Genomic DNA, 72,089 nt, shown 5'->3' with positions numbered 1-72,089 from the left:
CACAGACTGTAAAATAAATAATCAAGACTGCCATGGCAAGCTTTATTTATGTGCAAAATACAGCTCAAACTGAAAAAAGTGGCAAAACTTTTTAGGACTATTGGTAATAAGAGAGATGAAGTAATAAAAGAATTTATGTGTAAGATAGCCATATTCAGCTTGATCTAATTGTGATTATTATTGCTCCACTCCAAAGCATCTCTCTGCAGATTTCAGTGCAAACCTCAGCATTTTCCTAAATCAAGTCCAGTCTATGTTTTAACAAAAGAAAAGTTTTCATGATTGTGAATAAGATTTGTAGGAAGAAATAATATTATTAGATTGTTTGGGCTTCTTTGCCCAAAAACCAAACTGCTCTTTAATTAATAGTAAACAAACTATTGCTGCAGGAATAAAAAAGGTAAAGGGGACCTAATGCTGTTTTTCTTATACAGCAGTCTTACTTTGTACTGTGCTTTCTGTTGGGACAGCAACCCACAGAGGTAAGCCTGTTATTTTTCTGCACATATTCCCAATTGATTGCTGTCCAAGTGTTTCTCAGATGACCCAGAAAGCAAGCTTAATATTATTATTATTATGTTATACTCCATTAAACTTGATTTCTGAGACAGAGGTAGTGTGTGTGGGCTTCATATCTGGAGCTTCTAAATCTCATCACTTAATATGCACACTGAACCTTTCTATTGGAATATTTTACACAATGAACAAAAGAATGCCATTTGCAAAAAGCATAAGAACCTATTTCTACTGTATGCTATTCCATCTTCTCTTATCTAGCCACTTTATCCACATGGATTTCTTCCAGAAGATAAATCTTTCAATCAGGATTTCTTTATGAACTGCAGCCCTTGTATTGTGAGGTGTATATCAAAATTTCAAGACAAATTCTGTTCTCTTGATTTTGGTAAACAGTACAAAAGCTTAAAAACAAGAAACCTTAGATGTCTATTCATTCGAGTTAGAAAAACCTTTTGTAATTGTTTTTCTGCTCAAGACAAGTGAACAAGGCTACCCTGTGTATTTTCCTAAATATATAGAAAGTCTGATACATTAGATCAAATTACAGCACTAAAAACAGTTTAGACTGGCCATAAAGGTTGTTTTAAATCAATTTCTGATGTATCTTGTTAATTTATTTATTCATTACACTGTTATGTGATGGTGCACAAAGGATGTACTCTTAAAAGCTTAATGAAAAATAGTTGTAATGATTCTTAAATCTCCCTTAATGAAGCTTAAATATAAGGGCCATTACTGTTCACATTCCGGTACACATACCTCCTTCATCTTTCTTCTCTGAAATTTTCTCTCTCCTCTCTCCCAACCAGATTTGTTCTACCATTTCCAGAGTTCTGTTTCATTGTTGCCAATGAAGACTAGTACTACAGCTAGCTAAAAGTAATAATTTTCATTTCATTAGAAATTCACATAATTTCATCTTGTAAACTCTTCATTTTCATGCATTTAAAATAAACCAGAAAACTCTACAAAATCCAAACTACCAACCTTATCTGGAAATACTTGTACATACCTTATATTTGCATTACATATCCAAACTTAAATATTTAATTTTAACAAAGTCTGATATAAAATACACACCTCTGCATTTCTACAGCCTTGCATATAAACTGATATTATTTCCAGTTGTGTCAGATGGGCTGTGCTTGTTGTCCAGGCAGTGGCTACATTCAACAAGCCCACACCTTATCATACCTACTTCTGTGCAGGATCTCTGACCAAATGTCACGGGGCAACAAGGTCTTCAAGGATCTGTGTCTCCCTTTGTGTGCTTCATGAAGGTTTGAGTTATTTCCACTCTAATCTCAAATTTAACTTGAAAGATGCACCTGAGAGCCAAACCCTCTGAAATGATGGGCTCAGAACAAAACCAAGGTGGGCACTGAAGTCTGTGTGTCTCACCTGCTGTCCTAGCCATGGAACAATGGTAGTCAATTCAGCAGTGTTCATGCAAAGAAAACAACAACCAATCAGACAATGGAGGAAATGGCAAGGAAATCTATTTGACCTATTCTTGAATGGGTTGTGACAAAGGTAAATATAATTATTTTTAATTTTTTTCTTTTAACAACTGAACCTTGAAAAGGAGTATTCATATTGTGTCCTATATGAAATTAGTCAGGCTTAAATGAACATGAGGAGTACTTTTGTAATTAAACAAATTCTTTAGTTAGCCTAAAATTTTAGGTTTTATAAACCTCACAGAACTTGGTCTCAGACTAAATTTGACACAGGCTGACAAATACCTCTTGGAGCTGTCTTTAAGTGTGAAAGCTTTTGTTTAAAACAAAAAAAACCTCAGGAATTACTAAAAATCTAATTGTATATCTGTCCAAAGTGCAAGCATTTTCCCCACAATGAAATTACTTAATTATGGCATTTAAATTTTATTAAAAATGGCAAGTTTATTATGGTGCTTACAGTAAGCCACAGCAGAAGGATATTGTCTCTTTGAAAGATCTCTCAAAATTATGTAAACATCTCTTTATTTGCAGTGCACAGGCCAATCTTTCCTATTAATGAAAGATTCCTTTACCAATTTCCCATAGTAAAGTAGTTTATAGTATTTTCTAAATGAACTGAGCAACATCAGCTTTCAATGCAACAGTGTTATTTTGAAACCTTAGGAACTTTTTTTTTTCATATTCCACCTGGGAGCTGATTTAAGAACTGCTCTTTTAAGAGCTATGTATTTTTTAATATTTTAGCAGGTTTACAGACCTCCTGGGGTGTTCTGTAATATTGAAGTCGCTTCAAGAAAATGTTCTTGTTTCAGTTTTAGAGTTATTCAGGCAGCTTTGTGAAATCATACTGAACTGAAACAACGTGACTTGGATGACACCATGCATTTTCTGTTTCATTCCTTTACACACTTATCTCTGCTAACTAATTCTTTTCTTTCCAACTTCTTTCCCAAAGTTGTACATTTTAGTACCCACCCTAGTTTTAACAGTTAATTCCTGAGCCTAATATTTTCTTTCCAAATCAGGTCCTGTTGAAGTTCTCATTCATGTCAGTGGACCTAGACAAGTACTTCTGCTTGTGCTCTGAGTTTAGATGTCAAATATCCAACCTCAACTTGTAAACAAGTGGTTATTGTCGTTCTTTTATCCCTTTTCATGTCCAGATTGTGTAGAAAATTGCTGTATAGGTAGGAAATTTCAAAATGAGTGATGTACAATGGAATTTACATGATGATGAAGAGAAAAAAAAAGAAAAATCTCTCACTGATGGTCCTTGATGCAAAATATTTTAATATCAGGGGCTCAGATTAGTAGAGAAGATATGTTAATTATTGGTTTTCACACCATAGTCATTTATCTTTACACAAAATTCAGTGGAAAATTATTATAAAGGCTTTTTTACAAATATATTGATCAGAGGTACCTGACTGTTTGAAAAACAGGGTGTGCAGTGTGATCTCAGACTTGAAATCATATAGAAAAAGTGCTAAAATACATACAGAGCACAATAATTCATTTCTTACGTGAACTTTCTAAATTTGATCCATTTATATGTCTAAAATAAAATTATTTCAGGGCATATCCATCAGGTTTTCTAATCAGAAAATACATATGAAATGAAAAAGAAAATTTTAATTTACCTCCTAAAAAATAAAAGGACCAATGTTGTTAAGAAGCATTATTCTCTCTATTATGAGAAGAAACATAGAAAAATAAGAATTACCCAACTGTTATATGGAAAGTAGTGAGTGAACTATTCTGGCAAATATCTGTTTTCTTCTTCCTAAATATAAATTGGAAGAAATTCTGGAAGCATAGATCCAAGAGAGGCAGGAAATTACTCTGATATTTAGATGAACTGGATGGAAGTGAATTTCTTCGTTTAAGAACAAAACTTTTCTTGCTGAAAGAACACACCTGGCAGCCCACTCTTATTCAGGTGAATGCCTGCACTCAGAGAGAAGATCTGATCCACTGTTAGAGTGTGTCAACAGTGTTTGAGCCAAGTGAGTGTCACAAAGGGCTTTAACTCTCAGAAACAATTTCTTAGGCATTACTCATAATTCAATAACCAGACAGTGTGCATCAGATTATTGGAGTCATACATACAGTAAGAATTGCATCCTAGTCCTTCACAAATGCATTCATATATTGGTCTGCAATCAGTTTTTCTAGCTATATGTAAACCTTATCTTTTGATACTTATCACAGCATATTTTTCGTCTTTTCCCTCAGTCCATCTTTATTGCCAGCCTTCATGGAGTGTGTCTTTGTTCCCACTGGAGGCACGTGCTTGAATTTGCTCTGTACAGGACCTCACACACACATGTAAGAGTGGTGGGGTATTTATTTGGTGTATATATAGTTTATGTATATCTGTCTGTGCATGTGCATGAAGATGTGCGTATTGTGTATATGTATTTATATTGTGCTGGTGCACACCTGGAACTCAGTGCTGAATGTAGCTTGGGCTAGTGAGGGCACATACTCAGCCCGGAAGAGACATAACCTGAGGTGGTATAACATGTAATTCTATGTAAACCAATTAGTAATCAAATATAGAGGGAAATGACATCAGCTTTTTCTTTTCTTTTTTTTTTTCTTTTTTTTTTTTCTTTTTTTTTTTTTTTCTTCACAATGATTTCCCACCCATTCCTCTATTTTAGCAGAGCTGAACCAGGATATTCCTTGGGCTCCAAACTCCTGAAACAAATAGATCTTACAACATTTCAGTTACTGACAAATTCATTGCTTTTCTCTTCAGCTCAGCCCTCCCAATCAACAATCAGCCCTTCCTTGTGCAAGTCCAAAGCTCTTGCAAGGAACAGTCAACCATGTGTCCAGCACACTAGCTGAATTCTCCATACTACATAGAAACTACTTTCAACAGCTCACTGAAAATATTTACACAGAATGATGCAGGACCATAAGTACTGATCTATCCAATGATATTTCTATGTAGAATTTAATATAATGATTGATGCTGTTTGCCATTGCAGACTGAGTAATAACTTGTCTTTACCATCTGGGTTATAATGATACCAGTTTATTGCCTGACAGAGGCTAAACCAATCCATGCTAGCCACCAAAAAGCATTTAAGTGAATCCCAAAAAAGTCTGGAATATCCAATTCTAGATAAAGATTAAGTAATTTTTAGACATATGTGGCTATGCAGTTTTTCCTTCCCGGAGATAAAAATGTCTCACACTGGACAAGCAGACAGGTATACAAGCTCTCCATCATCAACATTTGGTACCAGTTGTTTCAGTGGTAGAGGCAAAAAGCCTCTCAATGCCCTGTTACAAGTTATTCTTTGTTCTGGGAAAGTTTTATTTTAACATCCCATAGTTACAGGTTGACTATTGTCCTTAAGTATGAGGCCATACCTGCCCTCCAAAATGTCTTTAATAGATTTTAATTTTGGATGCCTACTCTTGGAAAGTAATAACTGGTAGTCTGATCATATTGACAGAACCATTGACGTGGCTTCAAATAATAGAACTTGTTCTTCCCCACCGGTCATTAGACGCCAGGAATATGTGAAAGAGGGATTTATTTTAAGAAAACTCATAACTAAGTTCCAGCACTCACAACTCGGCCAATGAAACCAGGAAATTAGGGCTAGGCCCTGGCCTGCAAAGTGCAGGATTTTTCACTCTGCCCCTATCCTCCACCCACATGGTACAGATCTAGTTTGAAAAAATGTCACCTTGACAGGATGTCTGCTGTGATAGTTGAAAAAAAATCCAGAGCAATTGCAAAACAATCCAGAGCAATTGACAAAAAAAAATCCAGAACAACTGCAAAAAAAAAAAAAAAAAAAAAAAAAAAAAATCCAGAACATCTGCAAAAAAAAAAACCCCAACCCAGAGCAATTGCATTCAAGATCCAAGTCAGGTTCAATTCTCATTTGGTTGTGTTTAGCGCTTATGAACAGGAATTTCCAAGTTCCACTTAAGTCAGTAGAGAGGCCAGACCCTTCACACAGTACTCTCCATGAGTCAAGTGTGGACAGAGCCTTAAAGGATTATGCAGCAAAAAGTCTCTTCTGTCTTTTTACAACATATAGAAAGATGAGCCATAATTACAAGAAGTTTGCAGAAAGGAACCCACTTCAAGGGGAGACTTAAAAGTCTAAGGAGAAAAAATGTCTAGAAAAAGAAGAGAGACTGGGACACATGTGGATGCAAATGTGCAGCAAATCCACCATTTTGATGTTATTCTTGTTGGCTAACAACTACAGATGCAAGTTCCCATTATTATGATCAGCATGAGAGAAATAATTTATGGGAGCTTCTGGAGGTTGGATGAGGCCTCAGGTTAATCAAGTGAATGCCCAGTGACTGAAGGGGGAGCTGGCTTCAAGAACACTGTAATTTCTTAGAAGACTCTTGAGGAAGAAAAATCTTCTGGCTTCTGGTGGAGAACAATGGAGAACATTAATGCCTTAGAAACACTGTAGATGCAGCATAAATAGATGAGGACAAAATATGCAAAGAATAAGTTCACCCACTCTTCCCTTTTTCACCTGTCTCACACAGATGTCTGTCCATCTGCGTGATTTTCTCTTTCTTTTCCCTGGTCATCTTCACACCCTGATCCTTGCTATCAATATTTCTAAGGTCAATCTGCATGATTGATATCTACCATTGGTCCTCTTTCTTTGTGTCTTGAAAAGTCTTAAGAATCAGGAATCATCCCAACTAAGGTGCAAAATAGCCATTTTGAAAGGCCCTTTAATAACATTAATCACAAAAAGCCAAAGCAAATGTTCCAGGAGAAACTCGAGTCAGAGTTTCCTGGCTATGCCAAAAATCTCCAAACTGCTGCCACAGTAAATATAGCATTTTACCTCTAATGTATTATTTTGTGTGCAGGGAACAAAAAAATGACAGTTTTTCTTAACACTATTTTTATCGAATTCACAGAGTAAATTCATCTATTTCAAAAAAGAAAAAAAGAAAGAAAGGAAATCAGTAAGTACAGGAAGTAATATACCTTCCTTCTTGATTGCCTATCTTCTATTAAAAGGGAAAGATAGAACTACAAGTTGACCTAAGTTAAGTACGTCTGTTATTTTCTTGCCATGTACTATTGCTCTGGTTTATGTCCAGTTTGGTATAACTCCAAAGATCAATCCAGGGAAAATTTTAGAGAAAAATGTATTTATAACCTGTGTATATTAATTGTAGGGAGATGGGAAAAAGGCACATTTTGTTTTGAGAAACTATAAGCTTGCATTTATTCCTGATGCATGTTTGATGTAATGAGGACTTACTTTCTATGTTAGCATTTTCCCATTCTTAATTTGCTGTGTGAATAGTTGATTATTTGTGCTACTTTTATCACCAATTTGCATTAATAAAACTCAGCATATGTTCCATCATATTCCCTGGGGAAGGTGCTTGGAATTACACCATTGTCTAGTAAACATGACTATAACAAAGAAGAATAGGAGATAACCTATTATTTTTGGAGGTTTTCTCTTTTTTTTTTTTTCTTAAATTCATCAGTAAAAAGAGGAAAACAAGAAATTTGGCATTGAAAATTGAGACTTCAAATTTCCTATTTGTTAGAAGGAACAAAAGCTGTCATCAAAAGATTAGATGAAGGAGTCAGCTTTCTCAGCTGACAACTATAAAATTTCAACTAGCTTAACCCATCATCTCTCTACTTTTCAGAAAGAAATTATGTAAGTTGTTAGTTTGTATGTAATACAAACAAAACATAAGCTTCCATTTATGATAAGTAAAAGATTAATTTTTCTCTTCTGCTTTTAATTCTTCTGTAATTCTTTGCCTCTTGAGCCTGTCCAAGGCCAATTGTCCACATTCTTCAGAATATAATTTTATATTTCATAAATACAAGGACTTTTTTTTTCCAGGACAAAAAGCAAAGGACACGAAGGAAAACTCTGATGTTATATTTGTCAATCTCAAAAATATTTTTTTCTTAATTATGTATTTCTTTCTTTTTGCCTTCCCTTCCCTCCTAAGAAAAGGAGACTAGAAGAAGCCTTGTCTGGAATGTGTGTTCCTCAAATCTCATGTATATTTTAGTAGTCAAAGATTGACAATGTGCTTTGTCAAATGAATCTGAGGCATATCCCAATTTCTGCCATAACTCTCCTAAGGGAAAAAAAAAAAAAAAAAAAAAAAAAAAAAAAAAAAAAAGAAAAAAAAAGCAGAATCCTTCAAAAGTCAGTCATAGTATTTGCTATGTTGGAAAATGCATTTTTCCCTCTCTGTATCAGCAGATCCAAGATTATTTTCCCCACGGTTACAAAAAATGCAAGTCAGAGCTCAAACTGGCATCTCTGCTATAAAAAAGTAATACAATTCTGTCAGTATAATACTGCGCCACTATGCAGTGATTAACCAGGGTATTTTCTTCAGTTATTCTAGATATTCTAGATATTCTAGATATTTCTGAACAGATAATGTGTTAATATCCTCCAGCATTTTAATGTCTTTTTATCAAAGAAAGTTATGACAGGTTGATATATCCATGTGCCTTTTACTTATCTCTGCTCCTTTCGTTAGTGAAATGTCATTCTCAATTCATAGTTTGAAGCTTCTGGGCAGAAAAAAATGAGCTCAAATATAATGGAGTAATCAGAAAGAAAAAGCTAATGGTTATATCCAAAGCCATTTATTTTGTTCCCCTAAGCAATACTGCAGGCTCAGATGCATTAAGCAAAGTTAAATCAAATAGTCATGATGTCTGTATGTTCAATTATGCATAGCCCAAGCCAGAGTCTCCTTCTGAGCCAATCTTCCACAAAGCTATGCCAGTGTACACCTGTCAGAATCTGGAATCATTTCTCAACTTAAATTTATCCAGATCTCTTTTTTTTCTTTATATTGTTTTGCACAGCTGCAGTCCATGCTATAAAAATAATACTTGAATAATATGATGCTACAAAGATAATATTTTTTTCTTAAAATAGCTCGAGTGGAATTTTTATAGTATCTTATATCACAGTTTAAACCATTCTTTTGCAAGCCTTGTGCAAGCCTCTCATACTCTCATGTACATGGAGAATGAGTTATTTTACATGTTACATCCCTGGGCATTGTTCTGGCCAACGTCTTTGGGTGTTTGACAAAGAGTCCAACTGCCACAACTCCTGGAGCAAAAAGGCTCAGCTATGGAAATATTTTTAGGACAGGTATTTTTAAAGAAATAATTGTAGGTGATTGTTAACATGGGAAGTGAAAATATGTCAACAAATTTATTGAAACTGTTTTATAGGTCTCAAATTTATTAAACTTGCAGACACAAGCTGATAAAATGCATTTTATCAGCTGAAGAATTAATAAAAATTGCTATATTAAAGACATTAGAAATGTCAAACACCTAATAACAACTACATCACAGTAGCATTTATCTTAAAACCAAATAGATAAACAGGAGTAAGAGGAGAAGCTTTTTATATTCTTAAAATTTGAAGGGAGCAAATTGTGGAAAGATGTCTCAATTACCACCTCTCAGTCTGATGTTCAGATCTCAGCTTTAATCTATCAGTGATAGTGAAATAGCTTGAATTGTAATTTAATTGCTTGTATAATAAATATTTTACAATCATCACATATTTCAACATAAAATAATCTTCTAGTTACACTTCTTAAAAAGCATTTGTTCAAAATAGAAAATTGAAAATTTATGTGTTTATTTTTTCTGCTTTTTACTTGTTTCAAAATTCCTAATTTCATAAAAGTTGCTTTGTTAAAAATTTTTAAAGGTCTCATCAAAATAAACTGAATTCTTTTTAATTTCTTGAGATACCTGATTACAAAGCTGAAGCAGAAAACATTTTATTTCAAATTTCTATTTATATATCCACATATAACATTTATCTGTTCATTCATTTAACTTAAACTATGCATTCGTATAAAACCATCCACGGGCTATGCTATGTATACAAAGCATACAAAGATCACTTGGACAGTTACTTTAGCAAGGATATGCCCTCACTTTGTCTCAAGAGTTAATATATAACATTATATTTTCTTTTTTCTGGTTGTTTCCTCTAAGGAAGATTTGACTATTAATTTCTTCATACATTTCATATACATACCCAGGTGAAAAGAATAGTTGGGGGTTTTTGATTCTACTTCAATAAGCTAACTACAATTCCAAATGCATATTGTGTATTAACTCAGGAATGGGATGCCTTTTGCTGCTAAAGAAATGAGATCTGACCCCAAGAAAGTTTAGGCTTTCCATTGGAACTGCTTTTGTATGGCAAAGGTATTTTATTGCCTTGGTAAAATACAGTTATTAAACTCATAATAAGGATTAAAAGTTCAAAAACACCTATCTTTTTTACATTTTGCAATGTCCATTTTGATGGGTACTTTTAAGATAAAGCTTCAACAGAATTCATCACTTGCAGTTATGAAACTTATAATTTGTGGCCCTCAATTACTAATGCTACTTAATTTCATTAATATTACTATTCAATTCTCCTCCCCAAAATAAATAATGCATAAGCTTATTGATGAATCTTACTTTATGTTTGCCCTCTAGTAGTTTATTTTTAGAAGTTACACTTTACAACTGTCAAAATGAATGATTAGTCTGAGTCATGCTCTGTTTTTACTACACTAATATGACTAAACTTCAAGGCATTAGTTGTATATATCTATAGGCTGTTCTGAGGGGTTTTTTCCCTCAAATTATTGTAAATTTCAGTATCCAGAACTGGAAGAGATTGCAAGTGTCATTCCTGATAAATGTTTTCCAACCTGTCCTCATGGATCCTAAAGAGAAAATTCCTTAGCAGTCACCCCCTTCTTTGCCCATCACTGCTGATGAGGAGTACACAGTAGTGCATGGAAAAGGATTACTGAAAGATTACTGATATATTCTACCTTTCCTTAGTGTGATGACCCTTGTTAGTTTTCTGGAGTCCATAATATCATGCATCTGGAAACAAGCTGTTGCCAAAAGCACTCAGTTTCCAAATCCTGCCAATGTGCAGTTTATATCTCTGTTCTGTCCCGGATACCACAATGGCTGAAAACCTTGCTCGCATGAGCATGTGGAAAAACAAAAAGAAGTCTAAGTATTTTGAAACCTATTTTCCTGATAATTTCAAGTTTCTTTTCCTTTTTAATAATGATACAGTCTTCTAAGTACTTCTACAGTTATGATTAAAAAAAAAATTAAAATCTTCACAGCTGCCAACTGCATATGGCTTCTCACCTGCAAATTCTCTCGACTAGTAGTTTTGTCACTCTGCAGGTTATAAGTAGACACCTGAGAAAGGAAAACAGAGAACAAGAAAGAATATTCTTTACTGTTTCAGGAATATTTTTCCAAGACCATAATTATTAATAAAACTCTGGGACCTGTAGACCAGGGGAATAACTTAAATTTTGGGTTAATAATGTTGCTTCTATTCTAGGACCAATATAATGACATTTAATTTTTAAGAAAATGCAGTTAAAAATAAAAATCAAGTTTACATAATCTTTGATAATTCCTCTTGGCTTTGCATTATGATATCTTGTGGCATGTCACCAACATCATTCAGTTTCCCTAAACTCTGCAAAATCTTCAGCAATCAAGAGGACTTGGAGCACAGTCAAGCTACAGAAGATAGTATTTCCTGTTGGAGTCACACCCAATCAGTCTGCAACACTCAATATTTTAACAGGCCTATTAGTGCTACCAATTCAAAGGCAGTTATGACTACAGCACAACTTAAAGACAACAGCAAAAAAAAATATTTTGGTAACAGAAAATGAGACATTTATTCAGGATAATTTCATATACTACCATTTTAATGGTCTAATTTTAGATCTAAGCCAATAAATCATCCACTACTATTATTAAAATAATTACATATACACACTTAGATAAAATAACTGGCACTCTTCTTTTTCTAGAAGGTTGACTGCTCTGATGAATTGAGTAACAGAAGAGCTGGTATCATAAAAGAGAGCGCAGGGATGGAAAGTTTAACATCAAAATAAAAAAGCATGTTCCATGCTTGCTTCCTTCAAAAATGGTAAAGGGAACTTAATTTTTAATCATCAGAACGTTTCTCCTTCTGCTAATTCTTTTCAAAATGCAATAGAGTCAGCACATGGCAGAGGATTGGTAGAAGTACTGAGGTGTAGAACCACAATGAGTGGCACCCCATGTATTGTGCCTGCATCTAGAAGTCTTCAAATGGAGAAACTGTGGGATTTTGAGAACAAATAGCATGGCTGTTCTCGATCTTTCCCAGGAGACAGTAGCCTTTGTTCTGCCCCACTGTCCTCCAGTTGGGACTGACAGGAGGAGGCCTGGTCCCTGATGTGTATCCTGTCCCCCTTTCTGAGAACATATGTGGAAAAGGTGTCCATGTGCCAAAATATCCCTGTTCAGCCTTGCTTATGCGTCCACCATGATACATACCAGTTATTTTACAGAAACATAAGCCCAGGCCATATTTATAATCAGATTATGCACTGTTACACACTGCCTAGCAATCTGAACATCTTCAATGCTGTGCTGGTTTTGTCTGGGATAGAGTGGCCGTATTTTGGATTTGTGCCGAACACAGGGTTGATAATGCAGAACTGGTTTTGTTATTGCTGAGCAGGGATTACACAGAGCCAAGGCCACTGCAGATTTTCCTACTGCCACACTGATGAGGAAATTGGGGTTGCATGGGAGATTGGGAGGAAACACAGCCAGGATAGGTGACCTCAACTGACCAAAGGGATATTCCAGACAGTACGGCATCACGCCCAGTAAATCAAGTGAGGGGAAGAAGGAGGAGAAGAAGAGGGGGTTTTTGGAGTGACAGTGCTTGTCTTTCCAAACACCCAGCTCTCCTGGAGATGGCTGAACACCTGCCTGCCCATGGGAAGCAGTAAATTAATTCCTTCTTTTGCTTTGCTTTTGTGCACAGCTTTCGCTTTCCTGACTGTCTTTATCCCAACCCATGGGTTCTCTAGCTTTTATCCTCTGATTTTCCCCTCAGTCCTGCTAGTGGACGAATAAGCAAGAGGTAATTGATTGTTGGCTGGGGTTAAACCACAACAAATGTAAAAATTAAGCAATAGAAATAGTGATCTTTAGTACCCCAGAACCCCCAGAGAAAGGGCAGTGTATAGATGTGCCAGTTAATTTCTCTCAGTATGTTATTCAGAAGGATATCTAGATGCTGAGAAAGAAAGCTGAAAGACTGTGTTAATGCTGCTACAGGGGAAGTAACAAACGATAACAAAGAATAAAATTCATGTCCCATGCCTTGATAGTGGCTTCCTTCATAGCACAGGTTACCTTACTTTCCTACATCTCCACTTGTTCAGGATTTCCAAACTGCTGTGTTTGACCAGACAAACTTTTGTTCCACTTCATACTCAAGCTTTGTCTCATATCCAGAGTCCTGACCCACTTTTAACAGGTGTATGAAAGTTAAATAAAAGAAGGGGAGTAGAAAGTTTTGGTAAGCATGCAAATCTTGAAAAATCAGTCATAGATACCAAATAATTTGTACCAAATCACAAACAACCTGAAGCTATTATGTAGACAGATGCTTCCACAGACCCAGTTTTGGTCAGATTTCTCTCAATTTGGCATGGTTTTCAGGGCAGGCAGTAAATATCTGTAGCTGCACTCAAGCCATTTTGCTCTGTGCCCCATGCACTGTTACCAACAGAGACACATTTTTTCACATAAACACCATCAGGCTGCAACTAGGCCAATTGCTTGTAGTCAGTCCCCACTTACTTTGGAAAAGCTGTCTTCCTGTTGGGAACACAGTACGCAGTAACATTTTCAAAGTCAGTGAAATTCAAGTGATTTGGTTTGTCTTGGTTTTCCAGCAGACACATTCTGATTGGTAAAGGTTAAAACAGTTTCTTGCCTGTTCCACTGAAACAAGTACTCAAGGGAGTTAAAAGTATTCTAATAAACAATAATAATAATAATAAATATTTAATAATAATTATAAAGGAAAAGGAATTGCCTTTGTGTAATCACTTTGGATGTTCGAGTCATGTCTTATATACAGAGTCTGAAAAAAAGTGTCATTGCAGAAGATCACAGAAGGACCTCTTGCTGTGAACATCTTGTAGGTTTCCTGGAGCCAGGCTGTTGTCAGAAAAGTGATAATACTAAGAGAGAACAAAGAAACTCTGAGGAGAACCTGAAGAGGAAGCTATAATGAATCAGAAGTAATTGAAAAAGAAAAATGGGGGATAAGTCAGAATAGTACTAACATCCAAAATAAAAGTTTTCTTCCTTGGTTTCCAGTGTAATTAGGCTGATCATTTTCAGAAGTTTTTAATTTAGAAGTTGCACAGAGATATTTTTATATACAAAGCTCATAATTAGAAAAGTATTATAAATCCTCTAAATATTACAATGAAAATAAAAGTGAATTTACTTGTAAATAATAATACAATATGATTTATGTACACAAGTAACCTATGGTAAGAGAACCTGGCAATCCATCTCAAAGAACTGCAACTTTGTACCAAGAAAAAACTGCCTTTTAAGTAATGACAAAACATGGTGGGAATGATTTTACAGTAAGAATAATTTTCTTAGTAAGGGAAAGAATGACATGTATTCACTGTCACTCACGCTTCCTCCAAAACACTTTGTCATAACATACATATTCCATGATTTAGGAGTCTGCCAGTTCATAAGTTGCCACGATGTTAAGTTTTTGTGGTTTTGCACTGCTGTTTTTTAAACAAGTAGCTGTGTCATAAGTGATAATCCAGGAAACTCAGACTGTTTCTGTTTGCTTGTTTATTTTTTATGTTATAAGTTAGATTCAATATAATCCTGTCTTTGTGTCATCAACTCTGCATCAGACAATCATAGATCATAATGCAGTATTCAGTGCCACAGTTTGCACCGAGGATTAATGCTTTCAGTATCCTGGGACAAAACAATGGTTGAATGGGACTTCTCTTTACATTTTACTTTTTGTCTGAGAGAGGGTGACTGCAGTCACTTCTGTTTAAAACTCTAAACCAGGCCTTTAAAGTCAAGATAGAAGGGGAAATGTGTTTCGTCAGTTAACGAAATACCATATATTTTCCCCCCCTAAAAAAGTGTTTGGCTTTATCTATTAAATTCTTACCTCTGATAGCAGCTGTTGTCTTGGCATTGTGCCTGTAATAGGGAAAAAGAGAGGGAAAAAAGAATAGAAAGTAAAAAAGTGGGGAAAGTAAATGGGAGGGGGAGGGGGGAAGAAAAGAAAAAAGGGAAAAAGAAAGAGGGAAAAAAAGAAAATTAAAAAGAAAAATAAAATTATGAAAAAGAATAAATATTTGTAAATGTTTTAGACATGTAGTTTATGCATTGGTGAATGGCTCTTTATATGTTATATTTATGGGATATTTGGTTTGTTTTGTGATTTTGTTTCAACTTTTAAGGAGTGCCGTTAATGTGATTAATTAACAAGAATTTATTGGCTAAAAAATCTGCACAGCCAAACATATGTGATTTTTAAAATGTATTTTTTCAGGTGAAACTATAAAATAGGGTCCTAATTAAGCCCTGCTGTTTCCTGAGATTTTGTGTGCACTGCACTGGGAAGGAAAGTTACATGGAACTTTACTTGATCATGGAAGAAAAATCTGGAGAGTAAATTCAAGCATTCTATTCAGTTTTTAAATATAGTCTTCACTTGAGGGCTACAGTGAATTTATGCCCATGTTAAACATTAAAGCTCTGTTATGGGGCCAAATAAGGGGAAAGCTCAAATCAACTCAAACATCATGAGGGCAGAACTTCAGCACCACTGCAGCAGACACCACTAGCACTTCTGCATTTGCTCTAAAACGCTGTGATTGATCACAGAGTTTGTTATTATGACATTCTATTACATGCGTTCTCTTGCCATTACTTTGCTAAATTGGGAAACTTATTTTCTATAATGTAGAACAATTTGTAATAAACATAGTGTATTATAAAAAGGATTTGAAGCTTCGGAATTTGCTTTGCTGGGAACTGAAACTATACTTTACTCCACTGAGACCTTAACCCACTTTGAAGGGAAGTTTTTTATAAAAACTGGGGGCGATGTTTAGCATAATCAATGATTTGCCCAAATTTCTGACAGAATCTGGGTTTGTATCTCCTGTGAGGTGTCTGTATAGTTAAGACTCAGATGTGCAAGTACAAACATAAGTACTTGAACCCTATCAAAAAGCACTGCCACTTTAACAAAGTGCCATAAATTACCATGGACTCCACAGAACATGATAAGCAGAGATTTTAGCATTGCACAGAATGTTTTTTTTTCAGTGATTCGGGAAGAAGCTATTATTTTCCCTGTTAGTAAGTGCACAACTTCAATTCACATGTGGGTACTTGTAACAAAAATAAGCTCACCAATAAAAATTTTAAATAGATTTTTAGTGCAAATAGTAAAACATTCCTGTTGACATCTTCAGCTGTAAATCCTGTCTCAGTTATTTTTCACTGAAATGCAGAAAAGGAGTCTGGATGCAAATAAATTGTGTACATGCAAATGTCCTTTTATATAAGCTCTTCTACAGCTGAATCCCTGACTCTTAAATGGTTCGGGTTAGAAAAAGTGGCCATGGTATGCGTTATTTGCACATCATTGCCTTTCTCATTCCTCTTGCTCTATACATATCATATTTGGGAAAATGTAAACTATTTCAATTTTCTTTCATGTATTCATTTCCATTTTATCTCTTCTACATAGAACCTCTAGATGCAGATTATGCCCAGGATGCATCTTTTGGCTTAGAAATGAAAAGTCATAGAACTTCATATAGACATTCATCCCCTTCATTTAATTTTTTTATTTTTTAATACCTTTATACCTGGCATGACCTGATTCAATCTAGGAAAGTGTTGTTCCTTTAAAATGGGCCTTGAAACAAGGCTTCCTTAAGGTACCTCCCATTGTTGATAGTCTTCTTTAGGCACCAAGGTAAGCTCCAAAAATCCCACCCCTTGACTTTTCAAGTGTGTTATGTAAAATGCTGCCATCTTTTCTTAGCTTGAAGAATGGGACTCGTACAAGGGCACATATCTGAACAATAGTGCTATGACAGCCAGACACCCTCGTCCACAATGGCATGCCTTGACAAAAATCTCTGCTGACCCCCTTCAGCACAGTCAAAGTTGCCTTGTCATGGTAGGCATGTCAATGAAAGGCATATTCCAATGAATAAAACATTAGGACGTACCTAGTCCATCCAGCTGCACTGGAGAAGCACACATAAACTGCTTTTGCTGGAAGTGATATTTGTAGCCCATGAAGAAACATTGAAGAAATTATTTTTCAGTGGATTTCTGAAATCTCTTCAGCTATTTACATCACTTAGCCTTTTAATAGCAAGCTTTTACAGAGATCTAAAGTAATTTTGAACACCAAATGTCCTATAGAAACAAAATCCAACTTTTCAAATATTTTTCCAGTTATCTTGTCTACAAAAAGCCTTCAACGACTGTGAAGGATGGCTTTTGCTTAGGTTTCCCCCCCTTTTCAGCAGGTTTCAGGCCTTGGGGTATTGGTATCCAAGTAGTTAAAACTACATCAGCACTAATAGCTATGAGCTCATCTTATATAAGCACATTTTTAGTTAAACACCGCAATCTTGGAAAAAAATGTTAGTGTGCTTAAACAGCCTGGCTCAGAATAGCTCACAATATGACGCATACCACAGGAAATAAAGTGGTATGAGGCACCTACAAAATATTTTTCAAACAAGTCATTGAAGCTGTAAGCCTCATGCCTCAGCTTTAGGAAGTCACTTATTAAGAATCAACACCAGCCGTGCCAAGCTAAGCTCTTGCTCTTGGTGATTTTCCAATTGAATATTCAGGGCCCTGTCTCGGTCTTGTTTTCAGGGAAGTACATGCCTGGAATGTTAGCGAGCTATTTGCTGGAAAAAATGCCCACAACAGGCCCAATGTTGATCACATTAATGCATTTGAGTGGGTATAGAGTGCAAATGATTGAAAGTGCTTCCAGATCTTGGTTGCCGGGGACAAAGCAGGCTCTGTTCTCTGATCTGATGGTCATTTTTTTCAGCGGAGGATGTGGTGCAGGAAGAGGGAGCAGTGCCAATCTCTGTCTAATGGCTCCAAACAGGGCCTGGGCCTGGCTCTTTGGATGCTGATGAGTGGGAAATGAAACACAGATGGGTCAGATGGGTAAGGAGAGGGGGGATTACAGGTCAAGCCAAAGAGTTGGAATAAATTAAGTGCTTATGAGGTACAGAATGGCACATTGTTGAAGCAAACGGACAGGGAAAAAACATTTTGGCATTGTTAGGCACAGTGTGCAGAAAAAAAATCCCGTCTTCCCAGAGACCTTTTGCATATCACATCCTCTTTGGGTTTACTGCCTGCTTGATATATGAATTGCTTTCTTTAACATGGATACTGCAAGGCTGTGGTGCTCTGCAGTACCTAAGAGGAGGTAATTTTCCAGTAAACACTTCAGATGTCATTTACTGGGAGGAATACTTTGGCTCATGCTCCTGATCATAAGATAGCCAGCTTCCTAACTCTCTAGAGATTTCCAACAAAAGGGTAGGTAACCACATACATTTACTCTGGGGAAATAAGGTGACAAGGAGTATTTCATGCACTCACAAAATGCTGAGTCCATGTTTGTGTTTGTTGCTTTTGAATCTTTGCATCTGTATGAAAGAAAATTATTTGGGTTAGAAGAACATTTTTAAAGTATTCTGGTTAAGACATAAAACTGAGGGAGTTTCCTGGAAACATGCAACAACAATTTTACCTCTTATACAGAAGAAACTCCTTCACCACACCAATATAAAAATGTTTTTACTAAATAATACAGACAGAGGTTCACTGCACTTATTTTTGGCATCTCTGTTCCATACGTAGTGACCAAAAATGCATTGCCAAACTCGCACACTCTCCATTGACTTGCCCAGATGTAGGGTTACAGATCTGAAAACCATCACATTAATAAAACTTGAAAGAGAAAACCATGTCCATGACTTTAAACTAAGTTTTCACCAGCTATTTTTCTTCAGTCCTCAAGTCCAGGTTCTTTTGTGACCAATGAGTATTTACCCCTCCTGCAAAGATGATTAAGTAGGACATGTATAATAAATTGTAGTCCTTCCACACAGCACGGCTAGAAATCAGGTAAGAGCCATCACAACATGTCACAACATGTTACACATGTGTAGCAAAATTGAGATCAAAGCCATAAAAAGTCTGTGCTAGTAACAGAATGGCTAAAAGAAGCCCTGAACAACATGCAAGGAACCTTTTAAGTCCTTTTAAGCACAGAAAACCAGTTATCTCTTGAGCAGCATGAACAGCTGGATTATGCATCTTTTCCTCTTCCATCAGTTTTCACACCATGATCCACCTGAGGTATTGTTGCATGTCAGGAACATCTCAGAATTTCCCAGTATCTCTTTTCTTTTCCTTCCTTCCTCCTCCCCAGATGATAGCACAAACCTCTGTTCTCTGTTTATGTGCTAATGAGCGAGACAAAAGAAACCTATGGAGAGGCCAGCTGACATGCCAGAGCAGATACTGTGGACTTCACAGCTTTTTCATGGGTGGAAGCACTGAGGGGAGGAAAAGATATTAGACCATCTGGAGTGTTTGACCCTTAATCATCCATTGGTCACTAGAAAACCTGAGTAAACTTTGTATTTTCAAGGCAATGCTTTATTGAATTTTGTTGAGGCTGATTGCTAGAGATATTGAGAGTGGAGCATCAGGAGATCTAAAGAAACAGATATACTGATGGTTCAGGACTTTGCAGGAAATAATGCCCAAAAGAATTAGGGCAATAGAAATAGAAATATTGGAGGAAGAAAAAGAAGAAATATCACAAGTTCATAATAGTAAAAACAGAAACACAATTATTAGAAATGGTCATCGTATAGCAAAAAAAAAGCAACAGTCTTCTGGGGGAAGAGAAAGAGAAGGCAGGGTATGGCACTATTCAGATGAGAAGCTTTCCTGAAAGGTAGCCTGCTAGAGAAACAAGGTAGATAATTTTTAAAAATTGCTTTCTGAATTTCCCTGCTCCTTCCTGATCAAGAGAGGGGGCTTAGATTAGGTAGGAAGAACAGAGTAGGCACCAGACTCGTCTGAAAGACTGGTATTTACACAGTCAGAAGGGAATCAGGAGAGCTTAGGCTGGAATGCAGCATGCCTTGTGCTCCTATACAGTACCACACTGTCTGAGCTCTGCAGTGTTTCTCACAGCCAATGGGAATGATTTCTTTTCCTTTTAGTTACTGTTCTGAGCAAGTGGCAAGACATATAGCAAGATAATATGCGACCCATGGATGTCTCTGTCTTTCAAATTTCTGTTCAATCTAGATAGCTATTTTGTAAATAACTGTTATTGGCCTTTTCTTCACCCAAACTCTTCAATTTAAAGCAGCATTTCCAGTGGTTTCAGTCTTAGTTCAGACTGAAAGGAGATTCAATTTTAGAAAAAAATTGTAGGATGAAGGGACTACATCATATTTGCAAAGAATAAAAGTGTAAATGAGAGTTAATTCGAAGCATGAGCCATTGCAATTGCACTTTGCCATATCCTATCACTTCTTGAAATATTTAATATAAGCCCCTACAAGTGAGACACTTCTACATCTTGCCTGACCCTGACCATCTGACATCCCCATAAGTCATCACCTAGTACAGGATGAATGGCTTTGATGAGCAACCCTGGTTGTGGTTATGCCCTGTCTATCTATGCAGGACACATCCTTGGGCTTGGGTCATCTTTCAAGGCAGAACAGGCAGAAGTGTCCATCTAGGTTGACTTGCAGAAAGCACACACAGAAATGCAAGCATGGACTGTAAGAAATTAAAAATTAGAGAAGTTAAATTATAATCAGAAGAGCCCTAAGGCAGTGTACACACAGGTACTGTAGTCTCAGAAAAGGTAAAATGTGCCCTTGTGATGCTACAAAAGAAATTTTGGCGACAAGAGCACCCTCATCGTAGCATAGCATTAGGTGGTAGCCATCAGCATTACGAGTGGAAAATGACACCATTTTGTATGGCTGAAAAAACAGTCTGGGCATTGAAAAATAAACACATTTAACCTTGCTTTGATATCTCCAACCTGCTTGTTCTTCTGGCACATAATGACCTTTCTAGGATGAAACATGACTGAATTCTTCCTCACCTTTGAGGACAAAGTTTTCCTTACTGAGCTGGAAAGTTCAGTGTAGGAGGAAACCCACTTAGGAGCTAAATTTGTCTGCTGCCCAGAAACACCTCTTGTTTTGACAATAAATGATACTGTTTACTATTAGGCAAAATATTTTATCTCATTGGGAAGCTGCTGTTAATGTCACTCTCAGGGCTCTTTATAAAACCTTTCCAGTGGTTTCAAATGCTATTAAGTAACCTAGACCTCAGAAATTAAAAAGCTCTCCATCTTCCAGAGCAAATGTAGATTTAGCTCTAATATTTATTCATGATGAATTCATGATATTAAATAGCCAACCCCTAAATGACTCACTAAGATAATGAGAGGTATTAGGTACTTAGGGTGATGGAGCCACTTAGGTAATGAAGTGGAAGAACCTAGTTGGAAAAATAGAACAGATTCTCAAAATCAGCGGTTTGTGAGGAGTGTTTTTCTAAATAAGAAGGGTAACTCAGTATGTAAAAACAGCACTGGACAGGGAATCTGGTCCAACTTATGCAAAAAGCCTCACTCTTCAGTATTTGCTAATTCTCAACCCTACCTCTCTGGCCTTTACTTTTAGAACAAGGCTTCTTTAAATCCTGCTGATGCAATAACTAAAAGCAGGGCTCAGCCTTCAATGTCCCATGTTAAACTGATGCTGTGCTGTTAATGTGCTCCATTGTATGGCACTGCAAAGAGTAAAGCCCTCATGCAGTAAACATCCTTATGGGAAATTATTCCATTATATGATACAGTCACAGAGGATTTCCTCCTATGTAAAACATTGACACAAATTGCTGAGCTACAAGATTTATCCATTTACTGTGACACATTTTTCACAGGATTTTACCTTCTTGCATGCAAACATTACTGTACAAACCTATTTCTGTACAAAGAAAATTCATTTTAAAATATAAAAAAAATCAGTATAGCACTTATTCTGTCAAGAAGTGTTTTTCCTATAGTAAGGGTTTCTGGAAGCAGATTTGGTTGAATACAGTACATTATGACCTTTGGAATAAAATGAAAAGCCTGTGGGACAATACCAGATTTTGGCAGGATACAGTTGTCACTTTTCCATTTTCACTTCAGCCACTGGCCAAATGCCACACCACAACCTTGTTCTAACAGTGAAACTCACACCGCAGCCATCACCATCCCATGTCCTGAATGCCCTCTACCAACCACCACCTACTCTGAAATAAAACATTACCTGTCATCTCTTGCTGCATATTCCTCACAGAATAGTAGTGGAGGTATTCTGAATGTACAAGTTGTAGATGCCTCTGAAATATTCATGTAGTTCCACTTTTACATCCTGTGTCCAGGATTTCCACTCCCAGTTTGCCTTTAAATTTTTCAATATTGTTTTGCTGGATAGATTGTCTGTTGCAGAAAACTATGAATAAAGGAAAAAAAAATTCATACTTTTAAGGATTAATTTGACTTCTTTTACATGTTCATCTGGGTAACCAGCAATTTATGAAAATATCACCCCAAAGTTCTGAATCTAGCATTCACTACAGAAGCACAGAAAACCTATATTTAGAAATTCCTAATAATCTTTGATCTCAAAATTATACAATTATTCCACAGAATAATTGTATATAATTGTAATACTCTGTCTCTGCCTGCTATTGTTCCCAAAAACATTTGGCTCATAACTTTTAGGGAATTCTAGTTACTGAGGACCAAGTTCTGAGGATCTTACTCAGATTTTACTCAGATACAACTAAGATTCCCTTGGAATGACAAGAGCTAGCCATCTTATGTTAAACCAGAATTAAAATAATGGAATTTTCCCAGATGTATTAACTTATTTTCCCTTCCTCACTGTGGTACTTTTTTCTAGGTACATAGAAGAGATTAGCAGTTTTCAGATATATGCAGTTTTGATGAAAAACACCCAGTAAGAATGTTCAAAAAATTGTTTTTAGAATCTCAGTCCTTCTGGAAGTGGAGTTTTCTTCACCTTCTGGTAGATGCGTGGATACCAGGAACCCAGAGGGCTGCAGGCAGCTCTTCAAGACCTGCAGCTTGAGAAAAGAGCAGCTGCCAGTTACTTACTTCAGGATTTGCTAAACATACTAGAAGATCCATTGTTTTCCTCACCAGACAAAATCAATCATCCAACCTGAGAAATGGTGGGAAAAAGGGATCAGGTAGAGGTTCATTCTTCCAGTGCCACATTCAGTATATTTGGTCTTTTCCCATACTTTGCTGAAGAGGATATATGTAATTGTTGGCTTGTTGACATTTTCTAACTTAAATTCATTCCAGAAAATTAATCAGTTGATGAATAAAGGAAGTAATGGATAGGACTCCAGCATCTGGCTGGTGTACAGGTGTCACATGTGGAAGATGTGCAAACAGATGAGGATTAAGATGATTAAGACAAAAAAAACAAAACAAAAAAAAAAAAAAAAAAACAAAAAAAAAAAAAAACACCCAAAAAAACCCAAGGTTTTTGTCTTCATATTCCAGAATAAAATTTTGAACTCAAAACCTTTACATCTGGCAGAAGGGATTGGTGGAAATCATTGGACAGATATCAACAGGGAGGAAGGTTGAAGCCCAAGGTACAAAATAAATACAAATCAAAGATATGATATGACAACAAGGGATTTTCTCCCTGTGATACATTTTCAGAAAGGTTAATTATTAATATTGGAGAATAATAATGGGTTGTTACACCCTGTGTCTTTGAGGTTGCAGTACCAGAGGGATCAGGAGTCATGAACAATTCTGTCATGATTGATCATATTCTAAAATGATGCAAATTTAATCGTTATTTCTCATATGGCCAAAAAAGGGGTAGCAGCAGCAGTGAGACACATTGTTAGTTGTGTAGCACCAGTTTCATGCCAGCAAAGTTTCAGTAAAGTTCAGTTGCACTGGTATAAAACTTGTGCAAAGTGTTGAAAGCCATGCCTAATATATCTACCTCTCTTGCTTGAAAATCAATATTAGCAAGGTTTTCCAGATGTTGTAGTGCCTGTACAAGCTGCTTTTCTTGGACCAGTCTTGGGTTGCACAGGATCACTGCAGAGGAGGAGGGGAGTGACTGTTCAGATCCGCCCCAAGGCCTGAGCTCTGTTCCCCAGTCAGCGCCATGCTCTGATTTATAACCTGATCCAAGAATCTTACCTACAATGCAGCTATATCAACACCTGCATCCTGGGAAAACAAATGCTTTTTAAGCTGAGATTGTTGGGTACAAATAAGCTGCAAAGCATAAAGCTGGCTCAGAGCCAGGCCCAGCAAAGGGCATCGAGTACTGCAATGCTCAGTGTTGCTGGTTTCAGAATTAACTATTAAAGGGATCATTAAAATGACACGTAAAATTGGCCTGTTACTGTGAGGTACAAAGTGCTTCCATTGAAATGCTTTAAGAGAGCTGAGCCTTCTCTGCATCTTATAAGACTGGACCCATATTTTCTAAAAATGCGATGAAATGATGCATTTTTTTTTTGCGTCTTGACAAATCAATTTCCTGAATGAGTGTTGAGTTCACAGAAGGGGCAGCACATGTTGCATTCCATTAAAAAAATTTACTAACCATTTTTCTTTTTCAGCTGATGTGTATGGTGTGCTGTGAACACCAAAAATCATTGTTAATTTATTTATCATTAAAAATAAGGAAATGAGGGTAAGCAGCAAGAAGCAGAATCTGGAAAGTGTGAAAGTATGTTCTGTATTCATTACTTACTAAAGAAAGAAAGATCTAGAAAAGTACTATTTTTGTTTCACTCAATAATCTCAAAGGGATACCAAATAAATTGAGGGTGACTGAACTATTAGAATTGCTTATTTAATGTCTTCTCTCTTACTAGGGGAAAAACTTTTCAGTCTGTTTAGACTGAAACAATCTAGGTGGAAAAAATCTGGTCCCAGATATGCTTTGGCGGCAGTTATAAACCTCTCTGCCTCAGCTGCTTCATACTGATCTTATTTAGTTACATTTGCATCAAGATGAACATGAAAACTTCAGTGGAGAATATCTCTAGATATAGCGGAGATTAAAAGGCAATTGTCCTCATATGTAAAATTATTTCAGGCTCAATCATTGTCTATCAGAGAGGTATCTAACTATGTTTGGTTTCTACCATAATCCAAGTAATGATCATACCCCTAAAGTAGACATTCACATAAATATTTCTCCCCTTAGGGAATCACTTTGGTCTCTTTGTACAAACAAAATGCCTACACTGGCTTGGAAAAAGGATCTGGAGAAGTCCTTTACAGAGATGCTAATACAGGGTGGAAGGAAGATTGCTGTGGAGTGAGGAAAGACAAGGAGGAGACAAGCCGGATTTTTAGAACAGGGGAAGGCAATGAAAGGGACCCTAGGAAACAAGGGGCTGCTTTTCCAGTAACAAAAGTGGGGTTTTTCTTCTGGCTAAATCGGTGCACAATTTTTCTCTGTATTTGGGGAATAGATGGCTCCTAGCTCAGTTTTCATTTTATAAACGTACTGTAATCTCAGCAGTTATTATATCTTGTACTTATGCTTAGATCAGTTGTTTCAGAGAATCCCAAATATGACTGCTAGACTTTCATTAGCCAAATAACATGGATTTTACTAGGTGCTTACTAATAAAATGACTGAGTAGTTCCACGAAAAGATCAAACAAGACCAAATATTTAATATGCTTCTATTCATAGGCTGGTTTTCCCAATCTGCAAGAACAGAAAGTGAAAAAGTTTTTCATATTGCTGCAATTACTATAATCACTGTTAGAGTTTATATTTTCAAGTACAGCCAGATTATCTCTTCAATTATAACCATTAATTTTCATACAATACATAGTGTCAGCTTTCCAAACTACAGTGAATGGAATTGTAAACTTCAGGAATTTTCCCAACCAGAAAGACAGGATAGAAATACAACATCAAAATCTGAGAAAGTTAATAAGGTTTAGCTTAGTAGGAAATATCTTTTTACCAGAAGGAGGTTTAAAATCACTTCAGAAAAATAGAACTGCAGAAGCCACGTCTCTTTTAAAAAATATGTCACAGTCAGTAGTCATGAAAATGATTTATTGCAGGATTCTATACTTAACTTTAAGGTGTTTAATTGCAAGTGTGTGCTTACGTGCTTTTCCAAATAAAAGTGTATTTAAGCAAGTGCTTAAATTCAAAATTGAACTAGTGCCTTGAAGGTCTAAGAGCATACCCCTCAAGCCTGGATTTATCTACCTACTTTCAACCACTTAGTAGAGACATACCTAAAATAGAAGCCTTGTCATCCTACTCTCTGCTGGGAGATTTATTGAATATAGATGGAGTTTAGAGCAAAGTAGTTTTCACAGTTAAATTTTTAGGTTCAGTGGGATGAATCCAGCTCAATCCTGAACTGAATCTAATCTAAATAAATGGTCGTTTTGCTTTCAAGCTGCCTCATTAGGAAATGTGGGAGAAGACCGAGTTTGCGGTACAACACGAAATCACCTAAAAAATATGAAAACAGCAGAGAGATGATGCAGTCACTAACAGTTAAATATTTACCTGGAAAATGAGAAATCAGGAATAAAAAATTCTACCTGTGGGGACTCAAAACTTCCTGCCTTTTGTTTCTCAGATTATGGTCTCAGCCACTGCAGTAAGGGCCATGGCAAGCAGGATAAGACCTGTTCTTCCTCATGAAGTTATGTAATTGTTCAAAGAAGAATTCAATGTTTCTAAATCAAAGAGAAAATAAGGAGATATCTTGTTATTGTGTTGCACCGTGATTACAACGGTCATCTATAAAGGAAGTTGTAAGTTCTTGTCCTTGCTGCCATGCTCATTATGCTTTTTCAAACTTAGTGAGACTTTAATGGAATATTAGTCTGTCTCAGTAGAAAAGGAAGTGCTGATGTTCTGACTTGTGCATTCATTGCAATTGTTGCTCACATGTTGTACATTTTTTTTAATAGCAACATGTAACAAAAGGGTTCATACCTAACATAACTGACTACAGTTGTACCTGACTTAACTACCTACATATAAAACTATGAAACTAAAATTCCTGTAAGCTGTAAATGGAAATTTCATGTTTGACTTGGTCTAGAATTGTAACTTAAACATCCTTGCAACTTAACATCCCTTGTAAATCTGCTCACTGATTATCATATGTGTATCACATGTTAAAGAAATAACTTATCAGAATGCACCCTGTGAATGTTGGCATAGTGCAGCAGTCAGAACCTGTGTCAAACCTGTAGCTCTCTGGAAAATTGGGATGTAGCTGGATCAAGTTGAACCATACCACTCATTCTGAGAGTGTCTCTGAGATACGAGTGACAGTCAGACACTGAAAGACAATAAAATCCAGAAAACAATATTTTTTTTACAACAGATGGTTCTGAATGGCTTTCAGTCAACTAAGGTAATTAGAAACCTAAGATTCACAGAAACATGTATTTCATCTAAGAGATGATGCAGGAGGAGGGAAAACCCAACAGAGCAATCTGTGACTGATCTGAGACTAAAAAGCTTATAATATTAGATGGCAACTTCCTGATAGAAAACAGGTCTCAGGAACATGGAGGAAAGTGGGGGAGAATAAAAAAAGCATGATCCATATTATGAACCTAGAAATCATTATTAGCAAAATACCTGGCATTCAACAGGCAACAAAAGCTTTAACTTAAGAATGAAATTTCCCAAAGACATTGTCTGACTCTTTAGAGAGAGGTTTCAACCCATTGTAAGACAAGAAAGTAAGAATAGGAAAATTGCTGAATGAGCCAAAAAATCAACAGCTCATATACAAATGAAAGATCTTCTTACCCTAAAACAGATGATGATGTTTATTGCTCTGGGAATAACAAAGAAGAACTACTACTATGTATTCATTTGCTCACCATTTAGATTAAAAAAGAGACAAATCTCTGCGTGTTTTAAGTTCTGAAGATTATCTATCTATCTATCTATCTATCTATAAAATGTGACACCTTTCCTCTGCCTATGAGAGGAGACATATTTGGGAACATGGATAATGCCAAATAGCTTTCAACAGAGTGCCCTAAGAAAAACAGAAGGTATTTGTTCACACTCAACAGTCCCTTGGAGAAATACTGTTTCTGCAGCCTACCATTTGGGTTCTTTCCAGCCCCTGAGGGGTTTGACTGCAAAATATAACATTTTTGTTGGTAGGGAGGATACAAAAGATTATAAACATGATGTTTAACTATGAGAAGAAAAAGCTGTATTGCATAACCAGAAGCTTTGGAAAACATGGATCAGCTGAGATAAACCTGAACAAGCAGAAATGTAGCTCATATGTGAAGACAATTATAAATGTGTGTAAGACAGTAAGTGGTAGGTCACATCAGAGTTGAGGCTTTCAACAGCAAGCATGTTTTACTATATGTGAAATTGATACAAAATTATTTGAAAATATGATTCATGTATACACTCTTAGTCTAACAGTCTTAACTGACTACCTGGGCCTGTTACAGTGTAACATGCAGACACGAGAAACTGAAGCAAAGGAACTCTGATCCTGAAATATCATGACATGAGGAGTAACATTAAATTCTTAGAAGATGCTGCAAATGGGCTATTGGCTTGGTCTTCATGTAACAGTGCAGCTGAAACTGGCAACCAGTGTTTTGTATCCATCACAGATTCTAATAAAGAACAAAGAGCAATTATTCATCTGCTCAAATGTTTGGCCTTAATCAATGGTGTAAAAATGTTCATGCTTTTGCTCATGTGAGTGTTCTAGTAGCTTAAACTGCCTGTAAAGTTGTTCTCAAGGTTAGAAAGTAGACCAGAAATACCCACCCTAAAGAAAATACTGCTTCAGTTAAAAATGGCTAACCTGCACAATAATATGACAATCACCAGCACCCTTTCTAAAGGACTCAACAGAAGAAATGGGATCAACATTCATTAAAAAAATGTTTATCCATCTCCTTATTTGAAATTGTGCAATCTCCATTTGAAATTAAAAGAAGATCACTGGTGACTTGATAGTATATAAAAAGGCAATTATGGCAAAAGACACATATTCTGTATCACAAAATATGTTTTGGTATCTGGCGACACTTTGTGAATATAATGCTGTAACTGGTGGGAAAGTGAACAGAAGTGATAAAAAGTCCAATGTCTGGCAATCTTAAGAAGGTGGCACCTTAAGAGAGCCACACAGAAACAGTGACATGTTTTTCACCTGTCTGAAAGGGGAAAATTAAGATTCTTGCCGGCAATAATCCTAAAAGTTGAGGCATAAGACATGAAAGTAAAAAAACAAGAGTAGTGCTATCTTCTGAAAGCAATGATCTGTATTACTTGGAGAGCCTCAGTGAGCCTTAACTGCCTCACAGACCAGCTGAACATCCTCAGCAATTTTAATTATTTGATTACTCATATGTGCAATGCTGTATTAAGTAATGCTGTTTTTCAAGTGATCTTATTCCACACCTTGATTTCACAGACATCAGGCTTTTAAAAGAATGTGAGTAGGGTACTGTGAAGTTCTCAATGCTGTTTGGCAAAGGCAGTTAGACCCAAGTACAGAAAAAATGGGTTTTATGAAACCTTCAAGTCAGAAATTCAGAGCAGTGTTCACTGTGTGTGAGTGAATTAAAAAAAAAAAAAATTATGTGGGTCCTTTGGGGATGGAAAAAAAAAGAGTTTATCTCCCTTTCAGTCCCTGCAACATCAGCAACATACACTTACGAAATATTCCATTTCGTGATTTCTAGACTTGGGATGCAGTACCTGCCCAAACACACTCTGGAGGAACTGAACAGTCTCTAGAAAGACTTTGTACAATGCCCTCTTTTCCATTAAAGTAAATATACAGCCCCACAATACCCAGCTTGTCCTGTAAATGATGCAGGGTTAGTCTGAGGAATTTGCTTCTCTGATCTGCCTTGTTTTAAAGATTTAAGCACTGTGCTCTGTTTTGCTTGGATCCTCTGTATGTGAGGGATTTCTGGGCCATGGGGACACATCCCAGTAAAGGAAGTGTGTGTGTCAATCAGGAAAGAAGGAATATGACCTCTAAGGGGAAACTTTACCAAAAGCACAGGAGCACCAAATCCTTAGTCAACTCCTTTCTTCTCCTTGTTAACTATCACTGCATCAGAGCTAAGTGGAAGCTGACAGATACAAACAGTTGTTTTGGTATAAACATAATTTCACCTATAACCATTTTCATTTACTTGGTATCTATCACATTACGGCAATATGTGTGTGAACCAGGTGTTCACACAGGGAGAGGGAGGCAGAAAGTCTCTCAACTCCTAAGTCCAGCAACTCCTAAGGCTGCAGGCCCTTTAAGAATAAAAGGCAGAACTTTTCAGATTTAATGCATTCTAAAACCTTCCACAAACAAACATAGCTAAAACTATAGCACAAATAGTTTTATTTCCTCTCAGCATCATTTTACAGCTTTCAATTTGTGGAAATATTTGTCCAAGTTTGGTTCAAATAGTCCTTCAAAAACTTTTTAAGAGTCTAATGAAATCTTGAGAGGAGGGGGTGGGCAGGCTATTACTCCAATCCCTGTTGTTAAAAAACACCTTTTGCGTGGAATTTGCATGAATCCCTCCCCAGAGGTGCAGAATGCAATAAAATAAGAAGGGCTACAACTTGCAGCACAGATCCTTGGGGCTGTATGAAAGGGGCTGCAGTTACCAGCTGTCTGCTCTGGTCCCTTTCTGGAGAACAGCTGGAAATGCATTCTCCAGAGATTGCATCTGGCTGGATTCCTCTGCACTCAAATCCATTGATCTGGTTCCGTCCTAGCCCTCTGTACTTGCAGTTCAAAGAACAGTGAGGTCTGTAAAGAAATTATTGCCATATTGTTCAATCGGCCACAGTGAGCAATATATAGGATTATAATTAGGAACACATTAAGGAAAACAGCTCAATGGAGATAAGCTGCTTGACTGCATACGCTTTTTGATGAGGGCTTAGTGCCAATCCCAGAATAAAAAAGATTAAATGTTTGTTACCAATTCTTTTGAACTGCTGGCAGAACATGTGGTAAAGCATTTTTGATTCAAATTAAAAGCATCCTAGGATAAAAATAACCCTGTTCTGTTAGACCTTTCCAAGTGAAACCATTTGTAAGCTGATTTATTGTCTTTTCCTTCACATCCTTCCACCAGCATGATTAACATATGCATTTCTGAATCACATGTAAGCCTGGACAGGTATTTGTCTTGTTACACATCTGTGGAACAAATGGCAATACAAATTGTATACAGAACAGATGTAGATTTTCAAAGTCTCGGCAAATTGTATTTGACTAAGGGCATAGATAAAAGTTTTATTTATCAAACAAGTTTTATTGTTTCTTTCTGGTGGAGACAGTTCTACGAGGAGTCAGCAGTCTGCAGGTGACAATATTAATGCAGAGCCCATGGTAGATAAGCAGACAGGTTTATAATCAGGGAAAAACCTATAGGAAGTGAAACACTACCAAAGAAGAAAACAGATATCCACTAATATTCTTATGAAATGCTTATCACTACATTTTGTGGTGTCTATTTTTTATATCTGGGAGATATTATTTTTAGAATTCTCTTTTCAGTCTCTAGAAAATTTTAAAATGGCACCAAGTATACCAGAGAGACTGGAATTTGACAGATTCATGCTATGTTCATGGAGCCTCCCACATAAAGACAGGTTTATGATGTTACTCCATGTAAATCACAAGGGCTGAGGGAAAGAGCTACTCACATCCTCCTACACATAGAAATATCACATTTTACATTGTTTTTGAGCCCCATTTTTAGTGAGCTTTCTAAAGATACGCATTAAGATAGGTACTGATTGCCTGGACCAGAAAATATATGTAATAACACTAACAGAAATATCCACAACAGACTGTTCAGCTCTATTAAAGAAACAGAGGTTGAAAAAAAAGTCAGGAAATTTGTAACAAGAAGATGGATTTAGGAGGCTAAAAACATAAAGTGATCTTACATTCAGAACATATTTCTTCTTTTGAGAAATCCAGTCTAATACTAATGCTTTTAAGCAGTACTATTTTTACAACATGTGGAACTTCATGGAATTGTTTCAATTCCCATCTATTTGGGATTTAGAGAATTTGTGTGAGGTCTAACATATCATAGGAACACATTTGTACCAAGTGAGGAACAGTCATTTCACACATGATGTAGTCAGGAGATGGCAGCCTGTTGTGGGGACAGACTTCCAGGAGGCTGCTGACCAAAACTGCTGATGGCTTTTCGCCAGGGGCATTCCCAGGTGGCATCTTTGTGGATAGACAGAAATGCCCTTCTGCTTAAGACAGGCTTCCCATCCTCCATAATGAGCTCTCAGCTATTCTCCACATCTCAGACATGTCTCTAGAGCTTCTGCTTCATTGTTTTGTCCCTGCCACTTTGCATGCAGCCCTTGCCCTTTCCTCAAAGGTGACTCCTAGTTTTGACTGTAACAATATCGACTCTAACACAATCAACTCTTATTCATCACTTTCTCAAGGAAAATCCAATTGAATTGGTTATGAGATTTTACTGAAAAAATGCAGTCAAAGGACTGCAGAAACTGACATGTATTTTCTGAGGTCTGTCAATTTTTTTGAGATCACTGGTTGAAAGCTGCAGTAGATGACATTAAATTATTTTAAAATGTGAAATAAAATATATGGTACTTAAATTAAGCAGGAGATATTGACATTAGTGAAATATTTACTGTAGTAGATGCTTATGGTAATCATAGTCAAGCTTTAGGCCAAAGCTTTTGTTAATTACTGGCAGAGCAGTGTCAAACTTAGTAAGGAACTCAAGAGCAACAAAACAGTGTGCATCAGCCTGGGGTCTGGCCTGGGTCCCAAACACAGAGAAGGACTGCTTTGGTAGCAGAATTCAGGAATCAAGATCCATCTTACCACGAGCATCTGTAGTTCCTTGGCCAAGAGGCATTCTTTTGCCTGGACGTGGGATCCTGATTCTCCATTTCCTACTTCTGTCTTTTTGAAACAAAGCCTTAGTTACATGCTCCCCAGGTTTACCCACTTATTTCCTTTGAAGGCACAATCAACCCATGCTGCAGTTCTTATCAAAAGCCTGTGTCTGCTGGGAAGTGTTAAGAGAAACAGTCATCCAGACTCGCTGATTTGATTTACCTGGCAAACTAGCATTACTCATGTTTTGGAGGATAGAAAGAGATGTAATTTGATTAGAACGAAACGTGATATTAAAATGTTCACATGCCATATATCCAGTTAGACAGTAAAAGGAATAATGAAAATAAAATTCAGCAGCCTCTGGTACTGTGGATGCAACATTGCTGCAAGATGATGTTAACACAAAAGTTTGGATATGACTATTGCAAAAAGGATTGAAAAATAAAAACCAGGAAAAAAAAAGAGGAAATTGACTTCTAAAAGAAGGAAAATAAGAATGGAGAAGAGAGCTAGCACTTACCCAGGTGAAGACCTTCTGAAAATTACAATTTTAGAATTATAGATTAGAATGGAATTTTTTATTTGAGAATTTTTTAAAGCAAGTGAGGAGTAGCTTTAGAATGGAGAGTAGAACAAATTTTTTCCACTTAAGAATGGCAAAATGTTGTTTCAAAATTAAAATTAATTTATTATCTCCAATGCTAAAGTGCCAAAAATAAACTTGTAAGTTAATTTTCTTCTTAGATACACAGCAGAAAGCACACATTGAATGTATTGCACAGGGAAAGTTAAATAGTTATTCCTTTTTATGACAAAAAAACCCCAAACAAAACTAACTGAAAGATTAATACATTGTTGTGTCCTCTCATTCTTTTTTTCACCTCTGAAATCCTTTCTTTTTGTCCTCATCACCTAGTAAAAATATCCCAGAATAATATGTATTTCTTCATTCTCAGTTTTATAATACTTGACACTACTCCTGTTTTTCTGAGAAGCAGCTAAAAAGCAAAATAAAACACCTTCAAAGCAACCACATCACATATTTTTTTCTCTTGGCTTCTAAAGCGAAAGATACATACCTGCCTACCTGAGGAGCCTGATAATCCATTGCCTTGCTTCTATACCTGCTCACACAAAATTGTCCAAAGGAATTGCAAGATGAGAGCCAAACACCGCTAGTTTGGGTTTCCATTTGGCACCCAATTTGCATCCGCCTTTCCAAAGGAACAAAGAACTGTAGATTTGCAACAATAAAGGCATAACTTCACAAGTGTTTTCTTCACAAACATTAGTTTCTCCCAGACTCTCCCTGTGTCTCCATCTTCCCTTCAGCACAACACTCCTTTGGCCCTGAGTGAACACACCCCACTCCCCAAGGGACTCTTCCCACAGACTCACAAACCAGACCACCTGTGATGCCAGTACAGGCATAAAGTGCAGCAGCTGGCTCTGGGGATGGAGAATGAGGGTGTACTAAGACCGATGCTGGCTACCCTGCCTCTGGATGCAAGCTGACTTCTATTTACACTAAAAGAGCTTTTGTATTGGGATCTGCTGTCCTTCCAGTGAAAAACTCTAGCCAAAGGACAGCTTTCATAAGTGGCAGTCTCCCCAAAGGCCATTAACAGTGAAAGAGAGCTAAGGAAAATGTCTCCTAACCTCATTTCTATTGTCCCACAATGCCAATGGAACTTGCCAGCTGAGAATGAACTGCATTTAGATGTCTGCTATGGAAGTTGTGGACAAGACTGCTGGTTGAAAAAGAAGATGCTAGGCTTCTTGGACATGGCTTTTATAGCATATAGTAGACTTCAATAAGTGAGCAAACAGTCCCCTAACCTGGGGAACTAATACTAGAAAAAGCTAGACTACTTGGAATGTATACTTAGAAGCTTCTGTGAACAGTGACATTTGGCCAGTGCTTGCCTGGAGAGGTCTCACACTGCGTTATCATAACTTGATATGCAATTTTTCTCACCAACATTTTCTACCCTTTCCCTTTCTTAAGAAAATTTGTAATTCTCATCAAAAGCCCATAGAGATGTCACTGTGCATGCCACAGTAACTGCATCTCTTAATCGAGAAGGTTTCTGCTCTTTTTCATTGCTGCATAAATTAGGTGTTCCTCACAAGATTCCACTTATCTTATAGGAGTCAACTATAAAGTTGTTCAGACCCTAAAATAGATGCAGCTATAAAAAGGTGTTTAATCTAAGAAAATAGGGAGCATTTCTGAGCCAAGTTTTTATTATGCTTGGTGTTCCTTTGTGTGTTTAGGATAGCACAACTGTCAAAGGACATGTGTACAGCCAAGGCCTCAGAAGTCCAAGTAGGGAGGTTATTTGCATATCCATACACAAAAATTTATTATATCTATGCTTTGCAAAGGGACACGGTTTCAGAACTCTCCTCACAAAAGAGCCTCCATGAAAACCATAGGCACACATGCATGCCTTTGGCCTTGTCTCCCTGTAGCTCCTGCAAAAGGGTTTAACTTAGCCCCAGGGTTTAACTTAACCCCTCTCCAAAGCAAAGAATGGCGTCTTCAGTGGCACATATCCAAGACAGGTCTTGGGAGGCAGAACATTTCTGGGATGGTGTGGCACAATTTCCTTCCTGTTTCCTTTTTGCCCCCAAATGCTATTAATTTACCACAGGCTTTCATCAGCATTGAGCTACTTCCCGGTCATCTCCAGCTCACATGCTCTAGTTAGTCAGGAAGAAAGAAAAGGCCATGGCCCCTCTTTCCTCCCAGTCCACCATATCCCACCTGCTCTCTGTCCACCTGGTCTCAGCAGATCACTGACTGAGAAGCATCAGTTCAGCTGCACCTGACTCCTTCCCTTGGGTAATCCAAATCATTGTCCAGCACTGAGTTAATGAAGGAGATTATGGCAAACATTTTCTTTATGTTAAGTGCTCATGGAAAATCAGTGGAATATGGTTAATACTGTGCAGTGCAACTGTAGGAATTTACTAAAACATGAAGTCCTGAAATAAAATTCTTACTACATTGAACCCAGATCAAATTATCTGAGTTTTTCCAAAAACAACCTCAAGACAATGTTGTTAAGAGAAGACACCCAGAATATGATAAATAAATAACTTCTGAAAATTGTTTGAACAAAAAAGCCCAAGGCATCTACAGGAAGTGGTTCAGATAACTTGGAGAAGCCCCAGCATTACTGAGTAGAAGTCTTGGCAAGTTCCAGGATCTTTTCATATTATTGTTGGCAGGCCACTGCCTACAACCATGATACCTTCAATTGCTGGGGTACCACACTTGAGAAAGTTTTGTTATGGCTAATTAAGCAACAGGCACAGCAAAGCCTGTTTATTCTTTATTTTACAGTAGCATTAATGGGGAAATAAGCATGTGAATTGAAATTACCAGCTGGCTCAGCAGTTTCTCATATCTGATAAAATTGCAAACAGCCTGTTCTCATTTCTCATTGACTTTGTAATTTTTCATTTGAATCAGAGAGCATAGTATCTATTCCATATAAGGAATTTAATATATTTAAAGAAATTATTTACTTGATATAAGTTTCATTTTAAAGTATATGCTTTGCAGATGTCATTTTCATGGAATAATTTACCCAGAATTCAAAACAACAATTAGAATTCTGTCTTTCAAAAGACATTCAGTATGTTATTCACATTGCTGAGAATAGCAATATAAAATATCTAGAATAGAGAGGGAATCAGTGTGATTACTCGGTACTGGTGACTATGCAAAGCCTACATATGTATTTAGTTTCCAAGCAGATAATTCCATATTACATATGAAAGTCTTGGTTATATCAGGACAAATTTTATTATAGTCTAAAATACTGTTTTGCTATAATGGAAATTATAAGGTGTCATTAAAGTCTACTAAGTCAAACAACTTTTCATAGTAGAGGATGGATGTTATGGTAGCTGTTTAATTAAAATATATCCCATGGGGCTCATGAATTTTCTATATTATTATTTGGACAAGAAAAAGAGGCAGATAGAGTATAGCATATAGACTGTACCAAAAAATGTGTTGGTTGTTTTTATAATTTTGCTTATATCATGACCCTCATGCACAAGCTGTACTGGAGCAACTGATGTACTGGAGCTGTACTGGAGCACAGATACAGCAGGCCATATTATGTTTTTCCAGTGTATCATTATTCAGGAAGGTGTTTCACTGTGATTCTCACTATGTCCTGTGGAAATCCTCTAGGACTTCTCAGCCTCATTTTGTTTATCTGCACATTTGCCATTACCAGATAAACTAAGATGCTGCAGTCAAACAATAGATGAAAAGATGTGACATATTGCATTATGAAGGCTTACTATCCCCTGCCATTATTCTCAAATTTAGATGTTCCAGATACATCTATACTAGAAAATTAAGTATCATTTGTAGAGTTTTTTCCATTTGTATTTCTAAAATCTTTTACCTTCACAGACAGGGTGCCTACAGTCACATCATCTGCTAGGAATGGCTATGTCTGCTCCCAGATTATGCCAAGAAATTGTTTGGTGTAGTCCTAAGTGGAATAGACCAAAATCACACCATAGGCTGTTTAAATAAAAATATTACAGATGACTGAATTCCAGTAGCCAGGTTCATTCCTTGGCATTACTTAATTTACCATTAGACACAAAACTATCAAAGAAGAATAGACCTAACCTAGATGTACAGTTTATCAGTGCAGATGCCTTTACTTGAGCCAATGCCACCATGTTGCTTTCATAACCAAAGAGTAAAGTACATACTCCTAAAGGATAATTAATTTCACATAATTTAACTGTCTGTATTAGAGTGAGATTAACCATTCTTTTCCCCTCCCTAATGTTAAAGAGGACTCAGGTGACTACTTCAAATGTAGATGTCCACCACAGATGAGGTGTTTCTCTCCATGGGTCCCTGCAGAGAATCCATTTTTACTGCAAGGAAGTTGTGCTGATTCCTTCTCAGTCGCTCCTTTTCTCTCAGAAGCTTATGCTTGCATTTTGTTTGGGGGCAGCAGTATGACAAAAAGCATGGCTTGAAAGTATTTTTGTTTGTTTTGCTATGTAATTACTAATAATTAAATCTGTCTGGAAGTTACATAAAGGTCCTCTGTCCCTGGATTTCCAGTTAGTAAGTGCCACAAGATGAGAAACCAGATATGCTAACAGAACAACTCAGACCCTTCCAGAGCTGTCAGCTTTCCTGAAAAATACATCACAGGCAATTAGGAAAAAGATTAAAGCTCAAGGGATGCCATTTGATCAATTTCCAACTGATAATGCAAAATCACAAAGCATTCAGTGGCGTATGACTGCTGGGAATCAACCTGATTCTATTGTTGGGAATATATTTTGACTGATCAAACTATTAAGTCTGCATTGTCAGCTCACTTTTTGCAGAGCTCCTCAAACTTGTTCAAACAGCATGAGTAAACTTAATTCATTATTTATATTGCAGTAAAGAGTGCAGTTTTATGTAACCTTACAAAAAGAAAGAGTGATATTTTCTTTCCCCAAAAGCTTCCAAATTGAAGGCAGACAAAAACAAAGTGTCTGGCAAGGAGTAGGAGAATGTAACTGTAGAGATATTTGGATGAACACTGCACTAGATGTACTTACAGTTTTTACTGTGCTGGATTTAACGCTGTGCTATTTCAACTTTACATCTCTGTAAATCTGGTAAAATCCGTAGAATTCAATGGAGTAAAAAGAAAAATGTTACAATAATCAACCTGTACCTTTAAACATAAAAATCTACTTTCATGTGTGATCTGTGAAAAGATTATCTGCTTTTTCAGAGATATAGTTAGAGGAGTTGCTCATTCTTGATTTAAAGTGTGTCAAGCATACACTTGCTAGCATGCACCATAAGATGTCCAAAAAAATACTCAGGCTGTGTTTTTCCATACATAAGATTTGTTGAAAGAAGGTCATTAAAGTACAAGAAAAAAATATAAGTGGTAGTATAATAGCAAAGGAAAAAAAAAAAAAAACAGAAAAAAACCACCATTTACTCACTATGTAACTCCAAATCAGCTTTTCACCAAACATATAAATGGGATTAATTCCCCCTTGTATTTTTTTTTCTCACAAGAATGTCATAATAAATTTTTCAGTTAATCTTTTAACTATGGGTCAAAATCTGTAGGTTTAAAATTGCCTACTGTTTTGGGCTTTACCACACGGAACCACATATGAGTGCTTAATGTTAAGGGATCAAATACCTAATGTCCTCTAACCACCAGGAATATTACCGACAGTTTCAAAAGAATTGAGAAAGGAATCACACAGACTGGACTTCTCCTTGCAATCCTACCTACAAAGAAAGTTCAGTTGCTTTCTGAAAAAGAGAAAAACCATTAGAGGACTAAGGTGCAGTAAAATATAACAGGTTATTTTCATCCTCATCTGTGCAGAAGGCAAGATGTGCAGAAGGCAAGAAAGGCAGCTTGCTCACAGAGAAGGTGGAGCGACAGGCATATAATGATGGAAAGTTTACTTTGTTTTGGTCTTTATAAAACACTTTCCAGAAGTATATAGACAATACCCAGCTAAGCATAACAGAACCTGGAGTTCAGTGAGAACAACAATTTTAATTTTGAGTTAGGTTCTCACCTGTATTAAATTCTAGTCTTGAGAGATGCCTATAACTTCAAGGAAGCATCAAGCCAAGTAATAGCACTACTTAGGAATGAAGCATGTTTGAATCTTGTCTCTCTCATATTCATAGAAGGATCTTTTTACAATTGAGATAAAAGCCTACATGCACCTGGGATTTACAACTTGAAATCTACCAGATTTGGAGGCAGGAATGAGATTCTTCTCATTATGCATCTGGAAAGTTTCTTTTCAAGCACGTGGCTAGAGGAACAAGTTGTGTTCAGGCTTCTGCAGAGTTGTTTAACAGTTAGAGAACCAGATGTGCAAGACCTTTTCCCTCATTTTCAGAAAAAAACAGTCCCACAGTTCCCACCTCCTTGGAAAATACCTTCACAACCACAGAGCCTTAAGCTGAAAGTTTTCCACTCTGCAGAGCAAAATGGGGCCACTGGGAAAATAAGCAAGAAGAAAGCTTATTCTCTTATTTAGTGATGAGCACAGTGCTTTCAGGAAAGAAAAAGATTTTAGATTCTCTTTATCTACACCATGTGTGTTCAGTATTCTTTAAGATATTAATGTTCAAAACATAAAGTAAAAGTCAGAATTTCAGACAGTCCAACTCTCCTCATCAGAAGTCTATGGAGTCACTTGCTCCTGGGCAATCTTATTCTCTCAGTCCGAAGTCTGGGGAGTTTAAAGTGGATTCATCAGTCCTTGCAGCACAGTAGCTTAAAAACAGTTGAGGAGGACTGGAATAACATCTAGTTGGTGGCTGGGCACAAGTAATGTGTCCCAGAGCTCAGTATGGGAGCCAATTCTGTTTAAACTCAGTTCTGGGTCCCCATATTCAGGAAGAACATCGAGGAGCAGGTCCAGAGAAGGGCATCAAAGCTGGTGAAGGGTCTGGAATACAAGTCTTATGAGGAGCAGCTGAGGCAGCTGAGGTTGTTTAGCCTGGAGAAAAGGATGTTCAGAGGGGAATTTATCACTCTCAACAGTTACCTGAAAGGAGGCTGTAGCCTAGTGGGGGGCAGTCTCTTTCCCCTGGAACAAGTGACAGGATGAGAGGAAGTGGCCTCAAGCTGTGTCAGAGGAGGATTCAATTGGATATTAGGAAAAAAAATTATACACAGAAAGACTTGCCAAGCACTGGGAGAGACTGACCAGGAAAATGGTGGAGTCACCATCCCTGGAGTCATCTGAAAGATGCATAGATGTGGCACTTAGGGACATGGTTTAGCGGTGGACTTTGCAGTGTTGGGTTAATGGCTGGATTTGATCTCAGAGGTCTTCTCCTACCCAAACAATTGTACAGTTCTGATTCCATGACATGTCCATGCTTCAAGTATATTGAGCTGCTTCACCACTTGATGAATTAACACATCTGACTTGTCATTATTCCTACCTACAAGATCTTGCAAGTGCGTAGACTAACTTCAGCATGAGATGAAGACTATCTGAACCTCCACTGAACACATTTGGTTTTGCCTATATTTTGTCTGCATTAATCTTAATTGCTGTATATATTTCTTAATCTTCTTAGTTTACCTTAATTTACTGGCCATAATGCCAATGTCACTGCTTCTGGATGACGCAAAACACTATTGTCTTTTTGTCACATTCATTTTTGTTCAGTCTAAATCCTATTCTCACCATTGAGAACTCACATGTGACTTTGCTTTCACTAAATCTTAAGGAATAATTTTCATAAGGTTCTCCAGACCTGCTCTTTTTTGAAACAAAGACTGTCTAGTCTGTGTTTGCTCTGATATTTAATTTAAAATAAATTATATTTGGGTTCAAAGATATCTGTTGCACTTAGAACTTCCATTATCTCTTTATTCTGTGGCAAAACAAAACTGATAAAAGCATTATCTCCTGTTTTTTTTCTGTGACTCGGAAAGAAAAGTTTGAGCCTTCAAATCCAGCTATATCAGGATGCTAATTATAAAAAATGCAAATATTTTTCAGACTATTTATGTGAAAGCAAGTTTCTTATGATAAAACAATTATGATGATATTTCTATCTCCTAAATAATTAAGGAAACTTGTATCCTTGTATAAATCCAGACTGGAGTCACATCAGATTTCTGACATAAACTATCACCACCAATAACTATTTTTAGGTCTATTTGGCAGGTGGGAAGTTGGGTTTATATTGGCTTAAACTTGGATTTTCAAAATTTGGTGTTAGTTGCAAAATCAGATATTCTTATATACATATATATATATACACACACACACACACGTGTGTGTGTGTGTTGGGCATTTTTGTTGAGTTTTTTTGTTTGTTTGTTTGTTTGTTTGTTTTTGGTTTTTTGGGTTTTTTTGGCAAAAAAATCCAAGAAAGGTAGATCTGAAGCATTTTCTGTTTCTACTTACTGGCCTGGCTTGAGTCAGGAATTTTAAAAGTGACTACAGAACAAAAACCAGACAAGAAACTTTATGTCAGCTTTTTTCAAAACCAAAGTACTGATTCATTGGAAACAGACTTTGAGTTTTGCATGGTTGTTTAAGTCAGTTCTTCTTTTCTTTAAACTTGTTTGCCCATTCCAGATTTGACAAAGACTATGTCAGTAGTGCCATCAGGGCTCTCTGGCAGTTTCAACTTTCCTGGTAAAATTAGTAGATAGAGTTTGCTAACAAAATCTGGCATTCACCAACCTACACTGACCACATGTGATGATTTTTCAGCAAATACCCTTTAGCATGATGAACACAGACTGCCTAGGTTTTTTCCACCATTGTGAAGGCAAGGGGAAAATGCTTAGTGACAAGTGACACAGAAATCTTTGGGACAGATTCACCAACAATTGTGACTAACGAATTTAAAAGCTCCAGAATTTAAGACACCATAACAAAACAAGTTGTTCTCTTATGCAACTAGACAATAGCATTTTTTAATAAATTAAGCCTTTAAAGCCACACTTAAGGTTATTTTAAGTGTCCCTTCATTTTGCACATAAAATAACTTGCAAGATTGAGGTTGGTATTACAGCAATTGTTATTGCATTGCTGTTTTCCAATATTGAGATATTGTGTCTGTACACTCTGAAGATGGAACTCCATGTTTGAATATTTTGAGAGGTCAACTATAAAACTACAAAAATACATTCAAAGAATGTTTAGATTTTCATGGCACTAGAGACAATGATAATTTTTAACTTGGTTCTAAGTCCAGAAGAATGACTGCATTAGAGAAATGAGGCATTCAGCCTCTGTGGTGACTATATTTAGACCTACTCTTGCTGCTGTACATGAGAAACAAGAGTCCAGCAGAATTTTTCACTGATACCATTGTATGCTCAGATAACTATTTTGTCTCCAAACTGCTCCTTTTGAATGCAGTTAGAAGTTCCTACCAACTTGGTCAAATATAAAATTAATATCATAACTTGGTTGAGAAATATCACAGGAAATATTAATTGCTGAATTCTTTGTAATCATGATGCTCTTGAAGCAACTGAAGGCACAAATAAATCCTAAAGCTCACAAATACCATATTGTTTTTCCTGCTTATTTTCCATAATAACAGATTTTTGCTGTTTCTTCATCATAAGATTTGGTTAATTTTTTTCATGCATTTTTATCCTGGCTTACAGGTAAATGCTTGCAAAACCTAAATTCCTGCAAAATAGCTGGGCCACCTGCATCCAAATAGCAAAACTCCTAGAGGTGATGATTGAGGGGTATGGAAGTACTGCTATCTATCTCCAACTCCATCCTTAGTTTGGCGTGCCTGCTTAAATTTTCTTGCAAATGGGATTATTCAGAATTTAAAATCAAACATGTGCTTAAGTATTTTGGCAAATCATAGTATCATCCATGGAACTCAGTCCATATATTAACAGCAGACCTGAAAATATCCAGTTGGACAGTTTCTTAAAGTTTTAGTGTGTGAAAAAATATTGATTCTGTCTGACCTTTTATTCAATTTGAGTATGCAGACAAAAATTTTATAGTTTGTCACTTGATGGGAATGCTAAGGATGAGATAAAAACCAACCTCTTTTCCAGCTGCTGGAGAGTTAGGTGTTTTGGATTAATCAGTCAAGTGACAGTGTGAAGTGTACAATAAAAATAATCAATATGTTTCTCCAACTGTCTCTTCTTAGCTATCTCTAGCACCTGTGCTGCATATTAAGAGTTCATTGAGGTCAGATCACTGGCATATTTTTCTGTTGAGAAATACAAATATACTTTTTCTTTTTAACCCCTAAATCCTAATGGCAGGGACAGAGAAGAATCCAGCCACAGCAGTTTCCTTATGGCCTTGAGATTTTTTTTCTGCTACAGACATCTCTATTTTTGTTCATTCAGTGTTATTCAGCTTCTCCAAACACTGAGAGAAAATCTGTTGAAACAAGTGGTCTGTATTTATGAAAAAGAATTCTAACGGAAGTCTATGAACAAATTGGAAAGGATTTTCATCAACAATTGGGAAGATAAACATCTGAAACAACATATTTGTCAGCAGGCTGACTTTTATTTTATTTTTGCAAAGACTGGAATGTTACCTTTAGAGTACAATACAAAACACAGTCTGGAAATCCAAAGAGAAAGGAAAAGGAAAACCATGTCTGGCTAGCAGATATCCTTTCTTCCATTCACCAATCCTTAACTTCAAAAAGACGACAGAAAACTTCCTTGTGAAGGGAAGAGGAGGGACAGACACTAATCTCTTCTCTCTTGTTACCAGTGGCAGGACCAGATGGAATGGCCTGGAGTTGTATCAGGGAAAGTTTAGGGTTTTAGACTGGGTATTAGAATCCAGGTTCTTTACCCAGAGGGCCGTTGACCACTGGGATGAGCTTCACAAGGAAGTGGCCACAGCATGAAGCCTGTCTGAGTTAAAGCAGTTTTTGGACAACACCCTCAGGCACACGGGGATCATCCTGTGCAGGGCTAACTAGGAGTTGGACTCGAATATTTTTGTGGGTCCCTTACAATGCAGAAACTTCTGTGATTCTGTGACATTGTACCTGCAGTTCATGCACTTGTAACTCTGCTTACACATCCAATATTTTTTTTATTTTCCTCCCTCCTCTCCCCTCTTCTTATCTCCCCTCCCTACCACTCTCCTCCCTTCCCCAACTCCAACTTAGTCCTTCAGGCACAAAGATCCATAAAAACCCATATACGACTCATTGGTAGCTTTCTAGAGGGAAATTGCAGTTAGAAGAGTTAGAAAGGTTGGAATGCCAGTCTGTGGTATAGAGTACAAAGGTGGTGGTAAGTATTTGCGGTTGTTGTCAGCTACAAGTGTCTTAATGTTACTTTTCTGACTTCTCTATGATTCTGTCAGGCATCAGTGAAGAAATTTCACCCAACTGACAGCTACAGTTGCATGCACTTTTTTATAATATTTTTTGGTGTCATCACACATGCCAGAAATTCTCGAAACTGCATAGGAGTAGATCCCCTTGTCTTTCCACAGTTATTTATATTTAAAGATCAAGCTAGCTCCTCTCACTTTTGTAGACTGCATTTCTGAGCTCAAGTTTTACACTTTGTATTGAGCACTGCGTGAAAATACATCTTGCAGCCAAATCTTCGAATAAGCTGAAGTCATAAAGAAAATATCAGACATAGCAGTTGTGAGGCACAGGAGCACTACACATAAAATGAATGTGCGGTGCCCCAGCCGGGGGGGGAGCGGCGGTAGGGTGTTCTCAGTGGAGGGCTCACACCGCTGAAATCTGCTTCCCTTGGCCCTCTGCCAGGGCCCCAGTTTGGCGAAACTCGGAGCGCGATGTAAGGCCTGTCTGTTCGGCCAGGCGGCTGAAATGCCGTTGGATTATTCTTAGCAATAGGATATGGTTCGGGGAGTTGTGGATTTTTTTTTTCTTTTTATTTTGTTGTTTATAAGATTCTTGATTATAAAGAGATCTGTCTTTTTCTGATGTTTAGGATTGTCATTCAGGAAGTGCAGGGCAGATGCATGATAATGAGAGGCCAATATTAATTAATTAGATTTGCTTCCTTTTCAATCAGGCATTGCATACTTGAATGAGTGTACAATAAAATCATGCTCTAAATCATAGATTAAGGATGACTATTTCCTTCTTAGTAGAGAGCACAATTTTGAATCAACTGTCCTTGATTTCAAATACAGACCATCCTCTCAAACACGTCACCCTACATTTAGCAAATTATTTGCACATTTTCCAATTTGAAGTTATCTGAGTTCTTGCCAATTTGTGCTGGGATTACTTCCTGAGTTATAGACAGTTTAGGAGGTTTTTGTTGTTGTTGTTTTAAAACCTGCTGTGCTGGAGGGAAATGAATTCTTGACTTTGATGTTCTTAGTGCCTTTACAGCTGTAGAGTTGGACCATCTGTGCCTCCTCAGGTTTCCTCAGGGAAGAACAGTGGGATACAGCTAGAAGCCTCTAGGGATGGGATGTCTCTGGGTGAAAAGTGTGGCTGAGGAGTCTCACAGCCATCAGATCCTGGCTGCCAAGGCATTGCCTGTAAGGGGTATTGGAATTATCTCAAATTGTCCTGGGCTAATTTATAGCTTGCTTTGTTACCTTGATTGCAAGAGCAACTACGTGGTTAAAAGTAGGATTTCCCCAATTTTGTTCTCAGGGTAAGATACCTCTTTTGAACTTAATTAGCAGCTATATGAGAAGGTGTCTCCTCTGTTTTGTGAATTGTCTTTGCTACTGAAAAGAGCAGCTAGTGAAGCCTGGTTTCCTACAGTTTTGTGACTTGTGTTCTATCCACTGGAATATCCTTATTTACTTTGCAAATCCCTGACTTTCAGATCTGCTGGAAAGGAAGGGACATAATTTGTTATGGCTGAACCACGTATGTGTTGGTTGTCTGGTTATTGAAGCAAGTGCTCCTCCGATAGTAGTTTCATCTTGACTTTTGCACATCCATAAGGGAAAGAAAAGAGATCTGTCTGTACATTCTCCATAAATGGGACCCTATCAGGCTCTCCTTCCCAAACAGTTAGTTACTACCGGTTAAACTCATAGAAATTACATCAAAAAGTGGCCAACAAGTTTTTACAGTTTTAGGGGGGCTGATAATAAACAGAAATGGAAGGCCATTCAGACAATGTAATAATGCACACGTTGGCTTTTTTGGGAAATAAGGGGGAAAATAGTTCTAAAGCCAGACATTCACATAGTCTGGCCAAAAACTTTTGAAAAAAACTTTTAATGGATAAAAGGTACAGCAGATTAAAAAAAAAAAAAAAACAGATTACTTATTATTGTGTCTTCTGACTAGGAAAACTAAAGTGGAACATTTTAATGAAGTCTTTTTTTCTTTATATATTAGAAATTCATTATTTATACATGGAAGTATAAATTCTGAATCACACTTTGTGCAAGTCTATCATGGAATCATTGATAATATTCAAAACTGAGGTTGGGGTTTTTTTAGTTCAAGGATTCAACTATTTGCAAGCACAAACTTATGCTATCCAAAATTATAGTTCTTTCTCTTTAGAAAACAACTTCTTAAAATTTAAAAACAAAGTTAATCAAGTAATCACTTGTGATTTAAAATATACATTTTAAGAAATATGCTAATATATTTAATGTTTAGGGTTTTTTTCTAATAAATTACCTTAGTGACACCCTAGTACTTGATTTGGTGCTCACCAAAGGGACACAGTGGCTCTTTTAAATTAAAAGAGAAAAAACTTGAAGGGATCATTAGGTTAATTTATGTTGCACAACTGCATAACACAGAGTATGGAATTTTAACAAGTACTTTTGTCATGAAGTCCATGACTATAGTCTGAAAGTGTACCTTTTAGACCTAAACTCGATTCAAGCACTATGATTGCCATAGGATCCAGAACTTCCTAGAAAGGGTGTAGCACAGGTTATTTTCTTCAGTGTCTATTTTGCAACCATGAAAAATCTTCTTCTGGTGAGATATGAGCAGACTCTACTTTTTAAATTACCCACTTCACCAGGCATTTTCAAAGCAGATGGCCAAGAAAAGATGAGGTTTTGCAAGAAGGAGTGGGAAACAAGCCAGAAAATGTAGAGCATGAGAAAGGGAGAGACTGTAAAAGGTAGTGTAGGTTAAGACACATAAAGATAGGGGAATCTACAGCAAGAAGAGGAATATGACCATTTCAGTCACTTTCCACTGTTCTGGGGAAGAACAACTGTTGTAAATCCAATTCAGTAAGCCAATCCTTTCCACAGGTTTTGCACTACTGATAAGTAAACACTTGAAGAAGCCCACAAGGTCTGAACCACTACATCACCCAGACAACACCAGGAGTGTGTGAGGCAAATAAGAAATGAGCTATTATTAAAGAATCAGCCTAGTTTAATCTGGAAAAACAAACTCTGGAATGCACAAATCATAATTTTTTTCTCATGATATAACTAGTGAGGGGAAATTAACATAATTTAAAAATTATTCAGCTCCAAAGATTAAAATGTTTGGATTTCTTGAAAATTTCATGTTAATTGTTATGATTTCTAGCTTTAATACCCTTACTTTTAAGATCATCTGGCCACAATTTTATCAATTGATGGTTCCTCAGGTCAAAAATGGAATTTTTTAAAAACAAAAATATTCCAGGCAAGTATGTTAATTGCTTAAATAACCAGGTTGGCTCTGTGACAGTTCATCTACTCTCTGTTTCCCGGGCTGTTGGTGTAAGTGCCCATTTGGGTGCAAATCAACGCTGTGCCCTTCTGTGATGTTCTGTAGTTCTTCTACAATGTGTAGTTATCAAACCAGCATATCTTAGGTGTGCAACTGGAATTCTTTGAAAGATGCCATTTTGATTTGTTTACATAGTATCATATAATTTCAAATATTATACTTTAAACTTATAGTTCTGAATGTTTTTAACCATGATAATAAGTCTGTGTCCAGTCTATTTCTAAGACTAATAGAGTAAATAAAATATTACTAGTGTGGGGGGTTTTTTTGGCCTTAAAATGATGCTCTAAACTGTCAGGTTCCATTCCATTTTAACCTTACTTTTGATAAAGAAATAAAAATATGAGAAACTAGAGAGATGAAAACCAGAGAAAGTGAGATATATATTAAGTGAGAAATATTCTTCTTTTTTAATGCCAAAGATTGATCTAGAAAAAATCCAAGTTGAAGTAACATAGTCCAAGCAGTGAAAATTGCTATTAATTTACCAACCCTATATCTTTTTACAAACAATTCAAATTTTGCTTCTCAGTCTGGATCTATTTATATTATAGCTCCGAAGCACTGAGCTCCCTCTTGTGACTAGCACCTGAACATTAATCTGATTTTGGGACTACACATCTTGCACACACTCTTGAGAGAAGCAGAACTGTTCAGATACTGGATTCCATCAGATCAACCCTACTTACATCTTACAGTGTTCTTTAAAAATGGCAACAGTGGCTATCTGGAAAGAATACAGACTTAATCTTCTCCATTTTCGGTAGCTCACCCTTTGCTTAGCTACTTTTTCAAAGTGAAAGAAAGTGTGTCTCCTCAAAAATTTTCATTGCTAATGCTGAATCTGTCTCTTCATGAAAATTATTTGATCACTCCTCAGTGACTTATTATGCAATGAACACAATATAGTGACCAGTAATCAAATGAAGACTAAATATAAATTCACCAACCATAGAGCCAGGAAATACAATCCATCATATCTGACAGCAATTTCCTTGCAGAGCTGTAAGGTTGTATTTCTTTATTTACACTCGGTGATGAAAGTAGCAAGGTTCATTAGCATAGGTACAGTAATTTCTGTATGATCTGTGTTGCCTTTGTATAGCTTATTCCAAGATGGTATTAAGCAATGACATTCACAGATGAGTAATTACAAATACAGTATGTTCAATAACTGTGAACTTTCATTTTATACAGACTTATTGGTAGAAATGTGTTGTATAGAAATGACCCTCAGTAGAAGACTGAATATGAGAAAAAAGTCTGAAATGTAGAGAACAAGAGGAATCCAGGTCAATATGCCCTTCTTTAGCTTTCTGACCTGGAACATAAGCTATTTCAGTCTATTTCTTGGTAGATGAGAAAGAATAAGTAACACACCCCCTTCATATATAAAATTCAAAATTATGTGGTCATAGCTGAGAAAAAGATCTGTGAATAATCCAATCTATATGTTTCCAATAATTCCCCTTTCCTTGCACATAAAAGAGATCTTTTAAGGGTCACATTTTTAATACTTTTAAGTAAAAAGAGAAACAAAAGAACAATTAACCGGTATCTTGCTTAATAGAATTATTCGTAAGAACATTCATTTTCACCTCTTCTAACTTCTAATATAAACAAGTACCAAAACCTTCAGACTGCCATTTTTAACATACTCAGTTATGCAATTCCCATCATCTGACAGTGTAAAAATAGGTTTACACTTACTACCACTTCAAAGGGCCCCAAATTTAACATTGGATATAAGACTCTGTTCTCAGACTATTACAAAATCAATTTTATTACATCTAATGTACAGATAGGCACATGTCTCTGTGACAAAGCAAATGTTTTTGCTAATCTTGTTCTCCACAGATGCAGTAATATATTTTTCCAGGCAATAGAAAAATACACACCCTGAACTCCACAGTCCTTACTCATACCAGTCTACTGCTGAAGTGGACTGGAGCTTTGAACAGTGTAGAGTTACAGCTTAATGAATGTTAGTTCTTCTGTATGGGAGAAATTCATATGCTTTCATACTCTCTCAGCTTCATTTCCTTCCAAGGCTCATTAATTTTTAAAAGAGCCAGCTTTCTTACCCTTGCCTCCTAGTAGGTGGTGTTGCACTACCATAAATATAAGGGTATTTATAATTTTAGCTGGAAGAAGAGTATGATAAAGCTCAATTGCGCAGCCAAAGAGGTTTGGCTAAGTATCCACATCAGCTCTAAGGAAAAGCTTCGACAGATTTCATGGTGGTCATTGAGTTGCATAATTTGCCCAAATAACATTTCTTTTATTGGGCAGAAAGCAGCATGATTGTTATTTCTAGGACCCTAGCAATTTGTCTCAGATGCTGTGCCTGCCACAACCCAATCATACAGTGAAGAGAGAAATGGTCTTTTTCAGAATTCTAGGTTTATCCCACTGCAACTTAGGGACTCATTCAGCAAAGTGGAGTGTGTAATAAATAATGCATTCATTCTAAGGTGTTCAAATTATCGAATGTGGAGAGGTTGAATGTTGTTGCTAAAGCAGTCAAAGGAGACAAGTGGAAACAGCTGCAAACAGTCATGAATAGCCCAAAAGTCCAGGTCCACAAGCAAAATCTTCAATATCACTTAATCACCTTTCTCTTCAGTTCCTCATTCTCATAGAGCAATGTTCTCAGTCTTCAGACTTGGTATTGTTGACACTCCCTTCAAGTCAGTAAAAAGTATTTTCCCTTCCATTCAATCAACTTCTATTTCTTGAGTAGTTCTATGACCTGCTGCTCTAAATGACATATTACATTACTTTATAGAGTGAGATGCAGCTCACATTATATGGTATATTTCCACCCCTTACCTTCTTTGATTTTTCAGTTCATTCTTTACCTTCTGAAAGAGACCAAAGAAAATTTAAGAGTGAAAATGAGAATGCAATTATCTGACTGATGAGTGGAAGGCCCTTTTAAACCTGCCAAAATCCTGAAAAATCTTTTTCTTTCCTTTTCTGTTCTATTGCCATGTAGCAATATCTGAGAAATATTTCACAGGCTCTTGGATTCAGTGTACTTTGTCAAAAGCCTGAATTCTACAAATGCAACTGGTATTACCGATCACAAGGTCCTCATTAAATAGACTGGCATACTAAACTGAGTTTTGTTTGAGCAAAATTAGGGAAGGATTGTAGCATTAGGAAGTTTTTCTGTGCTCCTTTTTGAGAACGATGCTGTGAGTGCTTCAGTGTGACACGATACATCGTCAACAATAATTCTTGGTTTGGTTAGGTGACCAACTCAAATTTTGCTCACTGAAGAGAATTTCAAAAAATTTTTCCTAAGTATAGTTAAGCCAAAAAATATATTTACCAGAGGTTATTATTCCTTGAAAGATGCCTACTAACTCGTGTGAAGTCAAAGCAAGTTTGATTCTAATTCAAATCCTCATAGCATGGATCACTGCAGCTCTAGGCAACCTTTATGCTAATAAAAGAAAGAAAGGAGGAAGGAAAGTTCTTTGCTTCCCACAGCATTCATACATGTGTTAGACACACAGGACCAATTCTTGTGCCAACAGAGTGGCCTTGAGCCTTTCAAAATATTAGATACTGAACAATTAATTATTGGGCATTTTGAAAGTGCTGAAAAGCTTCAGTCATGGAAAGATTCATGAGCATGAGTTGTAAAACTTCTTCCTAACAAAGGCCCTGAAAAACAATTGATCATTTGATAGCTAATCCTAAAAGCACCTCCAGTGCATAATTGCTGATTTGTCACCTTGAAGGCCCATTTACTGTCATTTATCATTTTGATTTTATACATAGTATTCAAACTCCTGGCACTGCATAGTTGTATGGTGGAGATTTGCTAACAAGGAGGTCCAGAAGGTAATCTCTCACTGTGGTTAATCAAAGTAGAAGAGAATAAAGAGGAATTGGTTGTATCCCTGATCCATTATCAAGTTCATATCACACAGATACAGGAAACTAAAATTTCTATTGTCAGGGTGAAAGTTACTAAAAGATGCTTGTGTAGGCAAATTTCACTTCAGGCTTGTTTATGCTGCTCCATTCTATAGAAAGGATTTAAATGTCAGTTGAGTGAGAGACATAATGACACTAATTTAGCACATGTAAAATTCTTGGATACAGTCTTTTCAATAAGAAATAGCCATGGATTCAATGAAAATGAAAATGTTTCTCACTTTGCTTAGAAGACTTTGTCTTAGACTGTCTCTGATGACTGTCCCAGCATATCTTATGGTTTAGTGGATAGACATCCTACCAGGTAGCTGTGGAGGAAGAAGCGAGCTCCAGACTGAGCAGAAGATCAGAATTTGAATACTTCAATGGGTGTGTGAGCGCTCACTGCCAGCAGAAGGCAGCTAACAGCATGAGTGCTTTTCCTCAGAGTGTCAAACTCTTCAACTGTAACACCCAGACACATTGTTCCCTGTTTCACCTAAGCAGTATCTCCTCAGACAGACCATCTCTTTTTGACAGGATTACAGAGTTAGAAGCTCACAGGCTTTTTTTTTTTTTTTCTTTCTGGGCCTCAATCATCCTGTTTGTTTTTGAAGAGCATCCCAGCTCCAGAAATGTCCTCCTCCCCAGGCTTGACCTGCTTGCCTGGGCAGAAGAAGAACAGGTTCAATCACCCCAGCATTGAGGAAGGCATGGGGCCCACATCTCTTGCTCCCAAGCACTCCTAGTGCTGGTTTATTACACAGAGAGTGGGCAGCATCACTTCCAGTGCCTCCTCTGCCTGTGTTGTAGAAGGACACACTAAGCTCTGCTTTACTTTTTTAAAGACTTGAGATAGACTGCTGCCCTCAAGAAAGAACGTAGTGTTTGCCTGGATACAGGCAGATGCTGAATACCATGGCAAAGACATCTTAGCTATAGAAAGGGCTGTGATAACTTGAAGTCAGTGAGCTTAGACATTTCTCCCTGCAAATGCTATTTTGAAGCACCTATTCCTTACTCCAGACTGTTTAGGAAGCCTAACTCAATGAATGTTTTATTTTCACTCAGAAACAAGAATGAATTCAGAGAGGTTTTAAAGCTCACTCTCTAATGACAATGAGACTCAGATAATTCCTTAAATACCTGCCTTTATTGAATGTACCCCTTAACACCAAGGGTTGTAGGAACACAAATTCCTCTAGGCCTTTTTTTAAAATTCCCTTCCCTTTCCTGTCTGAATGGGATCTGTTCTCTTAAAGGGGGACTGGCTTTTTGAAAATCTCATCCATAAAATGCTCATTATTGTGGAAAACTTTGCACAGCCGTCAGAGAGAGTTTTCAGTCGTGTAAGCCAAGCCAAACTGACTGTGGCAGGGTTCATTCAGAGCACTACCCCTGAGTATATTTTTCAGTAAGTAGGTAAATTAGCCGCACACGCATGCACGGCACAACTTCCTTCCGAACATTCAGCTGTCATTAAAACCTCTGCTGCTATTTAAAAATGTCTAAGCTCCTACGATGGGCAGCTTTCAAGGACTCATAACTCACCCAAATCAAAACCAGTTTTCACAAAACTGCTCTGAGGTTTCTTGATGGAAAAGGTTCCCTTACTGGGTGCCATTGTTTCCAGTTGTTTCATCCTGCTAGGTGTCTAAAAGAGAAAGTCACAAGAATTTGTATTTGTATAAGAACTTTCGCTCTCTCATTCAAAAATATAGCACTGAGGATAAGCTTAGCAGGAATAAGAAGGATTAGGCATTTATGTGGATAATGAGAACATCCATGATTACATCAGTGGGGTGAATAGGATGAAAACACTGTGGCGACCAGCCCTCTCCTGGAATCTTTTAACATTTGTTTAAAAATTTTATAGGAGAAAAACTTCTATAATGGTGTAAACAAAGAGAGTGGGTTAATCAGACATGGATTAAATTAAAGTCACCCACCTAAACACATTGATTGTGGAGATTAAAAGCACCATCACCTTTCATCTATCTTGTTTACCTCCCAAGCACCCTCTGGCTTTTGTGTGGCATTTTGGTTTCCATGGCCACTGAAGGTTCCTTCCTATAATCAAAAACGACCTCCTGTTATAAAAGACTCAGAGTCTTTGCTCAGCAGGCCATTTCCCCCTTTTATTATTCTTTTCTCTTGCCTTCAGGGAAAGCTTTGTGTGAGCAGGACAGAGCACTTGGTTGGTTGGCAGTTGACCTCAGCTGCACACAATGAGCCCTGAGTGCTACCTGAAATGTGTGACAAAGAGGGAAGGGTCACTGGCTTAGAGCATTACAAGGGCATGGGCAAGCCACTGTGATGACACTTGCCAAATGTTAGCATTCACCTAATTCAGGAGGGTCCCTGCTGATTGACAGTTCCTCACTCTTCAGCAGCTAAAGACAGAAAATACACAAGTTCATTAATTAATAACCCTGCTAGACTCCGAAGATATAAAGGCTAAAAGAAAAAAAAAAACCAAACCCTAACAAAACAAAACAAAACAAAACTAACAAAAACCCCAAACCCACTAAGAAAGCAGCTTGGTAGGAGGGAGCCAGCTCAGGATGAAATATGTACAAAGTATACATATATATTTTTAAGAGCACGCCTCACTAGTTTAAAGCCATTTTAATAGCCTACAGGCAAAATTTGTCATGGTATGTAGCTGAGTGCTGTGCTTGCTTAAAATGCTTTTGACAATGTGAGGAAAGCCTTTAAGCATTTGATGAAGGTAAGTAAGTTAGTTAGCATGGCTTGGAAGTCAGTTTGCAGGTTCCAAGATAATTCTTCAGGATCCAATTAAACTGTTGAATTTTACATTCATTCCATTTTTCTAATGCTTTTAGTTAAGGGGATTTCTCCCATACATAACCCGCTCACACACACCCCATACTCCCAAATCAATTATTTTAAATACAGTTCTGTGACTTTTTAGTTGGTTTCACCCTTTGATTGTTGAAGTGTGTTAGTCTTCCAAAAAAAAAAAAAAAAAAAAAAAAAAAAGCTTTGAGCACATTTTTCTTTCCTGGCTACAGCAATACAGCAACAGGGAGATTTAATGCTGTATATAATAGCTGATTTCAGAGGTTATATGAGAGTAGCGCATGTGGATAGCTGCTAAAGACAGCAAAATGTGAACAATTTCTTATATCAGCTACTTACTGTGTTGCTCAGATATCAGCTGTAAGATACCCCAAAACAGGATGTGAGAGCAGCAAAATTTCTCTTGCATATTGGTACTCACACTGAGGGAAAGCCATCATTATCAGAACTATCAAATTTTCAACAAATATATTCAAAGATTAGTTTAGCTGGTATTCTAGTGTAAGAATTATGATTAAAAAAAAAGCAAATGTGGAAGTTCAAGGCATTTCAATAAGTACTATTTTTATATTTGAGCACAGCAGATCCTGTAGTGTAACCTTTATACTTCCCAGTACAGGAACGGAAATATTTTCTGACATTTTCCATCATATTTGTATCTTTCTTTAACATGAGCATTAGTGCTCTTGTCATAATGAAGAATATATTTAGCAGTCAGACATTAAAGAAATTGAAATCTGTCTTGCAAAGTGATCTTGAAATCATGCAATATGTCAAAAACTGTCATGTAACATTGTATTATATGTTTTATACTACTTTTATACAGACTTTACTCAGTCTGATTTAATAGCTTTTATCAGAGTGAATTCTATCAAAAATCATGACAGAATTAAGACATTTATATGCACTAATCCGTCAAAGAACATTTGAAACTCAACACTGTAACTTGTCTTGGTGCTTCAAACTTTTATAGAGTAAATATACAATACCAACATGACCAGTGAATCTTTCTGCAATGAATGCTGCAGTTCATCTGGGAGCAGGCACTTTCACTCCTCACTTATGATGAGCATAAATTGGTCTTGTAGCTGAAAACATTTCTCCTGACAGAGGGTATTGAGGACAGAGATTTCTGCCAGGAACTCCACACTGCTATTCATGCAGCTTTCATCTTTGGAATGTTATGTTCAGATCTACTTTAGATCACAAAATTCTACACACTAGTAGGAATCAGGTAACAGTATGGTATAAGCAGAATTTAAAGAAGAAAGGATTTCAGTTGTTGAAAAATATTTTATTACTAAAAGAGAGTTGTTTTTTGCTTGATTTTTTTCAGGATTGAATGACTATACAAAAATATGTATCATTATATAGTGGGCATAAATGAGATTTGTCATGAACAGTGTAACTGCTTAAGAGTCCACTGCCTTAAATAGCATCCAATGACATTGTGTAAATGATCTCCACACAGTGGGGATAGTTTTAACAAAAGACCCAGCTAAATTTCTCCTGAAACACTACCACTGACATCAGTGGACTTGGAATGCCCTTTAAATAATAATCAGTTACCTATCACCAATAAACATTAGCTAAGTTCTGCTTCTTGCACCTTTTTCTGGATTCCCTTGTAGTTACATTTTCAAATATCAGGCAGGTATTTTTCAGGTAAAATAAGCATTCTTGTGAATCTTTTGTTCTAAATTATCTTCCCACAGACAGTCACTCCGCTTCCAGTGCCTTCAAAACCAGCAAAGCTAAAGCACCTGAATGCAAATTCAGCTTTAAAAGAATAACGTTGTACGCATCTGGAGAAAAGGTCATTTAGCAGATTGATTTGGTCACTGAACATTTTCCCTGCTGCCATCTTAAGACTTATACCTCTAATCGATTGCACTCCCTGCTCCATGACCCCCAGCAATACTGCTCTTCATTCCAATGGCAATAGTTCCCAGTGGGCTTCTCAGGCCATGTATTGAATGCATTGTGAACAAAGCTCCTGGCAAGGGGCAGTATTCTTCTTCTATCTCATCTCTATCATCTTCAAGTCATCTCTTTAAAGGAAATAAACTGCAGGTGTGTATGCTTCCCACCCCCCCCTCTTTCCCTTCACTTCTCAGAAAGGTCAATAAATGGGATTAAAATTCTCTCACTGCACATCAGACTCTCAAAGTGAGGGCAAAGTGCACATGTGAAAGGCCAAGTGTGCACACACACTCACATCCACGTGCATAGGAATAGCCCTGCATTTGTGGAATGTATCTCTTTACATTTCTGCATATATTAGATGTTGGGAGGGGCCATGAAATCTACTCTCTGCTCCACCGAGAGCAAGATTTAGCAAACAGCACAGTGGGATTGCCATCTTGATCCAGGCTTTCAGATCCTATAAGTTAAATATATCAAACAATAAATAACATGAAGCAGGTAAGAATATAACTTTAACTGAATTCAAAACAATAAGGCAAACATTTTGACAAGCAAATATTTCGCTTTCTACAGTAATTTCAATTAAAAAAAAACCCCAACAGATTAAAACAATCATTTATATCAAATAAAGAGGAAAGAGAAAAAACATAAAAATATACTCATATTTCATTTTTCTACTGAGATACTTTTTCTCCTCTGTTGGGTAGAATTTATGTAGACAAGCATATAAAGTCTTAGAGAAAGAAATGAGTCCAGAATCAGAGATACAGATTTCAAATTCAATCAACAATTCCCATATCAAGATTTCCATCAACTTTTAATTTAAAGATTTACCTCAGAGAGAATTAGCTTATTTAACTGTTGTGTAATTCTATTAAAATCAATGGGACCATATGTATTAGTAAGATAGAGTCTGATTAACAATATCATTTTAACTTTGGCCTATTCTAGCTTAAGAGCATTATAAGAAATATCTTTTAAATAAATAGTTCTTTTCTGAATCATGATAATGTAGTTTTCAGGAAGAAATTTTATGAGCAGATTTTGAGCTAGGGAACAGATGATTAAAATATTTTTACAGAACCAAAACTGGCAAAAATGTAGTTTACTTATATGCTTGACAAACTTCCTGACTTATTGACAGGGCAGCCATTTGACAATGTCAAAGTCATGCAGCTGAGGTTCTTGGAATGGTTTGAATAATAAACCAAGAGGGATGTCATGGAGGAAATTGACATCAGTGTACTACCAAAGAATGACACCTTCCAGAAAAGTCTATGGTAACACCAAAGCTTTTTCCCGGGTTTCAGCAAACACTATACTGAGTTGTCCCTCAGGCAGGAAGCTGTTGAGCTGCACTGTGAATACAAGAGATTGTGGTACAGAAGCTGGCACCATGGGCTTGAGTAGGTTTGCAGGACTGAAAGATGTGATCTAAGTCCTTAAGTATATACACAGAGGTATTTATCATAGAGCCACAAGGTTCTAGAACTACAGCCCAGTTCATATGGGAACCTTGCTTAACACTCCCAGTACCTAAGAAGTGCAAACCAAGGTAAGGAACTATCATGCATTACATCTTCCTTTCCTCAGGAAGAGGATCAATATACAACCATCTCTCAAGCAGTTATCACCTTCATCTCATTTCTCATCAGCAGATGGGAAATGAAAGACTGATCTGTCAGCATGTGGGTAATTTTTTTCCCTTTGGAGCTTTCCTTCCAAGTCTGACATTTCTCAAAGGTATTGATAGGTGGCAGATTTATCTTTCAAGTATTCAGTGTCTCTGTAGCAGTGGGATTTGTATATTGCATCACTCAGCATCCCTTTGAGATGGCATGCAAAGAACTGGAAGTGGAAACACCTTCAAAAAGTGCAACAGAAAGATTACTGAAAAGGCTGATTATTGCTCAAATAGGAGGTTTATTTTTTCCCTAGTATTTGTCCAGCTTAAAAGACATTATTTACTCTTTTTCACAGCATGGTCCTCTCTTGCAAGATAAAATTCCTGTCCACCAGAGAAGGCTTCTAGTCATGACGAGGACAAGGTCTTCTTCCCCACTGTATTCTTACGGTAGTCTGATTCCCATGCCCACTCCTGAAGAACCAGTCCATAGAGGAAGCACCAGGGAGCTAAGTGGCCTTTTTATGCAACTGAAAGGTTTATTGAGGTTTCAAATCATCCAACTCAGGGCTCTTAGAGTTGATCTTAAAAGGTATGAAACATTGAGAGTTATCTGTTTTGTGGAGAAAAATGGCATAGACTTTGGGGAGCTAGCCAGGATTCCTTTGTCACTAAAAAGGTTTTATGCTGGAATTAAGTACATCTTAAGACTGAATTTGTCAGCAAGGAATACAATTTAGTGTTTCCAAGAATGTTCTACACATGCATAGACTTGAATATCTTGTGCAAATTTGATTCTGCATAGGGCAGTACCAACAACTTGCTTGAGACTGGCTTCCTATTCAGGAAATAAATCTGTAATAGACAACTCAGCCCAGTGATATACCACACAATTCAAACAAAAGCTATCCTACCATTCAAACAGAGAATATTCACTGTCACACAATTACTAGTGTGAATCTGCTGGCTCCTTTTGGGACACCCAATATGGTGATAAATCTATCATCTTCACCAGTGAGTCAGCAATCTGCCCTTGCCAAAAAAAAATAAAATAAAAATAAAGGCAAACAGTCTATTGGGCTACTTTAGAGCATTCCCAGCAGCTCATGGGAGGTGATCCTTCCTCTCTCTTTTGCACTGGAGAAAGATCTATGAAATGTCTCAAAACAGCCTCAAACTTTCTTTGATTCTAGGTGATTCCATTTTCTACTTGTCTGGGTACAATGGTCTTCTTCTCAACATCTTCTCCAGTACATATGGACGAAAGGTATTGTTCGTCTCCCTAATCTCCTAAAGTTTGAGTTCTTTTTCTGGTGTATTTTTTTCTCACTACAAAGGCCCATTTTGAAAATGGGCAGAGGAAGTGTATCCTACCAGGCAATCACCCCCCTTTCCATTTTTAATTTACATAGGACATGCTTAATTTCATGAAGTTCAGTTTGTCTAGAGGGCATGGGCTCCATCTGTGCTTCATTTGCCTCCAAAACTAGCTAGCCACTAATGTGGGCAGTCCTGCCACAAAATGAACCTCTCAGTCAACTGCCCATGTGAGATAGCAAACAGTTGCAAAAAGTTATCTGGGCAGGGAGCAAGTGATCCCAAAAGAGACTATAGCTTCACTTTGAGGCAGCTGGTTTCCCTTCTCTCCAGTGTTCTGGGTGCTGTTTTGAAGGATTGGGATGAGGGGCTGAATTCCCATCATGCAGAACTGTACTCTGCATGGGATTTATTTGTGGTATTTGTAAACCAGGCAGGAAGATGGAAATCAGCATCACAGGACATAGTTGAAAGATCTGGTTCCCTTCCAAACTCATTGGATGATTCTTTACTACAAAATCTTGCTGCTCCCACACTCTTCATGCCTTTGACACCCTGATATTTTTTGAGGGGAGATACAAGTAATTTGATACTAAACTTTGTATAAAGAATATTAAAAATATTAAATACATTAAATTCAAAAATGGTAAGGAATTTGAATTCTTGTGCTATGTTTTAAAATAAATAAATTTTATATTAAATTCCTTGTAAAATTAGCATGATACCTTACAGACAAGAAACTCTGATGATTGTATAAACTAATTAAGTCCCTTTTAAGTGTTTAAATATTGTTACAGAAATTTTTCTGGAAGACAATCTGACTTTGATTATGCCAATGCCAAAGAAAACTCAAACTCCCGAGATATGGTCACTTTTAAATATCACTTGTAATTAGTACTTTACAGGTGAATTTGAAATGTGAGACTTGCAACACATTTTAAAGCAGAACTTCACATTTTTAGGAGCTCTGGGAAAAAACTTCTCAGTATCAGGGATTGGTGATTCAGATTTCATTGGGATCATCCAGATAACTGATTTTACTAGCCACATGCTTCCTTGTTTGTGTTAGGTAGACTATGCAACAGAGCTTTTTATTCTTGAACAGCACCTTTGATTATTCTGCTATAAATATGAAATTAAAAAATAAAATCCATCCTAATGAAATGGCTCTATCTCCAGTTTCACTGTACTGTATAGAAAAAGATTCCTTTAAATAAAGGACATTTTATTATTAAGCAACTGCATTTAAAGGAAAACAGCAGTAATCCAAGCAGTAATCCAGTTTTTGAATCCAAAGACAACTTCTGGCACTAGATCTTCATTGCAGAGGCACCTGTCTCCAGGGTGTAGAAATTTTTGATTTTTTTCTTTTTTTTTTTTTTTCCCCCTTGGTTACAGTCACGATCTCAGATATATCTTTCTCACAGCTTTTACTTTTGTATTGTTTAGCTGTACCTCTGTCCAGTGTGCTATGTTCTGCAAATCTTAGTCTTTGGCATTACTGCTTCCTCCCCATGGACCACAAAACTTAGGTTCCTAACTTAGGGTTGTGTGCACCCCTCCCATTTAACTAGTGACACTATTGCACTGAGTGACACCATTTTTGAGTTCCTCCTGACTTCATGTTCCTAAATCCTGTTGATATAATGATTCAAGCCACTTTTGAAAAAGCCAACTAGTCTCCAGAAACACTTAGGTGCTCTCGCATACTTCATCTTTAGTATGGACCACAAAACTTAGGTTCCTAACTTAGGGTTGTGTGCACCCCTCCCATTTAACTAGTGACACTATTGCACTGAGTGACACCATTTTTGAGTTCCTCCTGACTTCATGTTCCTAAATCCTGTTGATATAATGATTCAAGCCACTTTTGAAAAAGCCAACTAGTCTCCAGAAACACTTAGGTGCTCTCGCATACTTCATCTTTAGATCATGGATTTTTTGGAAGTGAAATCAAATATTCTGAAAAGCAAAAAAAAAAGGACAGAAATACTTAACATTTTGAAAAAGAAAAAAGAAAAAGAGAAAAAGAGAAAAAGAGAAAAAGAGAAAAAGAGAAAAAGAGAAAAAGAGAAAAAGAAAAAGAAAAAGAAAAAGAAAAAGAAAAAGAAAAAGAAAAAGAAAAAGAAAAAAAAGAAAAAGAAAAAGAAAAAGAAAAAGAAAAAGAAAAAGAAAAAGAAAAAGAAAAAGAAAAAGAAAAAGAAAAAGAAAAAGAAAAAGAAAAAGAAAAAGAAAAAGAAAAAGAAAAAGAAAAAGAAAGAAGAAAAAATCAAGCTGCTAATTCTAAAAAGTTGTTTATAATCAGAATAACAACAAACTTATGTGTTGTTTGTATTGCAATAGAAAATAAAATATCATGTATAAAATATCAATAAAATATCATCATATTATTTCCAATTTAAGCATCTGTTAAAAAAAAAGTCTCTCATGAATCTACAGGAAAATCAATCACTTGATAATGGTGAAGACATTCCTGTGTGTCAGCATGAAAGTATGATATGTTTCCAGAAGCATTTTCCTTGAGTAAAAGAGAAAAATACAACCATTTCACAGCACTTTGCCTTGCTGGACCAAATTTATCTCTGTTGTAGCCTGGTGATGTCAACAGAGTTACAGTGTGGATGAATACAGGTCATTGTTTGTGAAGTTGGCAGTGAGTGCATGTGTGGGAGGAGAAAAATGAGATCTTCTAACCCATATTTGCAGAAAAAACATGAGTATGAGTTTAGACACATACTCCTATTAAAACTGCACCATAATTTTGCCACTGGAAGTTTCAGTACAAATGGGCTCCAAGTGAAACAAAATGAGGGTGTTTCTCCAAGCTACTTCCTGCGTTGCTGTCAATGCTACTGCATGACAGTGTGACCACGTGATGTTGGGCTTGGGATGTAGAACATGGCAACAAGGCTTTCCTTAGTGGTTTCCAGAGCACAAGTAATGTCATCATGTTCCAATACTGTGTAACTTAGGCATTTGCTGTGCACCTCAGTGGGTCAAGCTTTCAGGGACTGACCTCAGGTGTGCTAAAGAGCTGTGCCTCCTATGGGAGATCCCACTGCTGGGCTACAAATATGTTCCTTATGATCTGCTTGACTTGTAGACACATTGGGGATATGCGGAGTTTTTTGCTTTGGGTCTTCATTGCCAAGCCAGAAACCAAAGTATTGAACTTCACAGCAGCATTTTTGGGAAGCACCAAAGATTTCTGGATGGATACCTGCAATGCAAGGCAGACTGCAGCAGAACGGGTGTCTGACTGACACCCGACTAACAGTCAGACCAAAACTGGTTCCTTCAGGACAACTCCTCCCATCAAGCTTTGTCCCCCACTTTGCCAACGACTGCAGTGGTTTGCAGATCTCCTCACCATGAACATCAAACCAGAGAAGAGAGTCCTGGAAAAGGCAAGAAGTTCTACAGCTTAGAAGTGAGGTCATTGTCTGAACCTGTCTCTGTACACAGGGCTGAAAAGAACCACTGGGCCTGGCATTTTGGAAGAAATATAGCTTTCTCTGTCAATCATTCCTTCAAAACTGAGTCACTTGTATAAAACTGCTGTGAGTTTTGTACCATATCTAATGCTTCATAATAGCCTTTGGCATCAAAACTAAGCATATTGTCCTTACTGCTAGAAAAGGTCAATGAAAATGAAAAACATGCAGATTGGAGGTGGACCTTGATGTGCATTGGAGTGTGCTGATACATGCCAGAACAGTTCAAAACTACTCTTCCATTTCTGAATTTATATAAAGAACAAACAAAACAAACCAAAAAAGCTCCAGAAATCCAAACATATCTGTTTTATGTATGCTGCTCAAACTTCTGCCAAGGCAATTTGGATTTCAGGTAGTATGAAATTCCAGTCCACAACCCAGTAGTAGGAAGTGTAAAGGAAAACATTTCCAGCAGGCACACTTGCTTTTCATAGCCCATACATACCTTACCTGAACTCTTACCCTGTGTAGCACATCCATGTCCTTCAGTCCCAGGGAAGCATCCCCTGCTTCCTGCTTCCACTTAAGAAACAGTAAACAGTAAATTTGTTTATAGCCTCCATTTTATTAATAGTGGCAATCAGAGGAACTTTTAAGGATATGTTTTGTTTGCTTCAGCTCTTGCTTTGTCTTCCAAGTTGGAAACCCCCACAGGACACTCATAAATGGACAAATTTACAATCTAGCCTGTGCAAAGTGCCCACTGCAGCATCTGCATCGAAGTTGTCTTTGTGCTTATGCACCAGCTGTGATGCCAGAGGGCACGGGGTCAGAGCAGAGGGCTTCCTCTGGCTTTCTACAAACTGGGATCAGCCAACCTTCATTTATCTGTGGTTAAGGCTTGTTTTGGTTTCTCAGATCATGACTCCACAGAGCTGTTTGGATATTTTTAATCGAAAGACAAAGCACTTCCTCTTCCAAACTTGGTGCCTGCAAGGAGCATAACAAACTAATCATTCAGAATAATTAATTCTGTCAGAAAAATCTCTACAATTCTTACTAACGCTGAGTGTTTTGTAATCCTAATGAAAGGAAAAACCTGTCACTGTGATAATTTTCGATTGACCCATTTTCTTCAGTGGCTGGGGAGAGGAGAATATTGTTTGTTTTTATCTCTAAGGACCATAAGCATGAAAATGATATCTGTAAATCTTACATTTCAGCCTTTTATTTCCAAATCAGCCTTCAAAGGAAACATTAGCTATTCCAAAGAGCCAAGTAAGATTGTGAGATTGGTCATTTGTATATGCATTGCAGGGTGTCTTTCAGTTACCTGTGACTTTAGTTTCAAAATATTCCCAAGATAGGGAAACATTTGTTTTCTCCATTTCTAAATGGGAATCTGAGATGGAGAAAATATAAGCAGCTTGCCAAGGCCATGGATGTAGTCCCTGCAGAACCAAGGACTGGAATCCAAATTGTGAGTGCTTTAGCCTAGCACTTAAAAGCACAGCCTCCCTGTGGGTTTTAATGTAATACAAGAAGCTTAGGATTGAGAAACCATTTCTAAAGCCAGGTTTTATGAGAAAGTGTGGAAAACAAAATATTAGTTTCCTACGTTTGCTTAATATTGTAAACACCTAGCTGCCAACTTCAGTGAGGAAGCTGCCAAACAAACACAAACAAAACCAAAAAAAAAGTACTTAAAAGGGAAAATGCCTGAAGTTTTAGAGTTCTTTTTCATATTGTCATGCTTTGAGGTCATCTATTTCTTCTGTATTTGACAGCTGAATGTTAAATGTGGCAGGCAGTTGCATTTCTCATTACCAAAGACAGAACGGTAGAGGAAATTTGTTCTTTAATATGCAGCCTTTTATTTCTAGGTCACTAATTTGAATCGATTCCTGATCAATGGTGACTGAAAGGCATTCATATCCGGCAGCTGTTCTGTGGTCTGTGTTAAATGAGGGGACATCTTAGTTATTTCCCAGCAGTAGCCCCTCTCTCTCAGTACCAGAACAAGCTGGCAGTTTTCACAGAGATGCTATGGCCTGATTGCACATGGCACTTGCAAATATCCAAAAAGTGATTAACCTATTTTTGCTCTGTTTCTTTAAGGCATGTGTTTGTTTTTTTCAAGTAAGCCATATCTTTTATGGTAAGTTTTTAAATATTAAATGGGATCATCTTGCTGCTTTTGTATAAATGCATTCTGCCTTCAACACCATGACTGCTGCTGTGATGCTACTGGCAGTGGCCAGAAGATGATTCTTTACATGCACAATGAGGAGTGCCAAAACAAGCGTGAGTAGTTTCTGTGAGTGGGATTCATAGCCTTTAAATTCACTTATCTACATGTCATCTGTTTGGCCTAAATGAATCATCTAAACTGCCACTGTACTCCAAATCTCTCCTTTAAAAAATAAATCCACGGAGGCTTTGTTCATAGCAAGCAGAAGTGTTAGTTTCTTTCAGAATTCCACCTTAAATCTTAAACATTTTTTACACTCTCTTCTGTAATAACTGCAGAAGCCCTCTATTACAGTACAGAATAAATCACCTTTGTTTTTAAGGATCCATACATATTGTCTAGCAGGTATTATGGTTGAGAAAGACAAGTTTAATTGTTATATTCATACTTTCCAGGTACCAGATTCCTGGTGAGTTGTTGAATATAAAGAAATGTGTTGGGGCTTGTTGCTGGTTTTTTCCCCTAAAACTTCTCCAACCACTCTGACATGACCTCCCAAAAGATTGACATAACATATACAGTGCACAATACTTTTTCTCCCAAAATATCTCTGCTTTAAACAATGCCTTCCATAAATTACTTTCTGTCTCTGGCAGTGTGTGGAAGAATAATCTTTCACCCACCCACAAAAAAATTCTAGCCTTTATTACCATCCTTTTTTCCCTTTCTCCAAACATGTTAATACCTGCTGCACAGAAACAACACTACAAGTCATAATAACTGTCTACTGACACTAGTTTCCCAGTATAATGATTTGTTGAGTTTTTCTTTTAGCATTTTGATAACAATATCATGCAGTCAAATTGTCTGGTAGCATTAAAACTTGTCAGAGGAAGCACATAAATTGGCTGTAAAGATTCACTGAAACTTGGCATAAAGAATTTTAGACCAGAACCAAGTTTTCTTCACAAAATATTAAATTCTTCTTTCAGGTTCTTTCCATGATCTAAAAAGCAACTTGAAATATTTTCAAAGACACAAGTTGCAAGCCAGTACACTATGACATGTCTAAGTATGCTTGTAAGAAAAAAAAAAGAGGGAATGAAAGTAGAAACTTACAGTGCTTTCAAGATTTCATGTACAAACAGGTTTATATTTAAGTAGCATTTTAAGGAATTTCATAGGCATTTACTTCACAGCCTCAAAGTTCATTTAAGATATTGCACATGAAATACACTTCATCATATATTTTGGGTTTTCTGTTTTTCTTAAAGCCACATTTTTTACAGTCTTGGGAGGTGTATGGTGATTATTAGTCTCTGTAGGTGAACAGAAAAATTAAAATAGAGTGAAATATTTTTTGTTATCCATTATAGCCATAAAAACATGGGTTCTCTATGCTTAGAGTCAATTGAGTTACTCTTTATTTAGTTTTATTTGACCAAGAATGTTATTACAAATAATTATTATTTGTATTACCAAAGCAAACTGGACCACTTAGTCAGGAATGAGGACCACATTGCTTTATGTAGTGTCCAATGAGAACAAAAAAAGGGAAGATTTCAGGAGTCTGAATGCTTGCACTAGATGGAATTAGATAGCCTGATGGGAGAGCTGAAGGAAACTACAATAGTACTTTTTGAGGTCAGGAAACAAAGCAGGTTTGCATGAGCTGGTGGGGATTTCCTCTCACTCCTAGGTGGAGAGAAAGATGAAAAATTGAAAATGCATAGCTGAAAATTGGAACGGAATTGATGGAAATTGGTAACACAATCCTAATGGAGGTAGCAGTCAGCCTTTTAATACTGACTACAGTGTCATTTAAGTGGGACTAGGGAAAGGTGGTGCATTTGTCATAGTAGAGGAGAAGAAAGTGCAAAGAGACAAACAGAATTATGACAGACTCAGGGCAACAGATGGGGATAACGCTCTTGACAGCAGCAGTCCAAATAGATATGATGAAAGCATGGTTGCAGTTGTCAGGAACAAAAGCAGAGGATACTGCAGTAAGTGAGACATGTGGCTGCAACACCAAAACTAGTTTTAGCTACATGGATGAGAAAAAATTGCCTGTGCTTGTGACACAATGAAAAAAAGAATTAGCAAGACATAAATATATTCTGGAAATGAGGACCCCTGGAGACACACCCTACAGAGGATGTCACTCTCTAGAGCTAAGTGTCAGACCAGGAGGTTTGGTTGTTCACTGGATCAAAAAGAGGCTGTATAGCACACTGGAGATGTAGGTGTAATTGCTGTAGCCCTGCAGGTTGTGGACTGACTGATGAAAAGGACAGGGAGAGAGAAGGAGACAATGCAAAGGAAGGGGAAAGAGTAACAGAGAGCGGAGAGTCCCAGCTGGAGGGCAGCTTTTGACAGCCTGTTCCTACCAAGCAGCATTTCAGCCTCATGCCCCTCAAATAGTATTTATGCACAGACTGGGTGCAGTACCCCTCATCTCACCCACAGCAGTTACATATGCACACAGGTGGCAAGATCTTCTCCTCCGTGAAGACAGATCATTAAATGCTTAATTCACTTCAAGACTCTTTTTTTTTTTTTAATTTAAGTGTTTCTGGGAGTATCTATATATTACTATTACTTCCTGGCATAGTTTTGAACTTCATTCAATTTCTTGTGCTCTAGCTCCACTGATTTCTATCTCATTGTTGAGATAGCTCAGAATTAGCACATTAACCCTTAAAATTCTTTGGATCTGATTCAGAATATGTCACTCCATTAAAAAGATCCATCATTTTAAAGCATCTGATTTTAACCAGATCCATCTTTATTGATGGACTATATTCCGTCAAGAAATGAAAAACCCAATGCATCTAAAGCATGTCAAGCATGCTGAAATTTCAGGTTACATTTAGCTAAGTTCATTTGGAATCTCCAATTCTAGACAAAATCCTACCAGTCCTACTGTTTTTCTCTCTACTTATCCAGAGATGTTTCCTTTTCTCAAGCTGATTTCAAATATCTAGGTTTTGCATTTCCATATAAATGCAGGTGGATTATGCATATAGAGGTATGAGTTTGGCACTCAAACATGTCAAAACAAAATATTTTTAAGCCAGATGCTCATATATGTGCACAGTTTTCCTGACTCATACAGGAAGAACATTATTTTAACATGCCTGGATGCTATCCTTCATGTACACTGATATATACACTGGTCTTCTTAATATATGCTTGTTCCTAAAGAATGAAAAATCTTCCTCTGCCTCATATCTATAAAAGGGCTTTTATTGATTAAAGTCACATTTATTCTAATGTTTTAGGGATTTGTGGGTTTTAGTCTTTCACTGTTTTTTTAGTTATTCCCTTAGTAAGATCCCTCCTCCTTTTTTTTTTTTTCTTTGCATGTGATAAATCAAGTTACTTTTTCACTCTGGACTCCATTATGGGATCACAGTGGCTATACAAACCACACGGAGTTAAGCAAACAAAGGAATTTTTTCATTTTCTCTTTCATTCAATAAAGTTCCATTTTCTGTCACCCTGCAACCTTTTGACCTGCGTCCTAATGGCACTGATCACTCAAGGGCAAAAGTTCAGCTGTGGGTTAAGTCTGTGTGTGTTTGCACCGGGCAGGGAGACAGTGGGTTCTTGCTTCTTGTTGTCTCCCCCCAGCCCCACCATCACTGCCCAAACACCAGCCTCACCCCTGCTGAGCTCTCCCTGCTCCAGACCTCCCTTTGTGAAGAAGGTAAGGAGGGCTGGGAGTGAGCTTTCCCCCAGCCTTTTGTTTTTCTTGCAGCTGTCAACAAAAAACACTGTCTTATTTTCTTGCTCTGGGGGTGAGAAGGCAAGAGAGAACGATCCAGCAGGGACACCACAGTCAGTGCTAACTGCCTACAGCCACTCATGTTGATCACTGTTTCATTCTTCTTTGCCTCTAGAAGTTGCCTCTATTTCTGAGAGAGAATATGGACCCCTTCCTTGTTCTCAGCACTGCTGGCACAAATTGTCTCAGGATATTGGCTCCTGCTGTGAATGGGGAGTTCCCTTTTATGCACTTTATAGTGTGATTTTTCAAGGCACTCTGAAAGTAAATGATACCTCAGGTGCACCCAGCTCTCCCAATACCCTCCAGTGTGCTTTTCCAGGTGTCCTGGTGACCTACTGACACATTTCTACAGGTCACTAGAATCATGCATGACCTGGAGACTCACACTGCTAGACATAGTATTTCCCTCCAAATCACTGACGCTGGTAGGACATGTTCCTCCAAGGCATTCCACTCAGACTCTTCTTGGTTGCCAGACCCTGAGCATGCAGCTCAGGGTCCCCCCTGCAGCAGGTCTCACTTCATCACCAGACACCAGGTCACCAGCCAGCCAGTGAGGTCACACATACCCAATACACCTTTTTGAGCAGATGAGGTGATTTGCCTGAGAGATGCAGTGTTGAAGAAGCAAGCACCACTTTTGGAGGAGTTTCCTCCCTCCCTGGCAAGGGGGACTGGTATCACTAAGACCATTTCTGGCTCTGTGGACAAGCAGGAGCAGGGCAAACTGTGTGCTGAGTGGCTAAGACAGTTGATCCTCTGCAAGGGGGACAGATAAATCTTGGGTATACTTGGCATTGATTAATGAAATCTTAAGGAAATCTTTGGATTAAAGGTCTGACAGGCTGCTGTAGTAACAGCCTATGAATTTGAAATAGCACAGTTTCAGAATGGCTCAGAATGAGGGCTGGTAGCAGTGAAGATGGTGCAGTTCCCCCCCATCCCTCCTGTGAATGACCACACTTCACCACTTCCAGAGCATCCCACAGCCCCTAAGAGTGGCAGAGAGGGCACAGGTTGTGGAGGAGCTTTTTTGGAAGTTGGTCAGTTGAACAGCTCATGCCCAAAACATAGTCCAGATGGTCCTGTAAATAGTGGAGCTTGGGTGTCTCTGCTTCTGCTGCGGGACTGTGCCTAACCTGGGCAGGCCCCAGAGAACATGGGGACTCCTATCAAAACACTTCTGAGCTGCAATTTCTGCATGCTACAAGCCAGACTTGGAGAGAAAATGGACAATAGGGAAATGTTTCCTTTTTAGGCATCCCAGCAAGAATGACTAAGGGCCCTGCCCTGGGGAAACTGAGGTTTGACTCAGAGAGTCCAGTCATATAGTCTGAATTTTAAGCATAGGTGCAGCAGTTCTAATACAATCCTTCATGTGCTGAAGCTGAGGTCAGACATAAATGCTTGCTGCATAGGATAAACCACGCAGGGTTCTCTCTTAGTGCCCAGAAAAATGTTACATAAGCATTAAAGCTTAGGTGGGATTCAGATTGCTCTGTTTACTCTGGTTTAAAGTGATTTATAAAGGCCTATATGCAAAACTATTAGAATACACTGAAAAGTTCAGACAGTTATCTCGGTACCAAATGAATAGGAACAAGCCTGAGCTGTCAGGAGTAACTAAAAAAACATACAAAGCTTTATTTAGTTGGTGGATTTTCAGTGGTGCCCAATAGTATTAAAACATCCAGGTATTCTAATCCCCAGGGATTCAGAACAAACAGTTAAAATCAACTTAAATTTGATAATCATATAATTCATTATTGACCTGGTAAATGGCAAATGAGCTTCACTGATGATGAAAATTGGCATAATGAATAATTATGTACTAATTAGATTTGCATACAAACACAGACGCCTCATTTGCCAAAATGCACCATACTGTTTAGAGACTGGCACTGATCCTGAGATTGCCTGGCTTTGGGATCCAAGGGCAAGTGCCATCTAAAACAAGATAACTATTCCTACCCTATATAGCAGTTTGTCCAGAGTGGTCCTCAGTGCCATGAGTCCCTGAGATGTTCTTTTAACTCATTTCATGTTTTGTTCCAGTTAAAATTGCCCAAAATAGCAAAGGGAGTGTGTCACAGATGCCAGGGAGGACTGAAGTTATTTATTGCCTTCATTAGTGAGTGCCATGAAGGCCTTATGGGTGTTTGATGCTTGGGATGCTGTCAGAGGATTGTTTAGGGTAGACTGAGGTCAGAGTGATAGTCATGTTATCTGAAATGAACCCTATTTAGCCACTCCTGAGCTTTGTCACAGTGGCAGCTAACTGGGGCAGTCCAAAACGGAGACAGGGAATGAAATAGTAGTTAAGCACTAAGGAAAATCAGGGATCCGGGGTTTGAGGAGAGGATCATGGCCTCTCTATGGTTTATTGTGGTAGCTGTACAATTAGAGAATGCCTCAGTAATGAGGGGAGACATTCAGTTATCCAAATATTGAGAAGATGATGTTTCAACTTCTCCAAATATGCCTTTCAGGGTCCAGGTGATTAAAAAAGTCAAATAGATTTAGTCAATACATTTGTACAAACTGTCAGACAGGAGACAGTGTTAGATTTTAAAGAAAGCCAAGGTTCTTTCTTCATCCCCTTACTCAGACAATTAAAGCTTTTGGGAAAAAAGCAAAAAGGTTTGTACCACAAGACTTAGAAACGTTAATGTTTTAAGGCACCTTATATGAAAATTTTATCTGGCAGACATTAGTATAGGTGCCTCTGGGGAAAGGAGTGGTGTTTATGTGTCTTTTATAGCTCTATTTTCTTTTTTTCAATATATATGAATAGAGATA

General features: G+C 37.3%; 1 long non-coding RNA gene across 1 annotated transcript; it reads right to left on the bottom strand.

Annotated features, from left to right (window-relative positions):
• Positions 1-20,626: 20,626 nt before the first annotated feature.
• LOC137467130 (uncharacterized) lies at positions 20,627-55,156 on the bottom strand. The gene is made up of 3 exons (XR_010995413.1): positions 54,129-55,156; positions 53,731-53,833; positions 20,627-22,522 (listed from the first exon to the last, which is right to left on the bottom strand). It is a non-coding gene; the product is annotated as an uncharacterized lncRNA (long non-coding RNA).
• Positions 55,157-72,089: the final 16,933 nt, after the last annotated feature.

This window comes from Anomalospiza imberbis, chromosome 2 (assembly GCF_031753505.1).
Source record: "Anomalospiza imberbis isolate Cuckoo-Finch-1a 21T00152 chromosome 2, ASM3175350v1, whole genome shotgun sequence".
Taxonomy (NCBI): Eukaryota; Metazoa; Chordata; class Aves; order Passeriformes; family Viduidae; genus Anomalospiza; species Anomalospiza imberbis.
This window is presented reverse-complemented; position numbering and strand designations above follow the sequence as displayed.